Below are 71,886 nucleotides of genomic sequence, written 5' to 3'. Positions count from 1 at the left end.
AACTTTTTGAGGCACTGGCAGACTGTTTTTCAGTGTGGCTGCACCATTTTACATTCCCATCAGCAACATATGAGTGTTCCAATTTCTCCACATCCTGACCAACACTTGTTATTTTCTGGTTTTTTGATTCTAACCATCCACGTGGGTGTGAAAACATAGCTCATTGTGGTTTTGATTTTTATTTCTCTGATGACTAACGATGTTAAGCATCTTTTCATACACTGTGTGTTGTTGAACCAGGGGCAGGAAATGCATTTGGAGAATTCCATGTTTCCCCCTTGGTTTTCCCTTCATACCAGGGTGTGGGATTGGCTTCCTGGGCCCTATTTTACCTCCACGTGGGCCCAGGAATTGGAGACCGCCCCCGTCTGTTACACAGGGACAGTGGTACCTGGCTCAGAGGCATAGCACATGAGATATGGGAGTAACTAAGGGTACAGACTGAAACCAGATGACTGGCATCCCAGTCCTGACTCTACCTTGTCTAACTATGACCTTGGGCTACATGAGTCAATGTCTCTGCCTCAGTTTCATGTCTGTAACTGAGTTTAATAATAGTAACTGCCTCGCAGCGTTGTCGTGAAGATTAGATGAGTTAATATCTAAAAGCCAACACTCAGTCAGGGTCGGTTATCATTATCCCCAGCATTTCGTATTTCAGCTTCGGGTGGACACGGGCTATCAAGTTCATGTTTGTTCTGCCCAAAAGCCTCCTCAGTGTTCTTTATGGACCGTCTTCCATTTGAACTACATAAGAACTCTCTTATCTGCTATTTGTCTGTACCAGTCTTCAAAGCAAAAAGAGCATGGTCTCATTTAATAGCTCATCTTGTGTCCAAGCAAGACTTTGATAAAACCCTTTAAAAACTGTGCACCTCTGATCATCAGACATAGGCCTGGAACACAGAATGGGAGAAGTCAAATTGAAAGGCCAGTGTAACCCCCCAGACCACAGCTGCCTGGGCACTGCAGGACAGAGGGGAAAATCTGCTTCTTCCTCCAGCACAGGCCTCCCTGCTTTATCTCTGAATCCTGCCCTAGTCCCTTCAGCATGCAGCTTAGCCAGCCTAATCCAAACATCCCAGGAAATGCTTCTAGAGAAATCCGCCATGAGCCTCTCCTAAGGATGGCTTCCTCTGCCGCATCCGTGATTCCTTCAGCTCTCTTGATTACTCACACCCTCATTTTGGGCCTCAAAATTCTTAGGCATGTGTTAGGGGTGGGAGGAGGGAGAGGATCAGGAAGAATAGTGGACACTGGGCTTAATACCTGGGTGGTGGGATGATCTGTGCAGCTAATCGCCAAGGCACACATTTACCTGTGTAACAAACCTGCACATCCTGCACACGTACTCCCGAACTTAAAAGCTGGGAAAAAAAAGAAAAGAAATCTTAGGCAGGAAAACTCTTACTTTGTAGGAAGAGAAGAAAATCACTTTGAACTTCTACTTTATCCCTTTTGCAGCCTTTTTTTCCTGACTACAATGAGCAACAGCTGTTTGAGATGGTGGAGCACATTCTTGCTGGGGAGAGGAAGCAAGGTACTGAATGGAGTGGGAGACGGAGGGCAGGGGGAGTTGCCCATGGCTGTGTCACCAGGTCTGGTCTAAAAAATTGTCTGGGTGCCCTTCATGCTCACAGCAGAGTAGGTTCACCACCTAGGGATCCCTTTCAGCTAGCTCCTGGAGCTAGGCAGGCCGTGAAAACAAGGGCTCTGGTCCAAATCCCAGCTACCTACTTGTAACTTTGTCCTTGTTTGTAATAGTGGGGTCTAATGAACGCATTGACCTTTAATCTGACTCTTCAATGACTGACCCAAGACAGTCTAGTCCACTCTGTCAGTTCCACAGATATGTGTAGAAATCCATCCTGAAAACCCAGACCCAACACAGGAAGATTCCTGGGCACTTCCAGGGCAGGCTCAAGACACACATAGGCTCCCTAGTCTCCTCTGAGGAGTTCCAGAGCTGCCTCCCAGCCTGTGCCACGGAATCTACCAGGCTCCAGTGTGGCACGTTAGGGATGCAGGTCTGCAGTGACTGGAAGCTCAAGCTTCCCACAGCTTCAAGTCCAAGTTCCTCTACGAGCATTCGCCTCTACCTACTTATCGATTTAAACTAGTGGATCATTCAGCCTGCTAGTCACTGCACTCCTCATGTTATCTTTCAAGAATTACGGTGGCTCACGCCTGTAATCCCAACATTTTGGGAGGCCAAGGTGGGTGGATCACTTGAGGCCAGGAGTTCGAGACCACCCTGACCATCATGGTGAAACCCCATCTCTACTAAAAATACAAAAATTAGCCAGTGTGGTGGCGGGCACCTGTAACCTCAGCTATTCAGGAGGCTGAGGCATAAGAATCACTTGAACCCAGGAGGTGGAGGCTGTGGTGAGCTGAGATCATGCCACTGCACTTCAGCCTGGGTGACAGAATGAGACTCCAACTCAAAAAAAAAAAAAAAAAAAAAGAAAAGAAAAGAATTACCAATAAGAGGTCGCAGACTGAGTTGGAGCAAATTGATGCCATCACCTGGGGTGGGGGCTTCAGGGAAGCCTGAAGACCTCAGAGAAGGGAAGGGAAGAGGTGGTGCTCCAGCTCCATACATGGCATTGGCCTTAAACTCTGACACAAATGCTTGCAGCCTCCAAATCTGTGCACTGCTCTTCCCTCATCTTCTCTTTGTAGAGGTACAAAGAATCCCACACCGTGTGATTGGGCCTTGGGAGGATCCTTGGGACAAGTTGACGAGAGGGAGACACAAATGCGCCTGTGCGTATGTGAGTGGGGACCCATCCATGGACTCTAAAGAAGCGAAGGAATATGTCCCTCTGTCTCCATATCTGTGGTCAGCTGTGAGATGACCCTTCTGTTGGATAAGCTCAGGGCTGGGGGCTGGAGGGTCTACTCCTCGAAGTTCCTCAAATATGGCTGCTATGCTCCTGCCTTGGGGCCTTTGCACTGGCAGTTTCCTTTGCTTAGAACACTCTCCCCCAGACTTCTCCATGGCTCACACTCTCACCTCCTGCAAGCCTTTGCTTTGAAGTTACCTTTTCAATGACACCCATTCTATCCCCTGACCCTACTCTATTTCCCTCCAAGTCATGTAACATCTTCTATAACTGTCTTATTTCTTGTGTTTTCTGCCCTTCTCTCTCTAGTACAGCATAGTTCCCTGGGGACTTGGTTTGTCACCACTGTACCCCCGGTGCCTGAGATGGTCCCTAACCATCTGTCTCATAGTGGGCTTTCATTAAATATTTGCTAGATGAACTAATAAGGGAATGAATGACTTGTAAGGTATCCATTAGCTTTAAGAAGCTGGAATTTTGGATCTTGAATCAGAGGGCCCGGGTTTGAGTTCCAGCTTTGTCACTTGAAAACCAGGTTACCTGAAGAAAGTTAGCTGAAAGTGTGGGAGTCTCAGTTTTCTCATCTGTGGAGTGAGGTTAATAATAGATCATATTTATTTTGTGTTTTCTGTGTTCCGGGCACTTACCAAGTGCATCGCCAGCTTAACTGAGTTGTAGTGAGGGAGCCTGTTATTAGGCATCTCCTAATGTGATTCAATATTCAGTACACACCGTCACTTAGGAAGTATCCTTGCCAAAAATATTTAACCTGAACCTAAACAAACCTTTTGTTAGTTCACAAGAAAATCAGAAACAGAGAAACATGTTAAAACAATGCTATGAAGGAAAAGCTGACAAATTCAGAATTTAGGACATTTTTCATGACACTGGCCCAGCCACTGCACACACATTAGTTTCAGAAAAATAATTATAAAGGTGAAGGGTTGTTTTAGATTAAAATGATATAAAGATACATGTGATGCATAATGATTTGCTTGGAATGTTGTTAGAAAAAATGATTTGAGTAGGCAAAAACTAGAAACAACAATAATATATATAATCAGTTGAATGGATCTATAAACATGTATATTATATAATGAAATATTAGACAGCTATGAAACAGGATGTACTATATAACATAAATGTATCTCAAAAACATAACATGAATTAAATAAACCAGACTCAAAAGAAGCAGAAACCCGTCATTTGGATACATCTGAATGGGAACTGGGATTTAGATGACATTAGGAAATTGTTACCATTGTCAGGTGTGATGTAACATTATGATTACAAAATAAAACATCCAGGAGATTTATACTGAAGCACTTTGAGATAAAATGTCATGAGATAACCTGAGGTAAGGAGTTCGAGACCAGCCTGGTCAACATGGTGAAACCCCGTCTCTACTAAAAACACAAAAATTATCTGGGCATGGTGGTGTATGCCTGCAGTCCCAGGTACTTGGGAGGCTGAGGCAGGAGAATCGCTTGAACCTGAGAGGCGGAGGTTGCAGTGAGCCTAGATCACACCACTGCACTCCAGCCTGGATGACAGAGTGAGATTCCATCTAAAAAAAAGTCATGATATCTGCCAGTGATTGAAATAGTTCTATATGTAGTTAGATAGATAGATAGATAGATAGACCGATAGAGCTAGTTACAAGTAAATAAGGCCACTGTGACAAAAAGTTCACCACTGTTGAATCTAGGTGGTAGATAAATGCATGTTCATTGTACTATGTTTTCAAGATTTTGCATATTTGGAAATATTCATAAGAAGGTGGGAAAAGAAATCCAGGGAGTTTCTGTGCCTGTGCACAGCAGGGATTAAGGACAGGAACACCTGGCCTTGATGTCAGCTTGTCTCCAGGTGTCCCTCTTTCTCATGCGCATGCCCCCTTGGCAGCCCCTGTGCTACTTCTGTAAGGTGCTGTGGGCACCGTGAGTTGATCGTTTAAATCTCCTTGAGGGGAGCTTTGTGTGTGAAAGGAGAGATTCTATTTGTAGCTATTTTTCAAAAATTATATTCAATTTCTTTAATACATTGAAAAGAACCCTCATTTTCTATAAGCTTTTAGTGTCAACTGACAACTCTCATTATTTTATTCATAAATCTAATAAATTTTAACAATCACTTTTAAGGGGGCTTTTTACCTTTTAGTTAATGAAATCCCCTTATATATTTTAAACTGAACTTATAAATTTAGTATATTTGAATTCATTTATAAACACTTGAAATCCTTAACAATCAGAACATTCCCAAACACTTAAACAATTCTAATAAGTATAATAAATTAAACTTTAAAATACAGTGTGTCTCAAGTTCTCATGAACATTCCAATATTGTTTACAAACCTAGTAAAATCACAAATCTAAACAATTACTCAATAACACTTTTGAAATTGGAATCATGAGGCTAATATACTAGAGTATTTAATGCCGACTCCTTTTAAACATTACAAACCCTCAAAATGCCCAATATAAACAGATCTTTGCTAAACCTTATAGAAAAGCATTGATACTAAATCTGAACCCTTCCCAAGGTCAACAGACACTCATGGAGGAAACATTCAACAACTTGAACAGTAAGCAAGTTGCAGTTTCCATCTCAGTGGACTGAGGTGATACAGCAGATTTTGCTGTGGATCAAGATCCAGTTTTCCTCACGACACTGACAGGGAAGTTGAACGATCGTAACAGGAATTCCTTGCCTGCAGAGGGGGGCTGGAATCTCTAGTGTTTACATGATTCTATTGCCTAAGTCTCCCATCAGGTTTGAGTTTCTAACTCCTTATACCTAGGTTGCTTCGCTTTATTTGTTGCCTGATTCTGTTCAGAATTCCCTGCAAGTGTATCCCATCCCCGCATATCCTTCCTGTCTAGTGGGACGATAACTCTCAGCTATTTAATGACACCCAGTTGGATTCTGCACTTCTCTAATGACTTTGTTCAGCTCTACACTCAGAACACAAATCTTGCTGGAGAACTGACTGGGGGCCCAGGAGTTGTTTACCGCCTCTGTGCCCTCTAAGGCAGCAGGTAGCCCAAACAATGTCCCTGGGAGAGGGGTATGGGTCTCTTCTATGCTCAAATTTCAAAAAATCGCCTTGGCTGTTGCCACTTCCCCAGGGCTCTGCACGGGGCGAGGGCAGGGACAGGGGCTCTTTATTTGGAAACCACAAAAATCCATATTTTTTTTTTTTGACTACTCCTCTCTGACTTTCTTCTCTTCATCTGCTAGCCCTGTATGTATTTGCATATTTTCATAGTGTCAGGGATGAGTGGGATCACTTTATCTTCCTTAAACCCCTGAACCCAAGAACTTTGTCTATGTGTCCCCTTTCTCTAAGGAGTCAATTGAGTCAAGGTTTAGAAAGCAAACACTAGGAAGAGATTCATTTCTCTCTTTCCTTCCTTTCTTCATTTCTTTCTTTATTTTCCTTCTCTCTCTTCCTCTCCTTCCTTCCTTCCTCTCTCCTTCCTTCCTTCCTCTCTTGCTTGCTTTCCTTCCTTCTTTCTTTCTCTTTTTCTTTCCTTCCTTCTTTCTCCCTTCCTTCCTTCCTTCTTTCCTTCCTATTCTCTCTCTTCCTCTCTCTCTTCCTCCTCTCTCTCTCTTCTTCCTCTCCCTTTCTTTTCCCTTCTTTTTACCTTTTCACTTTTAGAAAACTATGAAGTATTTCAAGCATGCAAGAAAGAATAAAAGATAATATAAAGAAAACCCAGCTATTCATCACCCAGTCTGTTCAAGCTTAGCATTTTGCCATACTTGCTTCAGCTACACATACTTTAAAAAGGAAACACAAAGCATTATACAGTGGAAGCCCCTGTATACTCGTCTCTCATCTGATCTTATTCTTTTTCCTCTAAGGAGATAAGCACTACCTGACATTTGGTGCTTAGAATTTTGAGTATGCTTTTCTACTCTTATTTAATATGTGCATCCATAAATCAACATAAAATAGTTTTGCATCTTTTTTTTTTTTTTTTTTTTTTTGAGACAGTCTTGCTCTGTCGCCCAGGCTGGAGTGCAGTGGTGCAATCTTGGCTCACTGCAACCTCTGCTTCCTGGGTTCAAGCAATTCTCGTGACTCAGCCTCCCAAGTAGCTGGAATTACAGGCACATGCCACCACGCCCTACTAATTTTTATTTATTTATTTTTATTTTATTTTTTTGAGATGGAGTTTCACTCTTGTTGCCCAGGCTGGAGTGCAATGATGTGATCTCGGCTCATCGCAACCTCTGCCTCCCGGGTTCAAGTGATTCTCCTGCCTCAGCTTCCTGAGTAGCTGGGATTACAAGCATGCGCCACCATGCCCAGCTAATTTTGTGTTTTTAGTAGAGATGGGGTTTCTCCATGTTGGTAAGGCTGGTCTCGAATTCCCAACCTCAGGTGATCTGCCTCCCAAAGTGCTGGGATTACAGGCGTGAGCCACTGTACCTGGCCAGTTTTGCATCTTTTAAACTGTAAATACATGACATTGTATAATGTGTCCTTCTGCAGTTTTCTTTTTTATCCAATAATAGGTTTTGTAAAACAACAACAGTACCTTTTGAGGTGTATCCATGTTGGTGCGTATACCAATAGTTCAATCTTTTTTTCATTGTTTTGTAACAATTAATTGAATGAACATATCACAATGTATTCATTCTCCTGTTAATAGACATTTAGGTTGTTTCCAGTTTATTTATGTAAACATGCTACAATGGCATTCTTGTTGACATCCCCTGCGCCCACATGTGAGGATTTCTCTAGGCTTTCCGTATAGGGGTGGGCTGTTGGATAATTCAGCATGTGCTGTCTTCAGTTTTGTTGGGTGTCAGAGGTTATATGCTCTCTCCAGCAATTATGAGAGTTCTTGTTGCTCTCTACCCCAGACGACTATTTGTATTGCTGGGGTTCACTTTTGCAATCTGATAGCCATGAAATGGTATCTCTTCGTGTTTGTTTTTAATTTTTTAAATTTATTTTTTCTTACAGCAATGTTTTTTTCTTTGTAGAGACAAAGTCTCACTATATTGCCTAGGCTGGTCTTGAACTCCAGCCTCAAGTGAGTCTCTTGGCCTCCCAAACTTTTGGGATTACAGGCATGAGCCCCTGCACCCAGCCTCTTTTGTGGTTTTAAATTGCATCCCCCTGATTACTTCAGTTTCTAATGAGGGTGAACATTTGTTTATTGATCTTTTACTGCAGTTTTCTAGTCTGTGGCCTCTCGCCCAGCTGTTTTAAAGAGGTGGGGGATGTGAAACAGGTTTGGGAAAGAACTAATAGTTTCAGCAACGATACCAAGAAAGAATAATTTGTTTTGTTATTCTGTAAACGTGCAGTGGTTGGCTATAAGTGCAAGAGAATCCAAGTGCCATTGCTGTCATACTTCCTTGTCTACCAATCTTGCTTTATCAATTCTGCACTGCCTTCACCAGCAAAGTCTCATTCCCCTATTTCTCCCTAAGCAACTCCAGTGCCAAAGGTGAGGTTCAGTTGCCTAGGATTGGCTATCCTTGGCCCCAAAGGCTTGCTACCTACCTGGAAAAGTCTTTATCTTCAGACAGTGTGCTTTGTTGGTGTTCTAATACTAACTTGGAGTTACTCTCCTGGAATGAGCACTGCAAATCTTGACATTCTGCCTCTAGATTCATGACGTCTTCCTCCCTTCTCTAAAAGCCAGGGTTCTAAATATTAGAATCTCAATATTTCACATGAAAACTCAAAGACTTTCATGAAACTCTAAAATAGTGAACAGCATCATCCATTTATACTTACTGACTTTATGGCTGTCTTCCTCTCACCCCAATCAGGGCCATTTTTTCCCCGAAAAGAAAGTGGTATTAGAGGTCGGGCCCGGTGGCTCATGCCTGTAATCCCAGCACTTTGGGAGGCCGAGACGGGTGGATCACCTGAGGTCAGGAGTTTGGGACCATCCTGGCCAACATGGTGAAACCCCATCTCTTCTAAAAATACAAAAATCAGCCAGGCATGGTGGTGCATTCTTGTAATCCTAGCTACTTGGAAGGCTGAGGCAGGAGGATCACTTAAACCTGGGAGGCAGAGGTTGCAGTGAGCCAAGATGGCACCACTGCACTCCAGCTTGGGCGACATAGTGAGACTCCATCTCAAAAAAACAAAACAAAAAAAAAGAAAGGAAAAAAAAGTAGTATTAGAGTTTGTATCTCTGCTCTTTCACCTTAATTTGTAAAGCACACTGATGTTGCACAGGTGAAGGAATATAGCTGACATGCAGTCTCCCCACTTGGCCCAGGGACTCCCTAGAGTATGGCAGCCTCTTGGCTTATGGAATTCAAACTGGACCTCAGCAATTTTAAATGATGGCGTATCATAGAACTCTGGGGTATTACATGCGTATTCTTAGACATGAATGCTAAAACTTGAATGTTTATTAAACATGTTCATTCATTCTGTCTTTAAGAAAATGCTCTATCAGAATATAATTTACATACCATACAATTTACCCATTTAAGGAGTGTGAGTCAATTATTTTTAGTATAGTCACAGATATGTGCAACCATCACTACAGTCAATTTCACAACAATTTTATCACCCCAAAGAGGAACCCCATACCTTTCAGCTATCACACTCCCATCTTCCCACGTCTGGTCCTGCATAACCACTGATCTTCTTTCTGTCTCCATAGGTTTTGCCTATTCTGAACACTTCATATAAATGGAATTGTATATAATATAAGGTCTTTTGTGTCTGACTTCTTTCATTAAGCATAATGTTTTCAAGGCTCATTCATGCTGTAGCAGGTATAGTACTTCATTCCTTTTTATGGCTAAATAATATCCCATTGTATGGATGTACCACATTTTCTTTATCTATTCATCCACTGACAGACATTTGGATTGTTTCTACCTTTTAACTCTTGTGAATAGTGCCGCTACAAACATTTGTGTACAAGCTTTTGTTCGAATATGCATTTTTAATTCTTTTGGGTATATAGCTAGGAGTGGAATTGCTGGATCATTTGATAATTCTGTGTTTAACTTTTTGAGGCACTACCAAACAGATTTCCACAGCAGATGCACCATTTTACATACCCATCACCAATGAACTAGTGTTCCAATTTCTCCACATCCTTGCCAACACTTATTTTCTGTTTTTCAAAAAATATTATTATAACCACCTTAGTGGGTGTGAAGTGGTATCTCATTGTGGTTTTGATTGGTATTTCTCTAATGACTAATGATGTTGAGCATCTTTTCACATGCTTTTTAGCCATTTATATGTCTCCTTTGGAGAAATATATATTCGAGTCTTCTGCCAACCTTCTAATCGGGCCATTTGAATTTTTGTTGTTGGGTGGCGTGCATCCTTCAGTTAACATTTTCTGAACACAAATTGTGTGCCGGGGCTGTGGCACTTGGGAGGAGGAATGCAAAGATGAGTAAGGTACAGCCCATGTCTCGCAGCTGCTTTCAGCTGTCATGTGCACAGTGAGTGACTCTAGTAAGGGACCCTGCACGCTGAGAGGTCAGTGGAGGGAAGGAGATGGCACTTCCACCTGGCCAATTCTGGGGCTCTGTGGAAGGAGTAAGGCCTGAGCTGGGCCCAGGGAAATGGGAGCTGAGTGAACTTGGGAGCCCATGTTGGAGGTGGGAAAGCAGTAGGAATGCCTGGTCAGAGCCCAGGGATCCCCAGGGGGACAGTGAATCCAAGAGGATGTCAAGTGTGGAAGTGGAGGAAGGCACATGGATAGAGGAAAATGCATAAATGAGATGATACACAGTTAAAAATTGACAGGGAGGCCGGATGCCGTGGCTCACGCCTGTAATCCCAGCACTTTGGGAGGGCGAGGTGGGTGGATCACCTGAGGTCAGGAGTTTGAGACCAGCCTGGCCAACATGGTGAAACCCTGTCTCTACTAAAAAAGAAAAATACAAAAATTAGCTGGGTGTGGTGATGCACTCCTGTAATCCCAGTTACTCCGGAGGCTGAGGCAGAATGATCGCTTGAATCTTGGAGGTGGAGGCTGCAGTGAGCTGAGGTCATGTCACTGCACTCCATCCTGGGTGACAGAGCAAGACTCTGTCTAAAAAAATAATAATAATAATAAATAAATAAATTGACAGGGAGACGGGTGAGTCTGTAGTCTGTAGCTCCAGCTACTCAGGAGGCTGAGGTGAGCGGATTGCTTGAGAACAGGAGTTTGAGGCTGCAGTGTGCACTGTAGTGGTGCCTATGAATGACCACTGCCCTCCAGCCTGGGCAACAAAGCAAGACCCTGTTTGTAAAAAAAAAAAAAAAGTAAATAAAAGACAAGGTAAAACTACCAAAAAGAAAAAAAATGAACGGGAAGTTTTGCTTGATGACCATAAGTGCCTGGATCGTGAGTAGCAAGGTGCCAAGAATTGCCTGTAGATGTAGCAACAAGTGGGTTGTACTGAACTGTGATTGGGCTGTTATACTCAAGTATATGAGTATGCCCAAGAAAAGGTGGCCCAGCGACCTTGGAGCCCAGAGGTGTCCTGTTTCTTACTAGGGAGTGTCTGCATTAATAGCTGGGCTGGTTTGCAAGGCCTAGAATGGTTGGTGTGGCGTCACTCCCTGTCTCCGGGATCTCTGCTCAGCTTCTCTGGAGCCACAGCTGGCTCTGCTAGCTACCTTTGCACTGTCGGTTCCCCAGCAGTGCTTCAGCCTCACGGCTCTTTGTCAAACCTCAGGTCATCTACACATCTTCACCCACAGAGGTGAAGGACCAGAAAACTTGTGGAAAAAGCCAGCCCGGCTTCATTACTTTCCACCCCAGGCCAGTCAGAGAGCTAATTTCCAACTGGGTAAATTCCTTCCTTATCTTGGCAGGAAGACAGGCGTGGAGGACAATAGCTCATGTGCCCTGGATACCTACTGGGTACCATGCACTCCAAGGGGAGGAAGGAAAGCAAGATTTCACCCTGACTCCAAAAGGCTACCCAATCCAGCCAGGATCAAACACACCAGGAAGTATAAAAGCTGCATTCCCAGGAAGTATAAAAGCTGCATTCCCAGGAAGTATAAAAGCTGCATTCCCAGGGTTGCTTAGCGCGGTGTTGTTCCAGTGAGCAGGTCTAAGCAAACCTACCTCAAAGTCTGAGGAAACTGAGAGGCCCAAGTACGAGGCTGACATATCCATTTCTCAGAAGGAAACATTTAATAAAGACTTAGAAACAGAAACCGTGTCTGTGACAAGATGGTGGATCTGCTTGGCATTACCTCTCAAACTCAAAACCTATATATACCATAGAAAAAGAAGCTGAAGCTGACACCTCAGGGAAAAGCAAGAGTGCCATGCGAATCTGCCCAAGGGCAGGATTTATGGTTAAGGTTGTTTTGACCTAAGGGCAGGATTTACAGTAAGTACATGCTCTTACACAAGGAACTCTAGACACAATAGAAACCTTAGAGGTATTCCTGGAACAGGGGTTAATTAGAAGTCAACATGGCGGATCAGCACCCAAGATGCAGTTACTTTAGCCTCTGCACGAGTGCCCCTCAGCACTGAGGGGTGTTCACGGTGCGACTGGGAACAGTCTTTGGCCATGGAGTGCTTGTCTTCTCTTTTTCTGATACAGAGTCTCGCTCTGTCGTCCAGGCTGGAATGCAATGGTGTGATCTCAGCTCTTTGCGACCTCCGCCTCCCAGGTTCAAGTGATTCTCCTACCTCAGCCTCCCGAGTAGCTGGGATTACAGGTGTGCACCACCACGCCTGGCTAATTTTTGTATTTTTAGTAGAGACGGGGTTTCACCATGTTGACCAGGTTGGTCTCGAACTCCTGACCTCAGGTGATCCACCCACCTGAGCCTCCCAAAGTGCTGGGATTACAGGTGTGAGCCATGGTGCCTGGCCTATGGAGTGCTTTTCTATTAGTATCTCATGATACCAATGCTCCAAGTGACACACTTGGGAAATTGTGCCTTATAGCCCATTGTACATGCTTGACCTTATGTCTGGGTGTGTTACCAGTGGAAGAGAGTTACCAGCAGTGAATCCACACAGGTCTGCAGTAACCTCAACTCTTACCTCCTCAGAAGAAATAATTCGACTGAGGGGATAAGGCAGAAAAGGAGACTGAGGCAAGTTTCAGAGTAGGAGTGGAAGTTTATTTAAAATGGCTTTAGAACAAGAAAGAAAGGAAAATACACTTGGAAGAGACCCAAGCGGGACACAGAGGTCAAGTGCGATATTTAACCTTGATCCTAGGACTTGATAGGCTGGCCCCTTTCCCATACTTCTTCCCTTAGAGTGGGCTGCCCACATGCGCAGTGCCCTCCTTACCCTTGGAAAGTGAGCATGCGCAGTGTGTTTAGGAAGTTGTACACATGCCCATCTGAGGCATTCTTCCCTTTTCCAGTGGAATGCCCTAGAAGGTCATACGCTGCCATTTTGTCCCTTAATGCACATGCCCAGGAAGTTGCTTCTCCCTGGCAGCTGCATTCAGTTAACACTTTAGTGCAATAAGTGTGGACCATCAGGAAATGGCCTCTCCCTAGCCCCGGCTGCCAGTTTATCACTTTTACAGAGGCAAAGCAATAATTCTGAAACCATCACTCGGCATTCCTAGGGGGTGGGGGAGGGCCCTCTCCTGGTCTGCTCATGCCTGTCTAACTGCCTGTAACAGTTGCAGCCTAGGAGTGGTCAGGGGAGCTGGAGAAACCATGGAAGCCAGGGAAGACATTGCTAGATGACTTAGGATGTACAAATAGCAAAAGTCTTTGTACTGTTCATAGAGAAATTATTTCATCTAAATATTTTGGCCTTTGGTGCCCTGAGAACAGGGGACTTCTGTGTCCTGGCCCCCTTTGGGTTTTCAGTCCCCAGCAAGTGGCATCAGCTAATAGTGTTTGTTCTGTGATCTATCCTCTTTTTTCATAGACAAGCATGACATAGAGTTAAGAGACCATCTGCTGCAGCTACTTATAGATGGAAAGCTGTCTTCTCAATAGTGACTCCAAAGGCCAGGTCATTCTAGTCTTTTCTTAAAAAAAGAAAAACTGCAGTAAAATACACATAACATAAAATATACCATCTGGATCATTTTAAAGTGTATAGCTCCGCAGAGTTAAGTATATTTACACTGTTGTGCAACCAATCTCCAGAATTTTTTCATCTTGCAAAGCTGAAACTTTGTACCCATTAAACAATAGCTCCCCATTCCCCCTTTCCCACCCGTTCTTGGCAACAACCATTCTACTTTCTGTGTCTGTGATTTTGACTACTCTAAGTACTTCATGTAAGTGGAATCTCATGATACCCTTTTATGACTGGTTTATTTCACTTAGTATAATCTCCTCAAGGTTCATCCTTGTTGTGGTATGTGTAAGAATGTCCTTTTTTAAGGGTGAATAATATTTCACAGTAAGTGTATGACATATCTTGTTTAAGCCCTTCATGCACCAGTGGATCTATGTGGTGGTTCCACCTTTTAGTTACTGTGAATAGTGTTGCTATAAAGATGGGTGTATGAATGATCTCTTCAAGACTCTGCTTGCAATCCCTTGGATATATACACAGAAGTGGAATTGCTAAATCATATGGCACTTCCAAGGTTTAATTTTTTGAGGAACTGCCATACTATTTTTTACAGTGGCGGCACCATCTTACATTCCCTCGAAAAGTACCCAGGGGTTCTAGTCTTTTAAATAGCTCTTGTAAGAGTGGAGTGTGTTCTCTAAATAGGTTTCACTTAAAGTTGGAAATATAGACCGTTTTCTTCTCTGCGTCTCTTACAACTTTCTGCTTCCCAACATTTCCAGTATGTCAATAATTTTGATTGCAAATGGATCTAATTTTAGCGGCCTGATACAATGAAAAAACACTAGAAATCCCAAGGCTGATAAAGAAATCAACTGCAGCCTGCAAGCCTCCACTGCCAGGGAAAGCAAAGCAAACTGGCCTGGTGAACCCTGCAATTTTGTGCTTTTTTCTCTCTAGTCCACCAGAACCTCTCTTTTTCCTTTTAAGCTGACATTTAACTGATCTCTGAAGTTACTTAAATTCTTTTTCTCATACATAAAATACTTCTTCCCTTCTAAGATAAATCATTTCAAACTGACATTTCCTCATGAAGAATCAGCCAGAAGCACCCACATTGCACACATTTCTTACGCGTGGCTCACTGAGCTAAAACCTTGAGGTACAAGTGAAACTCATTCCCAAAAGCCCAGTCCCAGAGAGGGAAATCTGGCGGATCCCTCTTCTCCAGAATGTGCTCAGTTCCCTATGGCCTCTGTAGCAGGTAAGGAGAAATGGTTCCTGGGCTTTCAGCTGGCTGTGGGAAGGTCTTCAGGGACAGACTCCAGGCGGCGGTGAAGCAGGAAGTTGGAGCAGCTGGAGGAACTGTGGTTAGGGAATCTCCCCCGGGGCTGCAGCTTTTGCTCCATCTACTTCCTTCCCTGACAGCCTATTCATTTCTTCACTCCCTGGCCAGATTCTGCATTTCCCGGCTCTCAGTCCTCAAGAGCCTCCGCTTCAGGAGCGCGCGGGGCAGTGGATTGGGCTCCCAGAGTGGTGGTGTGAAAAGCATCTCAGGTCCACTTCTGGGGGTGATTCAAAGACCCCCTCAGCGTACTGCAGTGAGTCTGAGGAAATCTGACAATGCGAAGCCATCGCCAAAGTCAGAGAAAAGGGCAGAAAATAAAGGTGGCTTCTGGAGAATACAGACCACTATTTATTCTTTTTTTTTCTTCCTCCCTGAAAGGATAAGCTTTCCATTGTCACTGCAAGCCAGAAAAAAACGGTGTTTATAGGGGTCAGATGGAAGTTCTCTCTGTTTGCATCTGCCTCAATGTTTGTCCTGTTCAGAACCTGGCTAACTTGTTTTACTCTCTGAACTTTCCAAGACTGGCCAGATATTCTGAGGGCTTGTTTAATTTTGGTAGAAGTAGCATCTGTGCGATTGCCTTACAGACTTCTCTGGCTTTCGGTAACCTCTGGCATACAGGTGAGGTTGCTCAAAGCAAAGCCTCAAAGAGCATGTAAGTAGTGAATTCCTATGTCCTCATAGCTCGTTTAGAAGTAACAGGGCAGGAAAAAAAAATTCTTTAGTGCACAGACTTGGGAAAGCCGCTTTCTTGGGTATTCCTATTTCACAGACCACCAAGTATTTGAAGAGCACAAAGAGCCATGAAGATCAACATTTATTGAGCATCTACTGTGTGCTTGGGTCTGTGTGAGGTGTTGGAACTAAGACTACCGAGATCGATAGAACAGGACATTGTCTTCAGATGTACCAATAACTAATTGCAACATGCTAGGTACTTGCGGTAGAGTGAAGACTATGTTTGGTCTTTGTCCCTAGTTTCTGGCACAGAGTTCCTAAAACCCTTGGAACTTCCAGAGTGACAGGAGTGTCTTTTGTTATTCATAACCAGCCTCTTTCCATCCTACCTGAGTCTATGCTAATGAGGTGGGCAGGGTGGGCCCTTAAGAGTTTCAAGGGAGGAGTTGAAGTTTCAAACCCTGTCACTTCTGGGGAGAGAAAAAGGGGTAGAGGCTGAATTGATTCACCAGTGGCCAATGGTTTGATCAATCACGTCTATATAATAAAACTTCAGTAAAAACTCTTTACCAAGTAGGTTTGGAGAACTTCGGGGTTGGTGAACACATGGAGGTGCTGGGAGGGTGGCTCCTGGGGAAGGCATGGGAAGCCTGTGCCCTTCCCACATGGCTTGCTCTGTGCATCACTTCCGTCTGGCTGTGCCTGTGCCACCCTTTCTAATAAACTGTAATTAAGGACTGCATAGTGTTTTCCTGAGTTCTGGATCATTCTAGTGAATTGTCAAACCTGAGCAGAGGTCTTGGGAACCCCTGAATTTGTAGTCAGCTGGGCAGAAGCATGGGTAGGCTGGGGACCCCATTTGCGATTCTCTGGCTGGTGTCTGAAGTGGAGGCAGTCTTGTGGGATCAAGACCTTAACCTGTGGGACCTGCACTAACTCTGGGGAGTGTCAGAATTGGACTGAACTGTAGGACATCCAGTGGGTGTCAGGAAGTGGGAATTGTTAGAAACACAAAACAGTACTATAAATAGAGACTCTGATCTAAGTACTGTCCCTATCTATCCCCCATCATCACTGTTAGTTGAACGAGATAGAAGTGCCTTTTTTGTAGGTCAAAAGAGTTCAGTCACAGCAATTTCATATGATTCAACCTAATGCAATCTATTGCACACCTCCAAGGTGTAGTAGGCACAGTCCTAAGTGCTTTACCTGTGTCCTCCCACATTCCTCACGATGCTCTTGATATAGGTACTGCTGTTATTCCCAGTGTACCCATGAGAAGACTGAGACTTATGAGGGTTAAGACAAAGACCTGGGATCCATGGCTAGGGAGATGCAGAGCTGGACTTGCACTCAGTCTGTTTGACAACAAACCTTGAGTGTATTCATTTGCTAGGGCTGCTGTACCAAAGCATCACAAACCCGGTGATACTTAAAATAACAGAAAACTATGCTCTCACAGTTCTAGAGGCTATGCGTCTGAAATCAAGGTGTCAGCAGGGTTGGTTCCTTTTTGGAGGCACTGAGGAAGGGTCTGCTGCATGCCTCTTTTCTAGCTGCTGGTCCTTGATACAATTCCTTGGCATTCCATGGCTTGCAGCTACATCAGTCCGATCTCTGCCTATTGTTACATGGCATGTTCTCTGTGTGTATGTCTGTGTCTCTTATGGATGGCTTATTCTAATCCAAAATGACCTCATCTTTTTTCATTGTTGAGACAGGGCCTCCCTCTGTCACCCATGCTGGAGTGCAGTGGCATGATCACGGCTCACTGCAACCTCAGACTCCTGGGCTTAAGCAATTCTTCGGATGACAGGTGTGCACCACCACACCCAGCTGATTTTCTCATTTGTTGTAGACATGGGGGTCTCACTATGTCATCCAGGCTGGTCTCGAACTCCTGGACTCAAGTGATCCTCCCACCTCAGCCTCCCAAAGTGCTGGGATTACAGGCATGAGCCACTGAGCCTAGCCAAAATGATCTCATCTTGATTATATCTGCAAATACCCTATTTCCAAATAAGGACACATTTGCAGGGACTAGGGGTTAGGATTTCAACATATCTTTTGAGGGGACATGATCCAATCCACAACACTGAGCTCTTAAGCAGGAACTCTGTGGTTGCTGGATACTGTGCTGTCAACATACGTAAGTATGCCTGTGTCCAGGCAGGACTCCCATCTGCTCATTAGCCTCCTGGACCACTCAGGCCCTCGATGAGCTGGGCTGGCCAGGAGATGGCCACCTGCTAGCAGAGGGTGGAGTGGAGGAGCCAGGCTCGGGTTCCTCCCTAGGGGGAGGGGATGCCTGCTGAGTGGCATTCAGGTGGACCACCCATGAGGTATGGACAAGGAGAGGGGCATTCTTCATAGCTGCTATGCACACACATTTCTCCCTGCAGCATGGTTTCTATCACCTTGACAGGAAAACCTCAAACTTAGAATCTGGGCTGAAGATGCTTTGTTTTTCTTGCTAATCTATTCTCTTGCATTTTGCTAGCGGTAAGAAAGGTTTCAACAGTCACAGCTCAAAAGCCTGTGAGGAGCTCCTGGAAGACATTGTGTAAGTTCTCTACAGCAACGGAGCAAGTTAAATGAGAAATAATTACTCAATGAGCAGGATTCTCTGGCCTGTGTGGCTGTGTGTTGTCAGTGCTTTCCCCCAAATAATAGATGAGTTGTGAAATGTGTAAATTCTTTGGTATAGCTATTGTAATGTAGGAACTGCAATCCTCAGAAAGCACCGTAATAAACAGTAGCAAGACTGTGGTTCCACACTGCTCTGCCGTGACATTTCCTGGGAAAGCTGGGAGTCACTGCATGTTCACCTTGATCCAGGACCTGCCTGAAAGATTCTTGGCCCGCCGTGAGTTTAGTGCTTCAAGGACCAGATAGGAACCCGTCTTTTTCAGCACCCTGATAGAAGCTGGTCCTGTCTCATCTTTTTGGCACATAAAAATAGTTCATTTGCACTAACATGTATCCATCTGGTGATACTGGAAGTGCATTTTGTTTTTCCCCAGGGTTCTGATGAAACATTGCCTGCGCATTTAAGCGAGTCATGCTTCTGAGGCCAAGCAAAGAAAATCGCCAAAGAACAAGTTTCCAGGGTTCACTTAGGAAGAAATTTTCCTTTGGTTCTTTTAACAATGGATTCAGTTACTAGAAACCTGAGTGCACGGTCGAAGCCTCCATGTGCTATCTGTTAACACTGCCCTTCACCTTTTGGACCTCTGCCCCAGGGCTGGCCACACAGACTCTTTTTCTTGGGCCAGACTGAGGTTTCTCAAGTGTGACTCAGCCTGGGGATTAGGTCCAAGCAGAGAAGATAATTGTTTCTAGTCTGGTTTCTCCTTGGGAGGAGGAAGTTCCCTTCTTAACTTCACTCCGTCACCTTTTACACCTTCTGCTGCTGCTCCCCCACACTCCCCAAGCTGGGTCCTTGGATCTCCACTCATTCTGTGCTTTCCCCCTCCCAGGTTTGTTCACTTCACAGCCTCTATGTAGATGACTTCTGGATCCCAGTACCAACCTGTTTCCTGAGGACCAGAGTTAATATCCGCCTGTCCGCCAGCTATTGTCACCCAGCATCTCAAATGCAACATTTCTAAATCAGATTCACTGTTGGTGAATTCTGTTCTTCCCACTTAAAACCACTTGGCTCATCTCGAGTGATAAGCTATCTTTAGTCACCTGGCCTTGCAAGTTCAACCTCCTGTGGGAAGAGTTGCTCAGCCTGGGTTTCTCCCTCCATTCCCTGTCCCCCCCTCTTGTGGGCCCATTCCTACCACCTCCCCGTGGACTACTGCAATAGCTGCCCTCCTCACTGCTCCCTGCTTCTTGTGCCTTGAAATTCTTCACAGCGGCTTCATTGATCCTATTAACTCACAGCTCTGCTCCGGTTACTTTCCTGCTAAAAAAAACTTTCTAGGGCTTCTCTCTTCCCTATCAAATGAAGGGTCCATTCCTCAGCCTGGAATGAAGGCCATTCTCAAGATGGGATCTCCTTAGGGAATGCACGTCATTCTCTTCCCATGTTCTATGCTTCAGTCATAATGAGTATAATCTAATTTTTTTTATCTTTGGGCCTTTCCGGAGAATCTGTTCCCTGGAATCCCCAAACTCCCATTTCCAAATTCATCCACTGCATCACCAACCTTCCAGGCCACCTTTCTCTCTGTACTGAGATGAGATGTCATCATACTCTGGGGCTTCATTTGTGGCATGTGCACACAGATACATATGTGTATACTTGTGAGTTACCTGCAGGCTCCTTGAGTCCCTGGGATGGGCGCTTCGGCCTAGCAGATGCCTGGTGTGCAAATGCTGACTACGCACGCCCAGGGCCCACATCTCACCACTTCGGAACCATTACATCCTTGCTTTCCCTACTCTTCTGATTCAGGCACAGGCAATACATTTGGCATAGAAAGAATGACCCTGTTCCCCCAACCCCTACTGATTTTATACTTCGTTGGAGGCAAAAGCAAATTTCCAAGATTCAGGTCAACGTCAATTTAGAATTGTTTCTGCCAGTTGGAAAACATTTTGAGAAAATTTGAAAGCTATAGCCTTCTAAGGAAACAGGATACCAAACACATACATGCACACCACACACACACACACACCCACACCCAGCCTGGCTTTACGTAGCTCAATCCTGTCAGGCTAATCTTTCGTGACAGAGCAGCAGACCTGGTAGATCAAGGGGGAAACAATAGTTGGAATTTATCTTTGCTGGCTTCAAAACTTTGGAGTCCTGGGTCCCACTCAATGTAATTATCATTAAATTGGTTGAAAGGTTAGAGAAAGGGAGAGTGCCAGTATGAGGTGGGGGTGGTGCTCCTTAGGGGATCAGCCTTGAGTCCAGTGGCCCTGAACGCCCATATGAATGGGCCAGATGACAAGAAAGAGAATATATTCAGAGTCAGCATTCATGTTAAGGGGTGGGGGTAGGTGTAGATAAATAACCAGCCAGAAAAGCAACCTTGGCAATTACGTAAGTGATCAACACAAACAGGCAGACTTGTCTAGAAGAGATTTCATGTTTAGAAACAATCACACACACAATCAGCAATGTAGCATTAGTAAGACCATGATATTGGGATGAAGAACTGCAGCTTGTAGGAATTCCATAGTTCTAAACCTGCATTAACTGTATCCCTTTCCAAACTCCACAGCTGAAGATGGGAGGGAGAATTTGGACAACATTCAAGGAAGAGCCACAGAAGTGATTGAACTGGGCTGGGCCATGAGAATGAAAGACTTCTACAAAAAAGTTAAATGAATTAGGTTTATTGAACTTGGAGTAAGACACCCTTGTAAGGGCAATAATAAACAAAAATAGAAAAAGGTTTAAGTTACAACACACAAGAATAAAATTAGATGTAAAGAAGACTTTCCTCAGTTTTAAGGTGAATAAGTGGGTTGTTAAATTACAACAGATTTCTCTACGAGGGTTTGTTGTACTCCAGGCTTGCTGGGAGGCAGACCTGGATAACCTCTGAGTATATCTGTCCCCACCTGGCACTGCTGAGACTACTTCAGAGTACTTATTTAGGTCCATGATTGAAAATTAAGAGGCAGCCAGTGCTTCCATTGTTATAAAGGCCACAAGATTTGGTTATCTTTTATAAAGAGAAATGGAAACATACAACAGAGCTCTTCCTCAAGTCCTGCACTGGGAACATTAGCACACAGCAGGACCTTTTCCTATGTAGACACAGTGCAGATTTGATCTGTGGTGCAGCCAAACTAAAACACAGGTCATGGATTGTTTCCCCACTTTTGGTACGAACAAGCCCTTAATCAAGTATCTAATCTAGGGACGGTAACATTGGCTATTTGAGTGCAGGCACCCTAGGTTGTTAATGTCTGTTTCCCAACACTATTCCATTCCAACATTTTTCTTTACCTAAAGTGGGATAATGATCATTAAAAAAGAACACAGTAATTTTCCTTACAACACTGCTGATAACTAATAATCACACAGTTGCATGTAAGTTAATTCTTTAAATTTAATCAGTCATTTATAAAACTCCCCAATTAGTAAAAGTTGGCTTATTTTAATAGCCTTAAACATTGGCCGCTATTTAAACAAGACATTCTAAAAAAAAAAAAAAAAAAAAAAAAAGGCAATCACATAATAGTTTATAGTAATTTACAAGTGGATGGTATACATTTAGATACAGAGGTAGAAGTTCACTTTTACAATGTTTCACTAATACACATATACCAAATTCAAGGCACAAAATAGTTTGCTTTACAAAAAAATACTGTAAAAATGTCATTTGCTGTTCTACAACATGAATAAAACTTTCAAAAGAATCTTTACACCTTTCCATACATATGCCATAGAATAAGATTTCTCCCTCTCACTCATTATAGTTGGCACAAAAATGGGGACTTTTCAATGTAGAAGTTCCCATTTTAAAAAACTGTTTCTTTGCAGAGCTGCTATGTATTCTAGGTAAGAGTCCATCCAAAGAAACGAAACACAGCAACTTCCTGAGGGAAGGGCACTTTCTGTATGCAGCAAAATTCATAGGTAGAAAATGGATGATCTTTTAGGATAATTAGGTCTCCAGACACTTAATGAAGTATTTCAGAGATAAAATTAAAAATTCAAGGCTGGGCGCAGTGGCTCATGCCTTTAATCCCAGCACTTTGGGGGGCTGAGGAGGGCGGATCACGATGTCAAGAGATGGAGACAATCGTGACCAACATGGTGAAACCCCATCTCTACTAAAAATATAAAAATTAGCTGGGCATGGTGGCGCGTGCTTGTAGTCCCAGCTACTTGGGAGGCTGAGGCAGGAGAATCACTTGAACCCGTGAGGCAGAGACTGCAGTGAGCCGAGATTGTGCTACTGCACTCTAGCCTGGTACAGAGCGAGACTCTGTCTCAAAAAAAAAAAAAAAAAAAAAAATTCAGCTAATACTTTAGTCATTGTGACTTTAAGAAAGAGACTTGGTCACCTTTACTGTAATACTCAGATATCATTTACTTCAGTTGATGCAGATTTCAAAATTCCTTTTCAAAAGAGCTAAACATACAAACACCAAGAAAAAGCCACCTAGGCCTTGCAAAACGGAAACTTAGAAAACATGAGAAAATATAGCACTATCAGTCCTTGAAATTGTGAAGATGTCAACTGGCTGGAGTTTAATAACAAGAATGAGTAAACTCTATGGGAATTCTGAAAAATCACACACATGAAATATACAGTCTAGTTATCATTTCTAGACTTCCTGCTCATTAAAAAAATAATGGTAACCTGAAGATGTCACACAGTGCTTCTCTAAAGATTTGACTGGTTTTTGGGTTCTGCCTAAAAGGACCCTGCTGGCAACAACCTAAGTTCACTTTTACTGATCACATTTTCCAAGTACTCTAGTCGGTTAATTTACACTTTATTTTTTAAAAAAGTTGATTAAAAAAAGAAACAACACAAGTTTAGAATCCATAAAATGTCAGCAATGCTGATGTGCATTGGACTGAAACATCTGGATCATCTTCTGATAGAAGTAATATTCCATACAAAAAGATTCTTAGATTCCATTTTTTGCTTCATTATTGTTTGTGGCTTGCTTTCTTTGAGCAATAAAGGGGTACATACACTTGTCCGCTCCTAGGAACCGATACATGCACACAACTGCTTCAAATGGGAGGATGCTGAAAAAGGAAAGTCACAGCTGTTAGCAAACTTGAAGTTTCAACTAAGACATCGGGCAGGCATGGAGAGACCTGGTCAGTGAGGGAACCCTCCCAGTTACCTCTTCATGAAGGTCACGATGTACATGAGGCGAGGGGTGCAGATCATGGGCTGGTCAGTGAGGATGGCCTTCATGGCCTGCTTCACACAGTAATCAGGCTTCAGAGGTGGCAGAAAAGGCTCAATTTCTTTCCTGAAAGTTATTTATTCCAAAACAAAATGAAGAATTAACACAATAGAAAAGACTGGAAATACATATCAAAACATTAACAGTGACGTTATCTGAGTGATGGGATTTTGGGTACATTTTGTTTTCTTCATAGTGCTTTTCTGTATTTTCCAAATTTTCCTACTATGAACACATTTTACTGGCACAGTCTAGAAAACAAGTTGGGGGAAAAAAAGTAAAATTGGTCTGCTTTTCCATAAGATGAAAAAGTCATGTTTTTAAGATGCCTTAAAATGTATTTCAAATTATTTTCCTATGTTTTGCTTTCAATAGAAAGAGGAGAGGGTGTTTGGCATAGCAAACACTAATCCCAAGCAAGATGCCAAGCTTTTAGCATTAGGTGTAGTCAAAATGAGGGGGTAAGCTTTCAAAGTGAAAGGAGGGCCAGGTATCTACTTTCCAGGATGCTGGAAGAGGGAAAGCTAAGGTATATTCTCTAGGGGCCCCTGAAATGAAGCGCATATAGACATCCTACCTTCAGTTTAATTCACTAGGTTACATGTTGAAATGACGGTGTGCAATTTATTCCTTTCATTCTTCATTTTGCCACCATAGCTTTGGACCCCTGCACCTGCTGCTATGCTACACTGGAGGAAACAGAGCTCCGCAAGACCCTCAGCAACTGCCTCCCAAGTACATAAGAGGAAAACAAAACAAAACAAAACAAACCACCAACACACACACACATGTTCACACAAACACATACGTGTGTGGGATAAGAGGCAGAGCTGGAGTCCATTTTCCAGTTCAGACTTGGAGTCACCCTGACTTTGGAGTGATTCAAATCACCTTCCACCTATTTTGCTGCTTGTTCAGTTCAGTACACGTTAAGAATGGCCCCCAACCAACAGGGAACTGGTTTGGTTATCTTCCTTTGCCTTTCAAATTCACCCAAGCAAAGATTTCAAAGTAAGCATGTCTTCACAAGCATCCTCTTAATGATTCACGGTTTTGTTTATTCTGCTGAGCTCAAGTCAGATGTAACTTGACATTTATATTCCCACATGCCTCCTTTCTATGTGTGTGGGTATTTTATTTCATTTTTCAGTACATCTAAATGGTTCTTCTCATTCTGCCAGAGTGAATCTAGTTACATACGCTTGCTGCAAAAAGGACGTTTCCAAATCTGGAGTGTAATATTCAATGGTCTTTTCAGAAGAAAGGCAAGTTAATCTCTGTGACAGTGACATTGTTTCACATCCAGACCCAAGTCACATGAAGGAATTTTCTTCTGGAATCCCTATTTACCAATACCAATATTAAAGAAACAACTCCAAAAGATGAGCTTCTAAGGAAAAGACTGGATATCTATGTTTTCTCTTTACAGAGAAGCCATTTCCTATCTGATGATTCTGGATTAATTTCTGCAAATTAGTATCAGTGTGGCACCAGTCTCTCCCTTGCCAATCTTATACACCAATTTTACAAACTTAATCTTGACCAATGAAAGCCACAGATTGTCAAATGATAGTTAAAATACAGGGCTATGTTTGAAAGTCCAATTCCACATATTCTCCCAATATTATTCTTTTTATCAGTAATAATATAGGTTCTCACTGACCTGATTCGGCAGCCTCTGAACATGCCAGTGTCTACAAGATAAGGGCAAACCAAAGTTGTTTTAATTCCATCCTTTTCAGCAGCCTTTAGTTCATGGCTCAGGGATTCATGAAAACCCACAACTCCAAATTTACTGGCACAGTAATCCTGAGTTAAAGAGGGGAGAAAGCAGAAATACTAAGCATATGCCCTATCCCCAACCAAACTGAAGCCTCCCTGGTCCTATTACTATGGTTGGATGTCTAATACATAGGGTTACAGGTGACTACACGAAGAAAAGGAAATCATTTTAAAAAACAGATACCTGGCTGGGCGCGGTGGCTCACGTCTGTAATCCCAGCACTTTGGGAGGCCAAGGTGGCTGGATCACTTGAGGTCAGGAGTTCGAGACCAGCCTGGCCAAAATGGTGAAACCCCGCCTCTACTAAAAATATAAAAATTAGCTGGGCATGATGGGCATGTGCCTGTAGTCCCAGCTACTCAGGAGGCTGAGGCAGGAGAATTGCTTGAACCTGGGAAGTGGAGGTTGCAATTAGCCGAGATCATGCCACTGCACTCCAGCCTGTGCGATAAGGGTGAGACTCCATCTCAAAAAAACAAAACAAAACAAAAACAAAACAAAGACAGATACCTGATGTGGTTCAGTGCAGAAATAATATTTTCAAAGCAACAGCAGAAACAGATGAATGCTTTTTGTCACATCAAGTAAGTATCATATTACTTTGGGGAAGTTACCATAAAGGATTCTATGAAAGCTAACAAGCTGAAGTTAAAATGGAGAGAGGTTCACTCTGAAGTGTCTGGAAAATTTACAAATGGTCTCTTGTTCAGTAAAGGAGAAAGAAAAACCAGTTTGTTTAATGCAAGAAGAATAAAGGCAAATCTAGCTTAGGCTATAAATTGTTATGATTTGACTTTCTCTGTATGGTGAAGTTAAAATGAAAATGATAACCATGCCTTGTAATCTTAAACTAGAACTTAACCTAAGGGCACACAATATAGGAAAAAAGTTATTGTCCATGGCCCAGCTTTAGAAATGGAATCCCTTGATATGGGTGCTATTTAAATAATGTGTCCTTTTGCATATTTGCATGGAGTGATGTTTTCAGCTTTACAGGCATGCAGAGGATAAACAGGACAGAACAATATACGTACTCATGCTTTATCATCTGAATATCGTGAAGAACAGGGTTTGATGAAATCCAGTTTTACAATTCTACAAACTTACAATGCGGATACCTGACCACCTCATCTGATGGGCTAATTAATACAAGATAGCTCAGTTTTGGCAAGGTGACCACAACCGAATGTGAACCTCTGGCCTCATTCTTCTGTTCCCCACAGCCTTCCATGGTTCTATTCTTGGCCCTGTGCCTCCTGCCATCGTCAAGCGAAGCTGCTAATAAAAATGGGCACACTGAGGGCTGGCCCATATACTTTTCTTGTTGCTGCTGCTTTGTCAAACTAGTGTAAGAGATTTTATGGCAGAAGACGCAGAAGTCCATTCCCTTTTTTCATTTTGTTTTAGAGACAGGGTCTTGCTCTGTCTCCCAGGCTGAAGTGCAGTGGTGCCATCATAGCTCACTGCAGTCTTGAACACCTGGGCTCAAGCGATTCTCCCACCTCAGCCTCCCAAGTAGCTAGGACTACAGGTGCACGCCACCACACCTGACTTAGAATTCCCTTCCAGTGGCTGGCCCTGGGTTCCTGTGGAACATCCTATACGCAGCACACATGCAGAGTGCCTTTGTGCAGCTTTCATGAATGGAGGGGCAGCAGGTGCTCTCCTGGAGGTTCTGATGTACTTATCACAGGATCAACAGATTGAATGAAAGAAATGCTATATATCTGACAAACCTCAACTCCGGCAGTACTGAACAATCCCAAGGAACTTGCAACTGTCACAATATGACCATGATTAATCTCCAGCATCGTAGGAAGAAAAGCCTTAGTGGTCTGAAACAAAGTTAGATTCAAGTTTTAGAACTGACGTCATGAATTTCATCTAAAACCCAATCCAAGATCACAAAACAAATTTTTATTCACATGATGTTACATTTCCCAATTCCTTTAAAAATATTTTACATTTATCAAGAAGATCTTTTGTCTGGTTAGCTTAGCACTGTATCATCAGCATGGCAGGCCTATTGTAAGTCACAACCGACAAGACTGTAATGTAAGAGCTTTTGTGGACAGTGTCTAGAGATGAAAAGAGAGTCATTGGCAGAAGGTTCTTAATCACCTTTCAAGTGACAGTTATCTGCTAATTTAAAGTACTCCCAAGCCAGAGATTTGTTTCTGCTCATGACACTTCAATGCAGCTATCTCATGGTTTGGGAGGGACCATAGCCTACTACAAACATTGCCTTGTATTAATGTGTGCCTTATGGTGATGTCTACATAGTAACAGACCCATCAATGAAGAGATACTCCAGCAGTGTGCTCTGGAATCCCAAGGCTTACCACCAAAGTGAACTAGCAGGAGACAAAGTATTTTAGGATGTAAAAAAACAGGGTAAATTATAGAACTATTTTTGTGAAAAACATATTATAATGCCAACTGTACACTGACAAGAACGTATATCATTCTGAACAGTCACATTCCAACGTGGGTTTTACTGCAAGGACTCTGCCACAGATGCAGGTGACTGGCCACACAGTGAGGCAGAGTGTGGCACACGTTCCAGGGTGGGGGACCCAGAGGCCCTGGAACTTGTGCTAGAGGTGGCACAAAATCAGAGGCGGCACTGATTTCTTACTCACTAAACTCTTTTCTCTCTAGCTCACTTGTCTTCAAAATGCAAGGCTGTATCAGACAAAAAAAAAAAAAAAAATTACTTCAAATTGCTTACAATGATCTATTAACTACTCTACCAGGCTCCCAACAGTTTTATAACCTGCTTCTTAAAAGAAAGCAGCGAAGAGCAATCTGTCTACTGCTGAGTTATCTCCTACTGCCAGCACAGCTTCCCATGATTTATGAAGTTAAAAAAACCCACACAACCAAACACTACAGAGCAGACTTAAGGAAGAGCTGCATTCCCTTCTCAGAGGATTTACTGGCTAAGGTATCACTGAGTTTTTGCATGAAACCTAATTTGGGTTTGTGGGTTTTTTTGTGGGGGTGGGGGTGGGGTGGGGGACAGGGTTTTGCAGTGTTGCCCAGGTTGGAGTGCAATGGCATAATCATAGCCTCGAACTCCGGGGCTCAAGTGATCCTTCTGCCTCAGCCTCCCGAGTAGCTGGGACTACAGATGCACGTCACCATGCCCAGCTAATTTTTAATTTTTTGTAGAGAAGGGGTCTCACTATTTTGCCCAGGCCAGTCTTGAACTCCTGGGCTCAAGTGATCCTCCCATCTCGGCCTCCTAAAGTGCTGGGATTACAGGCATGAGCCACTGCCCTTGACCCTATCTAATTTGTTATAATTTTTATGTGTAAAGATTGAAAACAGCAATTCCATTAATTCTGATGTTTTTCTATGCTCCCATCAATTATTCATACAGATGCCACATGAATTTTTGTGAAGTATCCCAAGGTCTTCCCCAGTCATCATGCATCACCCCAGTCCCAACTCATACCGTTTGAGTTTCCTCATCAGTACCCATGAAATGCTTATTCTCACCTGTGTCATTTGACCCAGGAACTCTTCTGATAATCTATCCCTGACCCTTCCTATGTAAATCAAAGTATAATATTCATCACATATTTATATAGTCTCTCATACTTTTCAAAGTGCTTTATGTCACTGGAGTCCCCTAATAATTCTTTATTGAAGGTAGTTAGGGTGTTAAACCTTTATCTAATATTATTCTAGGTCAGCCTGACTTTGTCTATATTTCTGTAAGACATATAGTCAGTACCATTCACCTTAACATGATTATATGTTTTATAGTGTTTTGATTTTGATTGTCTTATACTTATTTGTCTGACTGTTCCAGACTAAGCTGGAAGACCCAGATCAATCTTCCAAATATTAAGGGAAAATTACTTTGCTACACAGAGACAGGCACTGTGGAGGAGAACTAGTGATACGGTTTGGATCTGTGCCCCTACCCAAATCTCATGTCAACTATAATCCCCAATATCAGAGGTATGGCCTGGCGGGAGGTAACTGGACCATGGGAGTGATCTTTCATATATGGTTCAGGACCATTTCCTGGTGCTGCTCTAGTGATAATGAGTGAGTTCTTGTGAGATCGGGTTGTTAAAATGTGTGCAGCCCCCACCCCCACCCACCCCCTCACTTCCTCCTGCTTCCGCAGTGTTTACTGCTGTACCCCCTTTGCCTTCTACCATGATTGAAAGCTCCCTGAGGCTTCCCCAGAAATGGAGCAGAAGCCTCTATGCTTCCTGTACAGCCTGCAGAACCATGAGCCAATTAGACTTCTTTTCTTTGTAAATTACCCAGTTTCAAGAATTTCTGTATGGCAGTATGAGAACAGACTAATACAGCAAGTGAACCCACTCCTTATTACTGCATTGCCCAAGTACAGTGCTGAGGAAGAGAGACACATGTTTCAGCTTGATTGTATTTCTTTGTAGTAGTAAAAACAGAAAGAGTAATTATGACAGTAATTATTATTTTGATCTGTTACTAAAAAAAGTCAAAAACTGGTACTTCAGGTTATTATGGGTTCAGCTTTAGGCTCTATAATTTATACATGGTTATTATATCACAGAATTGAAAAAAAGTAACATCACAATGGAGTTTATGTATTCCAATCTAAACTAGAAAACAGCTGGGCACAGTGGCTCACACTTGTAATCCCCAAGCTTTGGGGGAGGCTAAGGCAGGAGGATCACTTGAGCCCAGGAGTTCAAGACCACCCTAGGAAACATTGTGAAACCCTGACTCTCTAAAAAATACAAAAAGTTAGCCAGGCATGTACTTGGTTACCTGACAAATCTGAATCACTCACTCACATGTCCACTCTAACTCGAGCCAGCGGCTGGCTCTGACTAGAAACTCAGATATCATAGCAGGTTGGCTCTAATGACTTCCCTGTATTTACGTGCTCTGGTCTTGCCTGCAGGTGTTAAATGACTAATCCAGATCCCCAGCACCACATCAAGGTAGGTGACAGAAGATTAACAAGTTCCTAACTGTTCTTTAAGTGTAATTTGTTGCAAGGTTCTGAAACTGATTAATGTCCCCTCCCCTTCTTGCCCTGAAATGAATCTGGTGGTATTAAGTTATATAAAATAGTTCCAGTTTCTCCATAAGGAGGGTACTATGGCTGCATATTCTAAAAAATGTGATTTGGGGACACATTTCCCACTGTGGGACCCTCCCCCCACCCCCAAATTGTTTGAAGAAGAGTTAAGCTACTGGTTTAAAGGAAAAGGCAACAAAAAAGGGCAAGGGGGACAGAGAGAGAGAGAGAGAGAGAGAGAGAGAGAGAGAGAGAGAGAGAGAGGAGGCGGGAAGAGAGAAGAAGGGAGAAAGAGAAACCAAACAATCCAGATATGGCTATGTGAAAAAAATCTTTTCCAATTGTGGGCTATAAACATTTGGGGAAATACATTCCACTTTTAAAGAGTAAAGTATGACACAGATTGGCTTGTTGTAATATGAAGCTTTCTTTTGAGAGGGAGATTGTTTGGTTTTGTAAAGCACAGGTGGGTCAAGGTTCAGTTTAAAACGTGATTTCTTTGCCTAATCAAGGACAAATTTGGCCTTCTGTATAAATTAAATCCAACGTATCTTTGCATTTTCTACATTTTAAGACAAAGATCCATATTCTTTACTTGAAAGGCTCATTAATTACAGGCAACACTGCAATTACTATAACAACCACTCACAGCGTCAACAACCACCAAAGAGCTGCGCGGTGGGAACTGAGAGGTGAAGAAAGCTATCTAGGGCTGCTAATCAGCCTGAGATCCCAGACAGCTTGCTTCTAAAGCTGGTGTCAAACATTTACTCAGCTCTGCTCTGTGTCGGGCAAAGGCAGGCTTGGGGTAGGAGCACCCACATGAGGACCACTCGGGTTTCTTTTAAGCCTGTGCTCAGGTTCCCGCTGGAGCTCAGTACACGTGACTGAGCACGAAGGCTGTTAATCATTTCCTTTGCTGCCTGAATAGAGGCGAGCAATTACTCCCAACTCCTGCCTTATGTCTGGGGCGCATTATTAAACAATTTGATCAACATGAATTCTATTCCATATTTTGCAAGAAAAATGCTATAGTTGGGTGACTAGAAAGCATCACATTTTCAGGAATTTTCCCAAGTAACCTGACTAGTTTTCTTTTCTAATTACTCTTGCCCTCAACAGTCTGGTAGATGACATTTGAGATAGCACAGCATATTCTGTCCTTGACACTGCTTGACAGCACAAAGAAATCTGGCACTTTGCAATGAATTATTAATGTGCACAAATATTGTAGCATGTATGAGGTAGAGACCAGCAAAAGGTGAAGTGCTAGTTGCCATGACACCAGTCAGTTCAAGCTAAGGTTCATAATCTTTAACTTTGTCTCAAAGAGTCGTCAGAAGAACATAAAGGGCAAATCTGAAACACACAGCCAAACGGCTTCAGTATAAATTAATGCCTGTGAGGCATGGGCGGATCTGAGAGGGCAGCACAGATAATTTGCTGACCAATAGGACTGCTGAGTTATACCAGCTATAAGGATGGATAGATCAGGAGTTATCATCTAGTAAAGGGGTCTCCAAATGCAGTACATGTGATCAGTCTCCAGAGTGAGCTGGTGCCCATGCTGGTTGGCAAGGTTTGCTAGATGCTAACTGTAAGTCAGAGAATTGCACTGTATTGCAGTGTCCTCTTGCCTGTCTAAAAAACAGAAGAAGACATCAAGTTCTCCCGCAGGAAAATATGGTTGACTCTTGATCTAGGGGGGGTCTCGAAGTCCGTAACCAATATGTGAACCAAGAAGTCTACAGAATTTAGAGTTGGAAGGGGCCTAGGGATTTTCTTATCTGCAAAAGAGAAAACTTTTAATAACTGACTTTGTCTATTAAGTGTGGAGCTAGAACTTTGATTACCATGATTAATTTGATCACAAGATTCCAATATCATAATCTGCTACCAGCTGACGGGGTTGCTGTGTGATTTAAAAAAAAAAAAAAAAAAAGGAAGGACATTCAAACAGACACTGACATTCCTATGAAACATGCTTAACAAGTCTAATATCTCCTTAGCTCCTCAGGGCTCCTCTTCAAAGCACTGGGCACGTTGAAAGATAACTGTAAAGGTCACATTTGTGATATAAGCAAGAACTTCTTAAACAGACGTGTAAGTAACTGCACATAGACATGACATGTCATAGCTCGAGAAATCTTTTAAAGTAAAGTTTACGCCAAATTAACTTCCAACAGCTCTGACTCTCCAGACCAATACTGGTACTCTTAATGACAGACTGTGCAGCCCAGAGCCTGCAGCTGCAGTGTCAGGACAAATTAGCCTAAAGTGGAACAAAAGTCAATGTGAAGAAATGTGGTATCCGGCAAAGTCTGACTTTTGAAATTCTGAGATTGATGACATTTTAAAGGTGTAGGTACAACAGAATGTGTTTTCCATATTTGTAAGCAATTCTAGGTTCCTGAGCACTAAGAGAAAAGCAAAGTTAATTTCTCACCATAGGAGAGGGCCTCATTGTTTTTGTGCACATACACGACTTTCCTGTGATCAATTCAAGAGAAGGTATCTTTTAAAAGAATGGTTTTGAAATGTTTATCTCTTATTTGAAATCCAAGAAAGAGAGTAGACATTCATTTCCAAAGAGGACCATAAATCATATAACGCTGGGAGAAAGGTCACCACCACCAGCCCAGTACAGTTTTCTCACGTATGCTTAAGGTTTTTCAGAATTTCCAAGTATTAGCATGATATAAACTTTGAATAAAAAAGAACACCATCAAGACTCCACTGAACAAAGAACGTCTGACCGGAAATGCTTACGGCACCCATCACATGGTTGGGCAACTTTCCTCTACTGTTCCACCCCTTCTGCCTGTGCAGCTGCCAGAGTTACCTTATCTTTATCAGAATCACAAAGGAACACTCTCCTGCTTATTTACAAGGCTAAAATGACATCTGGTGGCGCTCTTCTCTGAGAACTCAGTCACTGTTCCTGGAAAATGATTCAAAAACACAAACTTTTGCGGGGCAACTGTAGGAGTATTCTTGTGCATGTGGTAAGTGCTAACTGCTGATGTTGCTGAAATGTTCCACTAGTCCCTATAGCCTCACAATGTTTTATTCATTGTCCTGTGATCAATTCAAAAAAGCCATCTTTTAAAAAGAATTGTTTTAAAGTGTTTATCTTTTATTTGAACATCCAAGAAAGAATAGGCATTCACTTCCAAAGGGGACCATACATCCTATCATGCCTGAAGGTGCTTAAAATACAGTGAACTGTGTTAAAGTTAACAGGATACATCATTAGTGTGTTCAAAAATGTAAAATGGTGACATACTACCAGTTCACCTGGGTAAGGAAAATATGGCTAAAGTGCTTCTAAAGGTATCTATTTATTAAGTATACTGACCAAACTTTAGACATTTTACTTTGACCATAGAGAGTATTATTTGAAAAAAACAATCTTCATTACAAAAGTATATCTTTAATTAGGAAGTAAAACCTACATCTGTATTTGCTAGCAGTACCAACTTTAAATATTCTAGCTGCAGCTGACAACAGAAATTCTAACATGCATATGTTGTTGCGTAATAGCCTCTTTTTCCTACTTGGGTATGTTTGTAGAGACAGAAAGGTCTCCTGACCAATTGTGCAACAGAGCCCCAAGATATTAAGCTTGGAACTACTCTCTCAGACTTAACAAAATGTTCATCTTAATTTCTATCACATTGAGACAAAACATTCACTCTTTAGATAATACAGGAGAGACTAAAGAACATGTCATAATAGTCAAATTTGCGCCAATGTTAAATCTATCCTTTTAAAAACATGTATTATTGTGAGGCCACAGGGATTAGCGTAACATTTGAACAGAATCAGCAGTTAGTACTCAACGCACATGCACAAGAATACTCCTACAGTTGCCCTGCAACCAAGAAGCTAATAAAAGAGCCAGGCTTTTCAAATGAACACCTCGATGATGACACCATTAATTATTCAGCAAAAATAAATGCTTCATTAACTTGTCTTCCCACTGTTAAAGGATAGGATGAATTTACCTCAAGGCAGCAACTCAGATATCAACATTCCCTTACATTTTAGAGTTCACTATGCAGAAATACCAGAAATAAGGTGACTTAAAACTCAATTTGTCTGTAAAATACACTGGCCTTTGGAATCCAGAAACCCACTTGGTCCTGACTGCCCATTACTTAATCTTCCTTTTGTTACTTGACCTTTCTGGATCTTGACTGAACTCATTTGTGAGACAAAAGAGGAGATCTCCAAAGTTTTTTCATCTCAAATATGTTATGATTTATATTCAACAATTATTTTTCCAACTCTTACCACACACCCAAAATACTGAGGTCACGCTGAGGTATTATTTGCCTAAGACTCTCGTAAATGACTCAATAAGGGATCAACTCCATTAGTGCAGTGGCCGGCATTGAGTGATCAGCAAAAATCTCATTGAGTATTTCTATGATGTCACGGCTGTGCTTTTTAACATAACTTGAATGTATGCCTCTTATCTTAAAAAATTACAAATTATTTGTTTGAAACAATCATCCTTTTTCTGTGTTTTATTTGAGTCCATGGAGGCTCAATGTGTTAAACAATGAATGCTCAGCACTGTTTCTGAAATGCTGTTTTCCCCGATCTTTTCCCTGCCGGGCCTTAGATGATCAAATGAGTGTTCAATGATCTCCTTAAGCATCAGGCCCCTCCCCCTATTTAATAACTCTTTATGGAATAATGAAAATAACCCACAAAATTGCAGCCAAATAGCTTGCCAAACAACAGGCTGTAATTAATCTCTTTGCTTTGCCCCAAACTCAAATTGCATCTCAGAAATTGTAATAAAGACAGATCTTCCAAAGGGCAGAGGCTTCGGTTCTGCTCTAGTGACCAGTTAACTACTTCCATGACGCATAAACACATGCATGTGAGCTTAGCCACTGCTCCGGCCATCTGCAGTGGCAGACTTCCTAGCCCCTGTTCCAACAGCATGGCTCTCAATGTGCCCATGATCATCAACCCCTGTAATTCTAATTGTAAGTAGTTTAAAGTCTTCCCTGCTTTCTAGTTTGCTTACTGTGAAATCTTTAAAAAAATTAAAATCTTTACCAAAATGAAGGGTAAATATATTCAAGAGATTACAGCTGAAAACTTATTCTGTTTTTAAACATGCACTGCTAGAACTTAGAATTCACTCAACATATATTAGGGTCTATGAGGTACCTACATTGCGATAGGCATTGTTAAAAAACAAAAATAAATATTTGTGAACCTCTTAAAGGATTTTAAAGATTGCAGATGGCAACTTTCCTATAAATCAGTGGTTTGCTACATTAGAATCACCTAGGCAGCTTTTCCTCCTGGTGTTCAGGACACATCTCAGACCAATTATACTAGAATCTCCAATGGGAGAATCAGGCATCAGGAGGCAACGTCCCTCAGGTGGTTCCCATTTGTAGCTGAGTTTGAGAACCAGTGCTCTAGAACAGCGTTTCTTAATCTCAGCACCATTACATTTGGGGCTGGGTAATTTTAAGCCATAGGATTGCCCTATGCATGGAAGGATGTTTAAGCAGCATCCCTGACCTCTCTCCACTAGATGCCAGTAGCAGCTCCACCAGTCTGACAAGAAAAATGTCTCCAGATGTTACCAATGTCCCCTGGGGGCAAAATCACCCACATGAGAACTGCTCACTAGAAAGAACATGTACATTAGGAAAGGAAGTCCCATATACTCCAGTGATGATTTTCCCTTAAGTTTTCATTCTCATATTGTAATGACATTTTCCTAGGTTTGGAATATATTTGGGGCTGGAAATTGGAAAAAAAAAAAAAAGCCAACAACTTAAATATAGACTCAAAACTTCATCACTTGCAGTTTCTGTACTTCAAACCACCACTCCACCATGAAATTAAGGACAATAATACTGATCCAACAAGTCTGATATATTCTAGCTACCTCACAGAGGAACAATATTGAAATGTAATAGAAGATCACACCAATCACTTACCAATCACAACTCTGGTTAAACCACCTAAAATATTATTACTAAATTATGAGAACTGAAAAAAGAAAACTTCCTTTTAAGGACAACAAATATACACGAGACACCATTCCTTCCATTATCCAGCAACACCACACAGTTCTTCACTGGCTGGCCCTGACTTTCTGCTGTGGTGCTTAGGGCAGCTGTGAAAACTCCACCCTGGGCAGAGCAACCAAGAGGAAGCATGAGCTAAAGGGCACCTGGACTCTTCCTTTCAGACACTGGACCTGAATCAAAATTTAAAAAATAAACCTAGATCAGAGTGGGCCCCAGAGTACGCAGTCTGATATCTTGCTAGGTACAAGATTCCTAAAGGGCTGGTTAGCTCAGGAAAAAAAAAAAAAGTGTGTGTGTGTGGGTAGGGGGGAGATGAAATATTGAAAAGGTGGGAAGAGCAGTTCCTCTTCAAACTTTGACACATATGCGCGTAGGAATCACCTGGGCTCTGAAGCAAATGCAGACTCGGACTCAGTAGTTAGGTTGTGCTGCTGCGGCTGCTTGGGACCACAAGCCAAGCACAAGATTCTAGAGTGAGCCTGAGCATTTATCAGGTAAAGGCTGGTTCAAATCAACTCCAAGAGCCCCTGGTATGAATGACCATGGGACTTTGTGGACTGACTCTATGTCTATTTGCCTTGGATCCATTTTTAGCATGAGCAAGCCACCCAATCCCATTAGAACAAAGTTCATAAAGAAGAAACCTAAAAGACTTCAAATCTTCCCCACCACATCCACAGAGGCTTTGAAGGCTTATCTTTCAAGACAGGGACTGTAGACTCCATCATCCTCAGCACTTCCCTCACTGGCTTTCCAACTTTATCTTGGACAAGTGAACCATAGAGGCTTTTATACTCTGGTAAGCCTCATTCAGGGAAAAATTACCCCTTTATAGATCACATGCTTGGACCATAAGTTTGGACACTACCAGTGGCCCAAAGTGCACAATTTTGAAAATTCATGATTAACATTTCAAAGGCAAAGCTTATGAAGCTATCTGGAATTCTGATCCCATAAGAATATTATATAACAGAATAAAGGTTTTACATTTTGTTAGGAGATAAGCTAACAAAATGAACTAAACTAAAACCACGCTTAACTGATATTTTGGTACCAATTGTTAATAGAACTTTGTTCAGCCAGTCCTTGTAGAAGAGCCCATTCCATTCGTGACTTTTTTGTGTCCAGTTTGTCAATACTGATATGCAAACTAGGAAGAGAAAGAAGGAAGCTGGGTGACCAAGGATGTACTACACTATTCTCAAGGAAATAACTCTCTCCAATACAAGCTATGGAAAAGTACAGAAAAGGCCCAGAAACACGCAAGTTGGGCTTTGGTAATAAAATTCTAGTACAGTATTGGTTCTTCAGGCTTGAATTTTACATGCTTGTCTAATCTACAGAGCAAGCTTTCTGGGGATATTAAGCTAGGGTTAATCAGTTATTGCTAAACTAACCATGCTAATAAAAAATCAACATTTGAAGACTAATTCTTATACCACAGGGCAAAACCCATAAGTGACTCATAGGAAAATCTACCTATTGTACCAGGAGCTTTGAACTTGTAGCCCACAGCTAAGTATTTGTACAGGCTTTAACCTGGAAGCCTAGGCTGAGGGTTTGGGTCCTAGCTTCTTCCTTCCCTGGCAGTGACCTTAGGGAAGTCCCTTCACCTCTCTGGGTTTGTTTCCTCATCCATAAACATGAGGATAGTGGCTCTACTTAATTCAGAGTTGCTGTGAGACTCAGATGAGAGAAGTGTTTATGAAAAGGCTTTGTAAATTTAAGTGCTATAAAAAAGTTCAGTAAATGTACACAAGGCTCATTAAGCATATATTTACAGACTATTTTTGTTATAAGTGCTATCTATTTTTGGTTAGGCTGTTTCCTCAAATTCCTGCAAGTCCTGGTTCTTACTATGTATGGCTCCCAGTCCTCCCTGCCCTCCATGCAGTGCCAGACCATACTTTCGGTTAAAACACAGTATCTGACCTAAGAAAAGAAGTCTCAAAAACATTGCTAAGCAGTTGCTTCAGCTGCCTAGTCCCTTTCATCCCGAGTCCCAGATGACGCTGGGAAACAACAAAACTTTCCAACACCACCTCCTTTCTAATTCTTCTTATTCAGTCCCATTTTACTATAGGCAAAAAATGACTGTTATAAATAAAAATTGCAACACTTTAATAGTCCAGCAAATATAATAAAGATACAATACGAAATCATTTAAAAATAATTCATTACACCTTATGCTTCTCTTTCCCAAGAGACTGTAGGACTAGCCCATGTAAAAAAGCCTTAAGAAATCAGTAGGGGGCAGTATGTTAATTACAACTTACAGGTGGGAAAACTCAGGCTTTGAATTTTAAGTTTCATTTGTCCTCAAAATACCCCTGTGTTTACGTAAGTAACACTTATGTTATTTTGAGCCCTATTGTTTAGGATAACACTAATAAGCTGCAGCATGTTAATATTCAAAAATTCCAGTACTAACCTATTTGAAGGAAAGGCAAGAAATTCACATTTTATGCAAGCAGCATATAAGAAACACTTGTGGTTTTTTCCAAACCAAAAAATAGAATGTTAACACCACTGTCACTTTCACACATTTTTGTGTGATCTTTGAAAGTTTCACAGACCAAGTAATGTTTTGTTTCCAAATGTGAATTCATTGTAAATGGCTTGTCATTGTAAGGGGCTAATTTGACAGCACTCAAGGTTGTGGCAGTAATTGCCCTTACTTGTTAAATATTCTAGCAGCATTTGCTGCAGTGTTGAAAGTTTTACGATGATTACAAGAGGATATTCATTTTTTTCCCCCTGTGGCTCACTTCATTTTAGTTTCAGAGCATTTAGGAAAATGGTCCCTGACAGGTGTGAACTTCAGTTTTAAGAGAATTGACAAATAAAGTAAAAAAGACAAAAAAAAAAAAAATTCAAGAATGAAATACACTGGGGAAGCTCTTCAAGTGAAAAATGTTAGCATTCCTTCAGACCACATGAAAATGTGTGCCTCCCCTCACATCCCCTCCGGTGTGGGGATGGCATAGACCTGTATAAACCCAGGGATGCAGGTGACTGAAACTAGCCAGCCAGGTATGTCGAGGCAAATGTGACTGAATCCCAAGGCCATGCTCTGCCAGCCTAGGCTCTGAACAATGGTATCTTAACAGAACGATAATCCACAATACAGGGAAGCTTCCGAAGGCTACCTATTATGGGGACCAGCTGTATGCTTTAGAAAGAATCAGAAACCCCCATCTTCTGAGTTATTTTCCAATTATGTCTATATGGGGTCTCAGCCTAAAGGAGCTTCTAGGTCAGTTGATAGAATCTAGAAGTGTTAGTTCTTTGAATACCTAACTACTATACTGACTTCTGATAAGAAAGATTAACACATTTTAATCTGATCTCTGGAGTTACAGGCTCAAAACATTGAACTTAACCCATTCAGCTGAGGCAGGAAATAGTTCTCTATTTCTTAAAGACTATTAGATTTTGTCATACTCCAAAGATTAGTTACAAAAGACCCTTTCTCTCAGGAAAATACTGGTTCCATGTGCAGGAAATAAGATACAAATCCACCCTGCCAGTACACCCCCTAGTGGAACTTCAGCATAGTACAGTTTGGGGGTCCAAAAACATCCCAGGTATTTAGGACTTTCCCAGGTCCAGTGGCTGTAACTCCACCATAATAATGTCTTCTACTTATTACTGAGCATACGAAAACAAGCCAGCAAGCAAACATAGCATGTCATCTGCACATTCATCCATATAGGCAGATATCTGAATTAGACACATGCAAATAGACTACTTATTATAATTGAAACAGGCTTAATTTTAGTTTCTGAAAGAACTAAAGCAGAAAGTTTAGATGAATTTGCTATTAATATTTCTCAAGACAAAACTTAAATGTAAAGGGTTTCCTACTTAAAATTCTTCTAACTCTCAAGTGAGGCTATTAAATTTTCTCAGATTGTCATGGCTTAGATATATTCAAGTTACTAAAATCGATTCACTAGAATTTGCCAAAGATCTCGAAAATCTGAAGCATGATCAGAGTAAAAACAAATGTAAGAGAAGAGAATAAGCAGAGTAAGAGCAGTTAAGTATTAAACTATAGGGTTCGTAGTGACCCAATCCTGCAACGAATGGCTAAGGACTCTGCTGGGGCATTCTGCATTCAGTCTTTTTGAGAAAGCTATTCAGTCAGTGTTAGTGTTAGTATTAGCACAGGCTACACAATGCTTCCACTTTGACATATCCTAGAGATTAATTTTTATTTGGGCAGATAATAGATAAAGCCTGGGATGTAGAAATAATGAAGCAGAAAACAACAAATACCAACTTTGCTTCCTTCCAGGAATTGAGATAAATAGCACAACTCACTCCATGATCAAACAAGAAAGGGCCATTCCCTGAGCTGAGAATTTCATGACTATTTTACAGGGACTGCCACCTTAATATATAAAAATATTAAGTGAACATGAAAATATTTTGAATTTGTTTTTCTCAGGAATAGTGACAGATTTTTTTTTCTGAACTATTTAACTTCTGTCGTTTTCAAGTAAAACAGGACTCAAATGGCAGAACAGCCAAGCAGAGGCTCTTGTGTGAAACATAAGTGTGTGCAAGGCTCTCTCCAGGCACAGTGAGGAGTCCAGCCCATCTAAAGTTTACAGTAGATGAGGGGATAAAATAGGTGTCGACCTGGAAAAGCAGGTGGAAATCAGCTTTGGAAGGCACAGGATGCCATGCTAATGAGCCTGGACTTCACGCTGTGAGCAATATGGTCATATAAGGGTTTTAAGCAGGCAGATAACAAACTCAAGGCTGCTTAGATAACCCTAGGTTGGAAACCCAAAAGTGAACGCAGGAAAAGAAGATCAGAGGCACTTTCAAGAGTCCACGCAAGAGGTGATGGAGGCACACAGGAGGAAGTAGGAAAGGAAAGGGGGGATCAATCAAAGCACAAGGGCCCAAGAGAATGGTCAGGATTTAGGGACCAATGAATGAGTGCAGGCTGGAGAGGTGAAGATAATGCTGATGTTTCTAAGTCTGGTGACCACAGAATGCAAGAAAGAGCAAAGAGGAGTTTGTTCAGTTTTGGATATGCTGCTTTAAGAGAATGTGTGGTGCAGTCAAGGTAGTTGTGTGAACTTGGGAACTATCCTAGAGATCACAGTTGAAGCCACTGAAATAGATTACCCAGCTAGATGGAGGTTCTGAGAAGAGGTCTGAGCGTACAATACTAAACAGTCATTACAAGTTGGAGGTGGGGAGGCTAAAAGGATTCGGAAGGCACACAGAGAAGCACGACAAAGTGGGCTTATCATGGAAGCTAAAGCACTTGAGTTTCAAGGAGATGGTCAAGAGGGTCACATTCTGTAGAAAGACGAAGCTGCACACTGGATTTGGCAACGAGGGGAGCGCTGCTGTTTTCTTCATTTAGGTGAGAAATGACATTGGTTATTTAGGAGTATTTTTTAAACAACAGAAAAACAGACACAGATTAGAACATATTGAAGATGTTGGAGAACTTTTTATCTGATGTAACGTCTGGTTCCCTATTCACACCAGCTACATAAAGTGATATTTTATCATGTCACAGATTTTGATTTCTAGTAGCAACAGATTTGGGCCCAGCATGTAATGTATCAAATACAGAAAAACTCAAAGTTCAATGAGCATGTGATCCTATTTTGTGTATACAGGTATACAGTCCCAGGTACCAAGCAGTTCCTATCAAAAGAGATGTTTTATTCGGTTTTCAACTGTGACTACAAGAATAAGATAAAATTGACCCCAGGTCAATTTACAACTCTGTTTAAGACATTGAAAGTACTTCTAAAGTTCAAACATTGTTATACATGACATATATTTAATAACAGAAACCAGTTCTAGTGGAGACTTTTAAAAATAGGCCATGAATTCCAAGTGTTCAGTAGCTATCTTAAGATAGGAAATCAATACTCTCTATAAACTATTTAGTCTTACACCTATTATGGTAAGGAAGAAGAAATACTGGCCAAATATTTTTATGAATACTTTAGAAATGAATGTAGGAAGCCTTGAACAAAACTAGGTTTCTGTAACCAGAGAACAGAGGAATGCAGTATGTGAGATTAAAAACCAGTAAATCACGTAAGAACCTAAACATTAATGATTAGGGACCATTCATGAGATATTAGGTACAACCGCAGCACTAATGTCTTTAAGTGCTACATTACTCAGATCTAGCTGGTGGGCTTTTACTTTTCCTGGATAGATTTTAACTAAATAGACTTTAGACATTTGGATATAGATAAATGCTTAATTCAGTAATTAGTATTTTAAAACTGTGAAACCTTTTAAGTTAAGTGGTCTATTAATTAACTACCAATTATCTTGTCTGACTACCATATCAATAGAAGTAAATTACCTACTAGCTATTTGACAGATTTAGTCCTTTACCATGCAAAAATTCTTCAGAATATAAAAGGCCTGGAGTTAAATGCTTTTGCTTCCCCCTTTTGGTTAATCAGGGATCAATTTGCTGCTCACGTATAAAGGCCAAATGCAGCTCTTTGGTCAAAAAGGATCTACAGATAAACTTTGGCTTTTAGAAATAGCAAGGTAAGATTCTGTTCCTCTTAAAAAATAACAAGTAAAGCAATGTTAGTATTTTGAGGGAAACATGGGTTTGCATGGAGACCAACTTTCCATATTTCAAAGTAGAGTACAGAGAGGTATTTTTCTTTTCCTTTTCTTGAGACAGAGTCTGGCTCTCGTCACCCAAGATGGAGTGCAGTGTTGCGATCTCAGCTCACTGCAGTCTACGACCCCTGGGCTCAAGGCATCCTCCTACCTCAGCCTCCTGAGGAGCTGGGACTACAGGTACGTGCCACCACGCCCAGCTAATTTTTGTATTTTGGTAGAGACAGGGTTTCACCATGTTGCCAACCCTGGTCTTGAACTCCTAGGTTCAAGCAATCCACCCTCCTTGGCCTTCCAAAGTGTTCGGATTACAGGCTTGAGTCACTGCACCCTGACCAAGAGAGGTATCTTTCAAGTTTTTGCATCTCACCCAGATACAGACAGCCCACATGAATAATTTCTTTGCTAGTGTTAAAGTGCATGACAGTGCATTCATTTTCCATGGTCTTGTACCGGGTGTTTCACAGTAGATTATGCTGACTTGAACCTACCCCAAATCTATCACTGAGTCTTGACTGGTGACCAGGAGAAGGTTCCTAGGAGAGCTACTGGTAATGGAACAACACTGGAAGAAGAAGTGTCACAGCAGACTGGAAGGCTGTACAGAATTATGCCAGGCTGAGGAAAGGCTTCCAAAGGGTATAGAAATGGTACACGGTTAAGAGGGAAGGAAAGAATTGCTATGGGGGTCCTCTTTTTGAGGACTGATCACTGCTAAATAAGAATGACTGTTACACATTCAATGTGAGCTTGATTCAAATAGGCATACCAATACCAGCCTTCTCAAGTCACTATCCTCACACCAATGAGCAGAGTTCTAACACAAAATAGTAAAAATCAGAACACATGTGGGACAGGAAGAATGGAAAGTTATGTAGGAAAGCAAAAGAAAATGTAAGTGATAACAAGGGTGAGACAGCCCTGTTTTGCAATAATGGTCTCACACAGCTTTAGTCCAACACAGTGCTCACCTTTTCCTTTCTTTGAGATGGAATATTGTTTGGTCACCCAGGCTGGAGTGCAGTGGCACCATGTCTGCTCACTGCAACCTTGGCCTCCCAGGTTCAAACAATTCTACTGCCTCAGCCTCCTGAGTAGCTGGGATTACAGGCTAACACCACCACGCCCAGCTAATTTTTTTGTATTTTTAGTAGAGACAGGGTTTCTCCATGTTGACCAGGCTGGTCTCGAACTCCTGACATCAAGTGATCCGCCTGTCTTGGCCTCCTAAAGTGCTGGGATTACAGGTGTGAGCCACTGTGCCCGTCCCATAATGCTTACCTTTTAAAACTTCAGAACATAGATCCATGTGAGTATTCTCTGAATAGGTTATCTTCTAAATATTTAAGCCTATTATTATCAAATATTTATTGAATGACTTAAGAATAGAGTTTTGTTCCAGGCAGAGGAAGATGAAAGATGTATATAACAAACTGCCTTCAGACAGCTTGCCATCTACTTTGGGAGAATGATAACAAATGCTGTGAGAGATTAATGGAAAGGAAAGAAAAACCTTAGATGAGTCATTTAACCCCTGCTTCACTGGAAAACAAAGGGTTGAACAAGAAGGTCTCTGGATTCTTGCAACTGTAATATCCGAAAAGGCCAGAAGTGCTGCAGTGGGGAGGAAACGTTATATTGAGACTTGAGCTACACCTTAAGACACGTGGAATGGAGGAAGAGGGTGTTTCAGGTAGGGGGTATAGTATGTGGACTGGTTTGGGAGTGCCCACAGCTTTTCAGTGAAAGTCCACATGGTTTTCTATTTCACTCACTTTTGCTCTGAGTCAGGATCAAAATACTATTTGTTATTTATGAAAATAGATATTAACTGTTACTTAAACATTTGGCTCAGGATGGTCTGTTCAAATGACTGAACAGTTCTTTTCTCAGCTGATGGACTTTTAAAAATGTATGGGGTAACTTCCGCACCCGGATACAGTAAAAAGACACACTCATTATTTTTTCTGGAAGGAAAACACCACATGCCAATGTCAACATGTTTGAAAAGTTGCCACCAATGCTTCGCCTAAGAGGACTACTGGAAGGGAAGCTGAATTCAGGTGGCTCTTGCGACGTTCTTTAACCCCTGTTACAAAATTCACTGTAAAAATTATACTGAGTTTTCCTTTAAATTTTGGTTGCTGAATCAGAACTTCTCAAAAGATTTGTAAATTTCAGCAAGAAGTCAGAAATTCCAACTCTAAAATGAATTTTCTGACTCAATATTGAAAATAAATTCTTAAGTTTAGATGCTTAGGGGAAAAACAGCTGGAGAATTCAGGAGCCTCCCATACTTTAATACAAAATGATGTCATTACCATCAAGGCTTCCAAGAACTCCCTAAATTGTGTGGTTAAGCAACATCTCAAAGCACAGTGATGACTCTAGGAAGGTGCTATGCTCCTCCTTGGTATACAGATTCAGGTCCAGAATAATTTTCCTATTTAGAGATTTGATTTGACTTCCTCCTTATGTTAAAAAGTAGCCTAATATTAGAAAGACGGTATATCAATTTATGTGCATTTTCAAAGCTAAGGCTATGAAATTTTCTGTGCGTTACACACATTAAATTAGCACTCATTTTATTGGATGTATTCCTGGAGCTGGTTTCTTGTTTTAAATATTTAACTGCAGATTGCATGGGGTTTCTTAAAAACCTGATTACATTTGAAATTTTACAATTAAGCAAAATAATCATGCAGAGAAAGTAGGCAAGATGACTAAACTTTAGAATACCTTGTGTAGGTAAAAGTTTACAGTTATGTAATCTTGTATCATCTTAGTCAAAGATGATTGGAGAAAACAATCCCAGTCAGTGTCTGCGGTTCATAATGAACCTACTGATAGTGCTGTAACTTGTTTAGGGCTGACTTAAATCAATTGCAGTTTTTATGGCAGCTTCATCTTTATCATTCTTCAAATAGGAAAATGACATTCCACCTCCCACTTATGTATGTCTTTTATTTCAAATGGTAGTTGTTTTACTCAGGAGTAGTCATAAACACACAAGATTCTTGATAAATTCTATGTCAAGTTTATTTGGTTGGACTGCCCTTTATTCATCTAACCCGTCCCTTTGACACCAGCTGCCTGTTCCTGGGGACCCTGCCACAGCCAGGACTTTAATTCAGTTCCCCACCCCCACTGAACACAACACACATCTACAGGCAAGCTGAAGTTCCCCCAACTGTATTTGGTGATCTCCTTACTTGTTCAAAACATATATAAGCTCAGGTCATTTATATATTCATTTCTAGAGGTTTGTAAATGAATTAAATAAAGTTCACGTTGGCCGGGTGCAGTGGCTTACAACTGTAATCCCAGCACTTTGGAAGGCTGAGGTGGATCACCTGAGTTCAGGAGTTCACGACCAGCCTGATCAATGTGGTGAAACCCCACCTCTACTAAAAATACAAAACTAGCCGGGCGTGGTGGCGCATGCCTGCAATCCCAGCTCCTCGGGAGACTGAGACAGGAGAACTGCTTGAACCCGGGAGGTGGACGTTGCAGTGAGTTGAGATCACGCCATTGGACTCCAGCCTGGGCAACAAGAGCAAAATTCCATCTCAAAATAAATAAAGAGGCCGGGTGCAGTGGCTCACGCCTGTAATCCCAGCACTTTGGGAGGCTGAGGTGGGTGGATTACCTGAGCTCAGGAGTTCGCGACCAGCCTGGACAACACTATGAAACCCCATCTCTACTAAAATACAAAAAATTAGCCAGGTGTGGCGGCATGTGCCTGTAGTCCCAGCTACTTGAGAGGCTGAGGCAGGAGAATTGCTTGAACTTGGGAGGCAGAGGTTGCAGTGAGCCAAGATCGCGCCACTGCACTCCAACCTGGGCAACAGAGAGAGACTCCATCTCAATAAATAAATAAATAAAGTTCATGTTTAAAAATAAAACATCAAAATAAGCTCCTCCAAGAGCAGAGAAAAGGTTTGATGTTTGAGGTGCAACATTTGAATAAGCACCTCTAAAGCCAGATTAAGTTTTTAAGCAGTTGCTAAAAAATTAATGAGGTTTAATGTGACCTATTTAGGAGAAACAGTTCTTTGTTGTGTTCTATTAGAAGGCTAATCCGCCTATGGAAAAAAAAAAGTAGAATCCTATTTCTTTATTCCTTCTTTATTGAATCTTATTTGTCTACAAAAGTAAAGGGAAAATACTGTGAGGAAAAAGAGCACAAAGTGGATCAGCAGTGTGCAGTTATAGGGGAGAGAGTCATACCTACTTTTACTGAAGACAAGTTGAACTGAAAAACTGGGGTTACCTTTGCCCCTAGAGCAGCAGAAGGCCCTGCCCCGCTCCGTAGATCCTGACATTGTTTAATGGTGAGAAGTGGACATCGTTTAAATCCCCAGCTTACCAGGTTTCACCACCTCACTTCCCTCTCTAGGGTTCTATCAGGGTGATATTTGCGAGGCACTGTCTAACCCAAGAGAGTCCTGAGGCGTCCTCCAACAGGAAGATGCCCTGGACCCTGTGGATGGTCAGGGGATGCGAAGTGACTGCCAGGGTGGCCTGGCCACTCCCAACAGAGCACAAATGTTGATTTCAGAATCTTTGGCACTTTCCAAAATGTGGCTGAGCAGTAAAATTTGGAAGCCTAAATCCTGACTTTAGGAATTCATAAGAACAACCAATGTTTTATAAACTCAACAGAAAGTAAAATAAACAAACCCAGGGTTTTACGCTCCCTCTTGTTATTTTTATGGCAATCTTTCAAACTAGTTCAAAATGTTCAATCCTCTGCCCTCTCAAAAATACTGAGTTGGGGGGTGGGGGTGGGGGGGACAAAACGACTAATAGTAACCAGCATACACTGCAGTTTACCATAGGTAAGAGCTAAGGAGATCTCGCGGTGAAAGAGTACAGGTTCCTTTCAGGCTGGCACTGAAGTCTCTCTCCTTCCCAACCTTCTCATTGAGGAGGGCCCAGCAAAGAAAACAAGGATGTTTATATTTACCCAGAAATGTGCATGGCAATTGACCATCATGGTTCTCTCAATGAGCTCATCAGGACATTCCAGAAGGTGATGCCCAGAGACCACACCAGCATTATTGACCAGGACTGAGACTTCGCCAACCTCCTTGCGGACTCTTTCAGCCGTCAGGTAGACATTCTCCCTCTTCCCCACATCACAGGTGTACGTAAAAACCTGCAAGTTACAGTGGGGCAGAATTTCTTCCTCACCATTTCCAGCTGTCCTCAGAAGTCCAGATGAGGAGAAAACATGCAAAAGAGAAGGGAGTGCAGAAAGTGAGTCACATGGCGATCAGTAGGACAAAGATCACACAAAACAAAAATACTACAGTGAGCTTCAAATTTCTAACGCTGCAAGGCTTGCCAACGACTGAGCTTTACAGCTGCCTTCCTCCCATGAAGTCTTTGGGAATTACAGCAATTTACTGGATAACTTTGCTTAGGGGAAAGCCGTGTAATTGTGACAAGCCCAATACAAGTAGACCACATGGGATCAGCTCGCTGGAGCTAAAGACACCTGCAAAGAACTGATCTCAGCCCAGAGCTCAGAGAACAACACACACTACACACTCCTCTTTTTTGGGGAAACAGTGGCCCAAGAGAAACAGCTCTTAGTCTTTAGTATGAGAACCCTCAAAATGGAAACTCACTTCAAGACTCACAAATCAAAACTGCAATTAATAATCTAAATTCATCCAAAGCCAAGAAATGAATCCACAATTTTTAATGAAGAAGTAGGGGTCACTGACTTGTTCTAACTGGGCTAGCTGACTCCTCTAAGAAGTACTCTCACAAATCAAGTTACAGGTAAATATGCAATTTTACCACATAAGAACTTGACAATTTAAAAACCAAAATCGGTATCCTGGAAAATGAATACCCTTATCTTTTAGGTTTTGGCAGGGAGCACAAAAATCTGTATTTGCTACCCCTCCATACCACCAATGAAAATGGTACCTTTTCACCCTTAAATTAAAAACGTAGGTATCAATAAGTTTGGTGATAAACTATCAATACAGGGGAGAAGTGCCCAAGTCAATTTTCTCCGTACAGGTAAATGTTTTCCCTAAAAACGAAAAATTTTGTTAAAAAGCAAGAGCCATTATAAAATTTCCTGGACCAATATTTATGGTTGGTTATGGACTTTGCTTTGGCTTAAAAAAAAAAAAAAATCTCAGATTCAAGTTAGTTAATAAGTATCCAGAAATGCAGATTTCCTGGGGTGACCAAAAACATGCAAGAAATTTACAACGAAGCCTAAATTCTCCAAGAGCTTTCTGTTAGGAAGCAAGGCGTCTTTCAATCACGCTCAGGGAATGTAACTAAAGCACTTATCGCTGGCGAAACAATGTAATTATGTTCCTCAGGCTAAACTTATAGTGAAATCGTCAATACTGCCCTCGTTTAAGGGGTTCAGACCACAGTAACACAGACACTTCTTCAGTCGAGTCAGAACTTCCCAAAGACACTTCAGTTTCCCATCGCGCCGCTTCTAAGTCGGAGCGAGACATTTCTTTGGGATCCAAACCTGTGGTAACAAGTTCCCTCCGCCTTCCCTACCCCAAAGGTCTTAGGAACCCGCCGCCCCTGCCTCGGTAGTCCCCAAAGAGACCGAACCTCCGCGAGGACTGGGCACCTTCTCCCTGGTAATACAGAGGTGATCGCGTTCCTTTATCAGGGAGCAAATTCCACTCGTCTCCCAAAAGACCGGTGGGGTGCCCCTTTCCTCCGCAGCGGGGCTGACCCCACAGCGGGGTTTGGGGCCTGCCGTGGTAGGGCGCGGGGTGGAAAGAGGCTTGACCCAACAATGCGCCCGCGCGGGTCCGGGTTACCTTGCAGCGCGGCGGCGTCGGCCGCCTCCAGGTCGCGGTAGATGTGGCGCACCATGCCAGCCGTTTCCTCGTTGCTCTGCGTGTTGATGTCCCACAGCACCAGCAGTGCCCGGCGCCGGGCGAACTCCAGCGCGAAGAGGCGGCCCAGGCCGCTGCCGGCGCCGGTGATGAGGCACACCTGGCCCGCCACGCTCTTCTCCTTGGGCCGCACCAGCCAGCGCGCCGCGGCCAGCACGAACGCCCAGAGCACTTTGAAAGTGACCACGAAGAACTCCACCACGATGTTCATCGCGACGCCCGGGGCCCCGCACGAGCCCAGTGCCTGCGTCCGCGCCCACCCCGAGCCCGGCAGTCGGGCTCCCGGCCCCGGCGCACTTGTCACAGAGGCCGGGACGAGAAGGCTGCGCCCCGCGCCCGCCCCGATGTGCCCGCCGGGTTGGAGTGCGCGGCGCGGCTCCCTGCCTGCGCGGGGCCACTCCCGCCCGGGCTCGGCGCTGTGGCCCCGGACTGTGCCCGCCGCGGCAGTCACCCGGCTCGGCGCCTCCTGCCGGCAGCCGCCCGCCCGTCCCGCAGCGCCCAGCCGGCCGGCTCCGCTGCAGTGGCGGTGACAGCCGCGAGTTAGACGACTCGCGCTGCCCTCATGGCCAAGCAGCTGCCGCCCGAGCGTCCTCGGAGCCGGCGAGCCTGCTCTCTCTCACCCCCGGGGAGGGGTGCGCAGCGGAGGCGGCACGGGCCAGCCGGTCGCCGCGGGGGTTGTCAACTCGACCCAAGTTGCGAGAGGGTGGGAGAGTGGGGTGCGGGGCGGTGGAGCGCCAGGAAAAGGAGACTCGCTCGGCGCAGGCGAGCGCTGCCCAACGCCTTGCAGCTGCCCCTAAGGGCTCGCGTCCTCCGGCCCTGAACTCCCCGCGGCTGTCACTCGGGCACCGGGCTCCGCAGCACAGCCCGCTTGCAAGTCGGAGCGCTCCGGGCCGGCTCTGAGCGGGCTCCACGCTCCGCGCTATATAACCCCGCGACCGGGAAGAGCCCGCGCCAGCCTCGGCATCGGCCCTCCCTCCGCCCGGCCTCCCCGCCCCCGGGCGCACCCCGCCCCCGGCCCAGCCCCCCGCCCGCCAGCGTCCGCAGAGCCGAGCGGGGTAGCCCCTCTCACACGGCCGTGGCCGCAACCTCAGCCCTCCTCGCACCTCCCTTCGCAGCTCACGCCCCCTCCCGTGGGGTGTCCCGGCCTCCGCCTGCCGATCTCGGCAGTCAGCAGAGCCCCGGCCATCTTCCTCCGGCCGTCCAGTCCCCGCTGCTCCCTGGCTCGCCACTTTTCGTTAACCAGGGCACTCCGGACCGCCCCGCCTGCGATCAGGCGCTGCGGAAGACAGCCCTGTGGGCTGGCGAGACGACAAGGACCTCGCGGCGCGGCGAAAGGGGTGTAGTCTGCTACTACCGCGGCAGGGAGCTGGGAGGGCGGCCAGAAGTGACTTCGAATTGCAGCTAGCCGTTTGGAACGTGGCCCAAAAGGCTCGCATTTTCCTGGCTGGAACCGCCGCCGCGGTGCTTGCCTGCGGTCCGGATCAGGCGTTGCCTTGCCGCCGGGCGGGCGAGGAGTCGTGCATGCTGGGATTTGTAGTTCGTCCCCATGAGGCTTGTCCTGGGAACATTATGGGGAGGAACCCGAGCCTAATCTTGTCAGCGCAGCCTGGAGATTAGGACCCGGAGTTGCCGAGGTGTCAGCATCCTTTGCTCTTGAATTGATTAAAAAGTGTAATCAAATGCATATATTTTCTTCAAACAAGTTTTACCCGAAAGTTGGTTGAAAGAGGCTAAATCAGGGAGTTGTTAATTTTGCGTCTGCAAGGCGGCTTTTTAGTTCTGGATTCTTTTCCGGCTTATTCTAAGACACCTATGAGTCGTGGGGCTTCTCTTTCGAAGTCTTTAAGTGGACAGTGCGCATGCGCCAACTTCCTCTTTTTCCGGCTGGAACCATGGAGGGTGCGGAGTAAGTTTCACGGCTTCTCGAGAATCCTTCTCCATCTCCAGAGCCAGATACTTTTTGAGTCACTTTTTCTCTCTCTGGCTGTAGCTTGCACCTTTGCCCACCTTCCTGCTTGTTTGTGACGCTTTGTGACACCAGTGGGGAACCGAGGCTAGGATGGGGATGCAGGCGGCTATAGGACAGAGGTTTTGGAGATCCCGGGAACGAGATGTCGGGTTGGAATGTGTGTGGAACCCGTTGGTTGGCTGACGGCCCAGTCCTCAGTAGAGGGTCTTTGCGGGTAGGCGCAGAACCTCAGAATTGGGTTCGTCCTTGGCTGGTGCTTAACTCAGGCCTCCCTGCCGCTAGGCCTTTGCTTTCAACATGTGGATCCTGATTGAACCAGGGTGGTGGTGGCTTGCCTTTTATTTCTGTTTTTATTTTTGCGCTTAAAGTCCGGGGATGAGTTCCTTGCAGCAGTCTTTAAGCTGGGATTTGTAGTTCGTCCCCGTGAGGCTCGTCCTGGGAACATTATGGGGAGGAACATTTTGTTATTCGGCTGTTGGTGTGTTTTTTGTTTTTTTTTAAATTAGTCGTCGGAGGCCGGGCCTCTTGGTTGAAATAGGTAAAAGCGTATTGCTATTGTGTCATATTTGTGATTGGGTTTTAGGCAACGTGGTTGGTGTTAAAGGTTATTGACGGAGCTAAAATGTGCATCCTACACTGTAGCATACCAGAGCAAGTAAAGTTATACGAGTGACTAAAGTCAGTAACAGCATTTCTGTTAAACAACACTGCTCAGTACGGGAGTAATACAGCACTGTGAGGTTTTGGAGCTATTGATAAGGTTTTTGCTTGTTAACGTTAGAGAGAAGAAGAAGGTTCCTGCTGTGCCAGAAACCCTTAAGAAAAAGCGAAGGAATTTCGCAGAGCTGAAGATCAAGCGCCTGAGAAAGAAGTTTGCCCAAAAGATGGTAAGTAAACTTTTTGAGGCACTAGCACATAAGGAGACGCCTTGTTGGGATTGAGAATGAGATGAATGTTCTTGGCAAGATTTACTTCCTAACTGTACCGAGTAATTGCTTAGCTTCCTAATGTTACAGTCTGAAGGTGGTGGGGGATGTAATTGCATACTGTGGCAAGAAAATACTTAAAGGAAACGTGTTTTCGTTTTCTTTTTAATAACTATCATTGCTAATTGTGATTGAGAGCTAAAAATCATGAATAACTGATGATTGGTTTTCAGCTTCGAAAGGCAAGGAGGAAGCTTATCTATGAAAAAGCGAAGCACTATCACAAGGAATATAGGCAGATGTACAGAACTGAAATTCGAATGGCGAGGATGGCAAGAAAAGCTGGCAACTTCTACGTACCTGCTGAACCCAAATTGGCGTTTGTCATCAGGATCAGAGGGTAAATTCAGTTTTACTGTATTCAGGTTTGAAAGGGAGAGTTAGCACCGGTAAAAAAACAAACAAAAAAACTTCACATTACTTCTCGGAGCCCTGATTCTGAAACACTGGAGTAACAATATTTTAGGGGAAGCTAGAACAAGGAGGGTGGTGATCACTAATGGTTTAGTTGCGAGCCATGTTCCTCACGCTCCTATCCCTTCTCTTAATCGAATACAGAAGTTCAGTGTGTAACGTGAGAGGATTCCTGTCTGTTTAGGTGTAGGACTTGATATTCCAAACTATAATGGTTAGTATTAATAAAAATTTCGATGAAAGGCAAATGCATTTCTGGTCCCTTTTCACCATAGTATCAATGGCGTGAGCCCAAAGGTCCGAAAGGTATTGCAGCTTCTTCGCCTTCGTCAAATCTTCAATGGAACCTTTGTGAAGCTCAACAAGGCTTCGATTAACATGCTGAGGATTGTAGAGCCATATATTGCATGGGGGTAAGTCTCTTTTCTCCTTTGATTTCTGTTTGGTAAATTGACTATGTGTCAACATGAATTTTATATGTTTTAACAGTGGTCACCTTATTTATGTTTGCTTTTTCACTTCAGGTACCCCAATCTGAAGTCAGTAAATGAGCTAATCTACAAGCGTGGTTATGGCAAAATCAATAAGAAACGAATTGCTTTGACAGATAACGCTTTGATTGCTCGATCTCTTGGTAGGTTGTGTTTGGGGGAAAATTTGACCATGCGATAACTTCCTATCCTCTTGTGGCTGTACATTTCTCACTATTGTGAATCTTCATATATTCTCTGTGATTCTTGATTAAGCGTAAAGAAAACGTAAGGCGTGGTTTCATTAGCTTGAACCTTATCTTCATAAAGCCATGCATTTACCTTGTTTATTCCTGGCGTGTTTTTATCTCACAGCCTACAGTTGCTCTTGTTGGGTGTCCTAAAGTCTATCAATTAATTCAAAACTTTTTGCAACTTTAATAATCTTAACCTTAAAATATTTAGGTAAATATGGCATCATCTGCATGGAGGATCTGATTCATGAGATCTATACTGTTGGAAAACGCTTCAAAGAGGCAAATAACTTCCTGTGGCCTTTCAAATTATCTTCTCCACGAGGTGGAATGAAGAAAAAGACCACCCATTTTGTAGAAGGTGGAGATGCTGGCAACAGGGAGGACCAGATCAACAGGCTTATTAGAAGAATGAACTAAGGTGAGAGACCTCATCCTGAGAAAGGTCGAGTTAACGCTAGAGCGCAAGTGCTGGTAATCTTGAATACTTTTCCCATTAAATATTGAGGGGGGTCTGAATTTTAATCAGTGCTTTTGTGGGGAGCGGCATCAACTGTCCTAATGATTACGGTTGGTTTGTTTACTTAATGATTACAGTTGGTTAGCTTTTGAGGACCTTTCTGGAGGAAAGGAAAAGCCTGTTTGGGGGAGTCTTTAAAGATGGAAATTGGGTGATCTTAAAAATGTAAACTCAATCGTTACTTTTTAACTGTCTAGGTTATGTTAATTGTTAGCTGGCTAAAGTGTTTCCTAATGGTTTTATTTTTTCCTTTCAGGTGTCTACCATGATTATTTTTGGAGTCTCGTCAGTTTAATAAACAGTACCTGCTCTCAAAATGAAATACATTGTTGTATTTGTGATTTTTTTGGTTGTTAGCCTGCCTCTGTGTTCCCTTAACTATTGTGGTAAGTCTGGTGTGTGATAAAATTAAGCCAAATCATCTGCCTGTTTTGTGCAAAATCAGGGTCGAGTCTGTGAAAAACATCTCTTAGGTTTTTAAAAGGCTTTTCTCTACAAAAGATTTTGTATTTAACTGTGCTGAGTGATTCAAAATGGGTTTATTCTAAGCCTGTTTCACAAGCATTTGTACATAATTTGTAGGTACAGTAATCCAACTTTGGTTTATGGAAAAAATTGAATTCAGTTTCTAAAATTTATTTCTTGGGCCTTCGCTTGTTTATAAACTACCATATAAATGTGTTGTTTTTCTTTTGCCTTCCATTTTTGTGTTCTTGTTTTGCATCTTTTGCCATACTTATGAGAGTTACTAATAATTGTTACATACTGTGGGTATTATGAAGGAAAAAATGAAATTTGTGCCCAGGGATGCAAATTATTTCAGAGCATCTGGTGAAATTAATGGGCAAAAACTTGAGGGTTTTGGTATTTTATAAATAACTCCTTTATATTTCATGTATTGTCTCACCTAGATTAGTGAACAATGTAGAGTGTAACATGAAGTATATAGAATGAAAGTAAAAATTTTTGTGGTCCTCGTTTAGTTATGTCAAAGGTCTGATGCACTGTGAAACAGCTCCCTTAGTAAATATTTTGGTACTACTGCACCATAGTCATTTATTGCTTTTTAATATTCGAAAGTTGCTAGACAAATAGAATTTCTTTGAGTTCTTCATCAGTGGCCTCTGCAGGGTCAGAATTAAGACTAATGATGGGATGAATTATACAGATGGCATATTGCTTAATCTAGGTGCAGATGGGTGGGTGCATGAAATGTGGCAAGTCTTGGGATAGGAGTAAGCACTTCATATACAGAGTGATACTTAGCAAAGCTTTTTTTTTTTTTTTTGTTAAATTGATGGTCTTTATTTTTTAAAGCAGTTTTCATTTCACAGTAAAACTGGAAAGTAGAGAAGGTTCCCATATGCCCATTGTCGCCCAACTCACATGTCCAGTTGTTGTGTGCCCAACCTCCTGTTGACTCCTCACCACCATAGTGGTACATTTGTTACAGTCAATTAACCTATGTTGATAGATTATCACCCAAAGTATTTAAAACTGTTTCAGCTGGTCAGGGAGGGCTAAGATTGTGTAAGAATACCTAAAATGAAGTGAGCAAAGTATTGACTGTATAGCCTGTGTGGCCTGGGGCCAGAGAGGATGGGGAAATGTGGGAGGGGTTGCAGAGAACCGGGATTCCCATAGAGAACTCTTGAGAGTAAAGTGGGATAACAAGTCTGCTTTTATAAGAGGATTGTGAGGAACAGTAATAGGTATGAAAATGTTCGTGAGCTGGTGGAACCTATTCAAAAGCACATTCACCTGATTGGGAAACTCACCTCTTATAAATGTCATTACTTTCAAGGGATCCTCTGGAAGGCCTAACCAACCTTAGGGGTTTGGGCACCCAGTAGGTTCTACAAGATTTCACCTCATATATGTTTGTTTCCTGTTTATCCTTCTAAGGTTTGGCTTTCTCTAGTGGATCGTCCCCTAGCTATCTCATTTTTTATAAAGTTGTCTTGGACTCAGTGTCCTTGAACCAGTGTTACCCTAGTAACTTCTTTGAAGGTTCATTTGTGGTTGGCTGGATTAGGAGTGTTGGCTTTGGAGCCAGACTGCTTGGGTTCATATTTAGTCTCCACTTGTTTATTAGCTTGGGCCAATAAATAATCTCTGTCTCGGTTTCCATATCAGCAAAATGGAGATAATTGTGCCTAATTTCATAGGATTTTAATGAAGATTAGATGTTACATGTCATGTAAAATGCTTAGAGCAGTGCCTAGCTCGAAAGTGTTCGATGCTGCTGTGCAGTATAGCTTCAGCACTTAATGTGGGCATACAACAGTGAATTATGGAAATAGCCTCTGCTTTCAGTTGTGGGTCTAGTGGGAACACAAGCAACAGATACAGTGAAATGAGTGCCTTGGGGATGTATAGGATGTGATAGAGCCTCCTGCGGGTGTCTGGTATCTTTGGGCCCACCTCCATGTGAAGATGACAGCTTTCTGCTCCCACTGTTTTTCCTTACGGATTTGGTGTCAACGAGCTAACACATTCCTCCCATAGGTGTACCTCCCTTCTGTTAGGTAGTAAACTTTAAGGCCAGGCCTTCTAGTTTCTGCCCATTTGCTGACATGTAGTAGGCACTCACTGTTAAATGAATGTATTAGTTTTCTTTTGCTGCTGTAACAAATCACCATAAACTTAAGTGACTTAATTTGTTTTAACTTTTCTGGAGGTCAGAAATGTAAAACAGGTTTCACAGCCCAATCAAGGGGTCAGCAGGCCTGTGTTCCTTCTGAAGACTAGAGAAACTTGTTTGCCTTTTCCAGTTCTAGGAGCCCCTTGCATTTCTTGGCTCGTGGCATCTCTGCTTACATCGTCTTTGATCTTCCTCCTGCCTCCCTCTTAATATAAAAACTTTTGTGATTACATTGGGCTACTTGAATAATTGAGGATAATCTCTCCTTTTCAAAATCTTAAGCACATCTACAAAGTCCCTTTTGTTGCTACGTACAGTAACATATTTACAGGTCCCTGTAATTCGGGCATGGAAACTGGGAGGCCCATTTGATATTTTATTTCTGGCTCCCCAGTTATATTCTTTGTTCAAAAGTGACTTCAGCCTCCAGATCTGGGTACTTGGCTTTCTCATTCTGGAAAAAGGTCTTTTCTGACACACGTCTTCCTATATCACCTTTTTTCATAGCATTAATTGCTATCTGAAACTGTTGACTTGCTTTTCCCAGCCGTTCTCCAATGTAAGGTTTGAGTCTTAGCTTTCTCTTTTCTGGCACTTAGAACAATACCTGGTGCATTGTAGGCACTTCACTTTTTTAAGGGAATCTAACCTCATCAGCAAAATAGCCATTTAAAATCTTGAGACTTCAATTACTGGCATATTGTAGTCCTTGAGTATTTGGTGATGGGGGATGGCAAAAGGAGGAATGGGATAGAGTGTGGATTTATGGATATATATCTGTATATATAATTTACTTTGGAGGACTCAAATTACATTTTGTATGAATAATGATTTGTAATACTAGAAAACCATGTTAGGAGAGTACAGTAGATATTTCATGCTGTGAAGGTTGGAAAGTTTCACAGAAGAGGTAGAATTTGGTCACCTGAAGTGTCAGGTAGGGGTGTGATAGCACAACTAAAGAGGAGACCATTTAATAAACATTTGATCACTTGCTGGGTGCCAGTGTATCACTTGATCCACATAATCCTAGGTTAGTGTTTCTCCACTTTGATTGCAACCCCAGAACTGAATTCGTAATTGGTTTTGGGATGAGCCCTAGACTTTTTTCTAATTAAGTACTCCATGTGATTTTTAATATGCAGCCTAGTCCTTGTTAGGTGGGTTAACTTTCCCTCACCCAGGATCACATAACTAAGTAGTGGGGCCAGTGTTACAATTCCAGGCCTAATTTGAGTGTTAAAAAAGTAACCAAGTGACCTAGGAAAGGTTAGTGTAGAGCTTAATAAGAATGGAGAAAAGTGTGTTGAGAGCAGTTGCAGGAGTTTTTGTGGGATCTGAAACCATATTACCAGGGATAAGCTTGCAGCTCTAGTGGGGAGTCAAGTCATGAAGGTAGAGGCTTTATATGATAACTTTATCTGGCAAGAGTACAGATGCTAAGACCCACTGTGCAAAAGGTGCTAGATGTCCAAGCCAGAGAGGGCACACACACCTAACCTTTTACAAAGGAACCAAAACAAAGGAGTCAGAACATGGAATTTGGGCAGACTGGTGAGGGAACTCCTGGTCATTTACCTAATTTGGGCTAGTCAGGAATTATTAACTGGCTAACATTTGAAAGGTACAGCTCATCAGTACTCTGGAAAGCCTGGTTATTTTGAACCTGAAAAATAAGTCTTTGACACAAGCTGATGTGCAAACAACCCAGAAAATTGAATTACACCAAACTTGCCCAACTGCCCCCTCCGCGCCCTATACATGCTGCCTGGTGCTGTTTGCCATTGGGCACCTCACCTTGTGTCACCACTGACCAGTGTTCACCCAGTCTTGATTCAGCTCGCTCCCCCACCTCACCCCCATCTCCGGCAGCAGCGACCTGAAGGCAGAGGCACTAGTGCTGGTCGAGGAGTCCCAGGGGCTTCCGCTGCCCAAGTTGTCCAAGCACCTATCATGGCCCTGAACCCAAACAGGCCCCTTGCCCTATGGAACTGAGGCCCGAGTCCCCGGGCGCCTAGCAACTGGTGCGCGTCGGGCAGGCAGGGCTGCAGCCTCGGGAGACGCTGGCCGGGCCGGGCCCAGCGTCGCCGGGCTGCTGGCCGCGGGGCATGCTCACCCCAGGAGCGGTGAACGTGGGAGCTCGCGGACACCTGCACCGCCTGTCCAGCCCCGCCTCCGTGGCCAGCCCCGCGACAAGGCCGGACTGGGCCGGGGGCTTGGGTGGGCTCCGGCCTGCCGCTGGCTCCCACACTGCCCGCTGTGCCCGCTTCCCCAGCCACCCCTGCTGCCGGAGCCTCCGACCTGGGCCCCAAGGGCCAGGATCGCAAAGAAGTCCCTCCCCTCGGTGCAGCTGCGGGCACAGTGAGTGCGGACGGCTGGCCCGTCTCAGGACGAGCCCTGGCCAAGGAGCGGGAGGGCCAGGGGACTTGCCAGGTCAGGGCTGGATGGGAGGTCGGGTCCGCAGGTCATCTAGTCCCACTCCCTCCCACGAAGGGGACACTGAGGCTCAGAGAGGCACGTGGGTCACTCTGAGGATGCTCTAGGTGCACTTTATGATGGGAGCTGGCAGAAAGGCCTGGGCATGAGGACCTGAGGAAGGCTACCAGGCGGGGTCGGGGGATGAGATTGAGGGAAGCGGGTCTGCTTGCCGGATCTGTGTATTCTTTCTGCACCCCTTACTTCTGGTAAGTAAGTACTTATATCTATCCCTTAAGTGGACACACCCTTACAGATTGACCCTCCCAGGCTTAAACTGGAGTGGGGTTCGGGGGGGGGAATGTGTTTACTTTTCTTCCCTTGCCTACCCCTGTGTCTCCCTTCTCCCACACTTGCACCTAGCCATGCAGTGGGACATGGGAAACCAACCCAGTTAGATTGTTACAACCCTGTTTCTGTTGCCAACTTTACTTTGAACCATTTCTGATTTACGTATAGTTTGTGTGTGTGTTACTTTTCTTACCAGGAGTTAAAAATACTAGAAATTATTTGTGTAACATAGATAGTCTTTTCTGTTGTACTGGTCATTTTCCCATACAACCTTTTTGGGGTCATAGACATCATAAAAACTGGAACTTCTCTCCAGACAAATGCAAACAATTTTGTGAGCACTTTTAGGGTATTATAATCCCTGAAGCAGAAGAATTCTTGCTCCTGTTTATTAACTTGTTATGTACATTGTTAATGAGTTAATCTCTTGTTACAATGGTGTTTCTTGAGCAATACTCTGACATTTCCTTTTTTAAGTTCTTCCGTAGATTTTTCAAATTACATTATAATGTATTAGTACTTATTGAAACAGTACAGAAGTATATGGAGTTGGAAAGGAGAGGTCTATGCCTTTCTTTACTTTTTAATCCTTGTTAGAATTAAGTTGGTGTTCATTCTTCCACTTTTTTCCTTTTTTTTGGTCATAATGGAATCATATATGAATTATTTCGAGAAATGTCTTTTTTCACTTATGGAGAGGGCCAGGCGTGGTGGCACACGCCTGTAATCCCAGCACTTTGAGAGGCCAAGGCGGGCGGATCACGAGGTCAGGAGTTTTGAGACCAGCCTGACGAACATGGCGAAACCCTGTCTCCACTAAAAATACAAAAATTAGCTGGGCGTGGTGGCGTGCACCTGTAATCCAAGCTACTCAGGAAGCTGAGGCAGAAGAATCGCTTGAAACCAGGAGGCGGAGATTGCAGTGAGCCAAGACCGTGCCACTGCACTCCAGCCTGAGTGACAGTGAGACTCTGTCTCAAAAAAAAAAAAAAAAAAAAAAAGATTTGATGGAGAATACCATTCATATCAATTTACTTAGGTCCACACTGAGTATTTCATAGTACAGATGTATCAGTTTATGTGACCATTCCTCATTGAGATTGGTTTCAGTTTTTCCCTGTTACAAACAATGAAACAATAGACAATCTTTTTTTTTTTTTCTTTTATTTTTTTAAGAGTTTCATTCTTGTTGCCCAGGCTGGAGTGCAATGGTGCAGTCCCGGCTCACTGCAACCTCCGCCTCCTAGGTTCAAGTAGTTCTTCTGCCTCAGCCTCCTGAGTAGCTGGGATTATAGGCGTATGCCACCACGCCCGGGTAATTAATTTTTTTTGTATTTTTAATAGAGATGGGGTTTCACCCTGTTGGCCAGGGTAGTCTCACTCCTGACGTCAGGTGATCCGCCTGCCTCGGGCTCCCAAAGTGCTGGGATTACAGGTATGAGCCATCATGCCCAGCCACAGTAGACATTCTTACACATGGGAACAGTTCTACAGAATAAATTCCTTGAAGCAGAAGTGCTAAGTCAGATGTATGCACATTTAAAAATTTTGATACAATCTTGCCTTTAAGAATCTTGAATGATTTATCTTTTTTTCAACAGACTATATTGAGAAAAATCTGTATTTATTCTTCAAAAGAGGAGAATAGCTTCCACTTAGTGTTTATAATGTCAGGTACTGTGCTGAACACTTCACATGCATTTTAAAATTTAATCCTCACCTTATGAGAGTCAGAGGCAGGATTTTTTTTTTCTTGACCCTGTGGTTCTGCAGCTTTTGAGGAGCACATTTAAGATTAGAATCCAAGTTCATTTTACTTCAGTGCCTGGGTTCTTTGCAGGGTCTGAATCCCTGCTCAGTCATTGACTGGAATCTGTGTTTCATTGGGTGACCTGAGGATTAAATTGGATTGTGCATTTGCTGTTACAGTAATGTTATTAATAATTCCCTTATCCAATAACTTGTAGAATTGGACATGATCCAATGCTTCCTATGATGCTAGTTCCCCTGAACTGTCTGCCTCTCTATTCCTTCTCTGCCTTTTGTTCTACCTGCCTTGCATATATTTTAAGGAAATCTCTGGCTTTTCTTCTTTCTCTCAAATCTCCTTTGCCAACTTTATTACAGTCTCTGGCCTTATTTCTCACGTGTAAATAGATAACTCTTAACATTTTCATCTTCAGACCTGTGCACCTCAATTCCTACTGCATAGATCCAGATTATATATCTCCATTGGATGTCCTGTACTCACTTTTTTCTAAGACAGAACTCCTTGTTGCCCTCCACCTCCACACTAGCATATCCTCTTTGAATTTAATTCATGGTTCCATAATCCTCTGTTACCTCAATTCCCAGCCTCAGTCAGCTTTGACTCCTTTTTCGCTGCCGAATCTCCCCAATTCAATAATCGATCTTGCATTCTCACTATGACCACTCTTAAGTACTCTGGACTATTATGATTGCCTTGTAATTTCTCTTTTGGGTTCCAGTCTCTGCCATATTAATTTTTCTAAAGCATAACTGTGAATAGAAACCATACCTCTGTTCAGAATATATACCATACGTCTGTTCTGTGGTACCACATTACTCAAGGAAATACAGACCACTTTGTCCAGCATTCAGATTTGTCTGTAATCTCATCCAATTTATCATTTAATTATTTCTCACACTGCCTTTATCTGAACCCCCCCCTCCAGGCAATCCAGAGTACTTACATTACATTCTCTGTGACATCTTTCCCATCTATATCTTTTTCTGGAATGCCTCTACCTACATTTCTGCCATCTAAATCCTGTTTAAATGCCATTTTCTAATTTCTTTAAAGTCTTTTTTGAACCTCCCCCTGAAAGTAATATCTCCCTCCTTTTAAATCCTCTACTACTATATATATATCTCCTAAGGATTTAATTTATATACACTGCTTTGTATTAGAGTTGTAGAAGTGGCTACTGTTTTTTCTTCTGGACTGGAAATTCTGTGCAGGCAGAATCTCTTTAGTTCTTTTTGTGTTTTTTTTTTTTGTGCACTTGACACATTGATGTGTATATCGTACATGCTTAGTGAATATATTTAAGTGAGATACTACATTATTTGAGAATTAGCCTATTGCTAGCTGTAGTGACAAACAGATCCCAACATTTTCTTGATTTAACATAGAAAAGTTATTTCTTGCTCACATAACAATTTCAAGGTAGGCATCCCTGATCAGCAAGTGGCTTGCTTTCACTTGGTAGAAGGACCCAGACTGCCATTCGTCAGCATTTCACTGTTGTCTAAATCCAGTCAGCAGAAAGACAAGGAGAAAGTATGGAGAAAGCATACTTGCTTAGCTTCCTAGAAGCTTCTTGCAGTGTTACACATTACATTCACTCACATTCCAATCACAGGGAGGCAGCCACTTCCTAGAACAAACACTGTTCTCTGGAGGAGGAGCCAGGATTTTAGTGGACATCCAAGCTTCTCTCCCATAGTTAATTTCTACTTGTGAAAACCTCTGGTACTTAGCTTGAACATCACTTGTCAAAAAGCAAAAACAAAAAACAAAAAACAAAAACCCTCCTACTTCTCCAGTCTGGTTAAGGTCAGCAAAAGTTCTGTTGTGCCATAGAATTTGAACGTAGCTTTACCATAATGAACTTATCACTCCTCCCCACCCCCTCCCATAGACAGTATGCTTTATCTTTAATCCTCGTTGTATTACGACTCCTAGCACAATGCATGGCATTATTAATAAATAAATATTTTTCTCAATGAATCTATAACTCATCTTTCTTTATGTTCACTTGGTAATTATTTTGGTACAAACAACCATAAAATTAAAGATGATTTTGCCACCTGCTGTTGGACATTTGAGTTATTTTCATTCTCTTTTCTATTATAAGAAATACAGGAATTGATATTCATGTATCAATGATTATTTCTTTTTTTTTTTTCTTTTTGTGGAGACAGGGTCTCACTGTGTTGCCCAGGCTGGTCTCAAACTCCTGGGCTCAAGAGATCCTTCTGCCTCTGCCTTCTAAACTGCTAGGATGACAGGCGTGAGCCACCATACCTGGCCAGTGATTATTTCTTTAGGATAAATTCCCAGAAGTAGAATTGCTGGGTCAAAAATATATACAATTATAAGAACATATATATTACTAGATTATTCGCTGGAAGTATTACACCAATATATACTCCCACTGGAACCTTATGAGAGTGCCTATTTCCTTGCACTTCATCTTACTCTATTGATAGTAAAGAAAAAACTCCCTGCCATTTTGATTGGTGAAAGTAGTAGTTCCTTGTATTATCTGCCTTTTATTTGAGTACTAGAGAGAATGAATTTTTTATTGAGTGTATTTTCTCTGCAACAAGTTACCTGATCCTTAATAAATGCACTCTCGATAGGATTATTTTTCTTTTCTTTTTTAAGGTGTATATATATAAAATAAATTACTGGCCAGACGTGTGGCTCACGCCTGTAACCCCAGCACTTTGGGAGGCCGAGGTGGGTGGATTACCTGAGGTCAGGCGCTCGAGACCAGCCTGGCCAACATGGTGAAACCCCATCTCTACTAAACATGCAAAAAAAATTTAGCTGGGCCTGGGGCCATGTGCCTGTAATCCCAGCTACTCAGGAGGCTGAGGCAGGAGAACTGCTTGAACCTGGGAGGCGGAGGTTGCAGTGAGCCGAGATCGTGCCACTGCACTCTAGCCTGGGCAACAGAGTGAGACTCTGTTTAAAAAAAAAAAAATAAAAAAAATAAATTATTCAGTTCTTTATGTCATTATTTAAAAAACTATTCTGGGAAATTCTGGGCAATGTGGCAGACTGAGCCGGCATGGAAGGGTCCCCATTCTGCTTCAGTATATTTCAAATGCTGAGTAACATGTAATTTATAGAAATGTGGCTAAGCTAGGAACAAAGAAAAGGAAATCCCCAGGTGCCTGAAATGAAGGAATGTTCACAGAGAAAGCCACCGTTGAGCCATCTGCTGAAAGCTGGGAGTCACAAAGAAGTACTGTTCCAGTTACTATGACTTCATAACAAATTTCTCCAAAACTTAGTGGTATAAAACAACCATTTATTGTGCTCATGGATTCTGTGGGTCAGGAATTCGGACAGTGCACAGCAGGGACAGCTTGGCTCTGCTTCAGGATGTCTGGAGCCTCAGCTGGAAGATTTGAAGGCTCAGGACTGGAATCTCCTGAAGGTTTATTCACTGACATGTCTGGGGGTTGATACTGGCTCTTGACTGAGACCTTAGCTGTAGATGTCAGCTGTAATCTTTATATGTGGCCTCTCCATGTCACCTGGCTTCCTCACAAAATGGTGGCTGGATTTCAAAGGTGAGTGTCCTGAGAGCCAAGTGGAAGTCATATCACTTTTATGACCTAGCTTTGGAAATCACATAGTGTGGTTTCTACTGTTTTTTTTTTGTTTTTTTGTTTTTTTTTTTTTCTGTTTGTTTGTTTGGCTGAGGAAGTTGGTTTCAGGAAAAGAAACAGATCTCACCTCTTGATGGAGGAAAGGAGGAACATCACAGTGAAGGAAGAGCATGTGGGACTGGATATTCATTAGTACACCTACCTTTGAAAAATAAAATCTACCACAAGAACCCTTTGACCTTAAGATGATAACTAGAAAAACATCCCCTCATTGACCTGAGGAGGCTAGAAGGAAGCTTGCCATCCACTTGAACTATGGTAAGAAAAGGGTCAGCTGCTAGAGATTAGAGATTAATGGTCCATACTAGCTCAAGTCTGGAGTCTGAATTCATATTACTATATGGTCAGGACCGCAGTCCAAGAAATTGATATTTTAGCTGGTCTGGTACCTTCAAAACCCAGGGCCAGGCAAAGATCGATGGAAAACCTCTCTGTATAGCAAAGTTCCCATAATTCAAGGAATCCTTGACTTCTGTAGATATTGATTTCTCTATAGATGAGTTTGCAAAGATTAGAGAATATGTAAGGAAATTAACTGCAAGGAAGCAGACTTGGCAGATGCTGCAAACAGGAGATTTGTACCCTAAAACTAAATAGAATGGCATAGAAAAAAATTTAAATTTTTCATATTCAAGAAGGTGAAGGAATGGAAACCATAAGACAAGAACAGGACCAGATGAAGAGCAGAAGGACTAGGAAAATGTCCTATACTACTTAGGACAGTTTGGGACAACAAAGAATTGTCCTTTTAGTTAACAGGGTAGCTAAAATGAGAATAAAAAAGGAGGAAAAAAAGAATGAATAAAAGAACTGTCCTACCTAAGATGCTTGGGTTGAGACTCTCAGTATAGAAAGTAGTGGGAGTTATGTATCACTAAAATGACTATAGTTAGTCACTGAACATGCTCATTAACTCACTCCCTTTTAAAATTCTATTGAAATGATAGGAAATGGTTTAAAAAAAGTTTTTAATAGCATGGATTTAGAAGGTCTTAGAGAATAACAGAGATAGTATCAACAAAATTTGGAAGTTGGAATCAGAACAGTATTGGGCTTCTCAACGATAAGAATCAAAACATGTAGACTATGGAATAGTCCCTTCAACGTTTTTGGAAAAATAATTTATAATCAGATTCTGTTCTCATCCCAAGTTATCAATAAGTATGGGGATGAAATGTAGAAAAATTTCAGGCACACAGTTTCTTAAAAAATTTTACTTCGGGGGGTCTGCCCCTGGGACCCTTGGGGCCAGGTGGTTTGGCCCTTCGGTGCCCGGGTGTCAGGGTAGGAGAAGGCCAGCAGAAAGGAGGCACTTGTGGTGGTTTTTAAAAAGAAAATAATGAGGATTTATTTTGAAAAGCATTGTGAAGGAGTCAGCTTGAATAGTCTTGAATGCTCCTGCTTGGGCCCAGCCTTGGAGAATAAGAATGGGGATTCTGACTACAAACCCTGACTCCTTACCATACTCATTCATCAGAAAACTCTCCGTTTTGTGTACAAATAACGTTTTGAGGGTAATCATTGTTCTAGAAATGAGAATTATACATCATATTTATGGCACTTTTTGTAAGCGTGTATTCAGAGGTTTCTGAATCTGGCACTTGAGAGTAGGGCTGGGCCAGAACCAGGCAGACACACACCACAAGGAGCAGAGCTGAGAGTTGGAGACTGAGGCAGAAATGTCTTTCCTCCAGGACCCAAGTTTCTTCACTGTGGGCATGTGGTCCATTGGTGCAGGAGCTCCGGGGGCCACTGCCTTGGCATTGCTGCTGGCCAACACAGACATGTTTCTGTCTAAGTCCCAGAAAGCGACACTGGAGTACCTGGAGGATATAGACCTGAAAACTCTGGAGAAGGAACCAAGGACTTTGAAAGCAAAGGAGCTATGCGGGGTGGGGGGGTGGGGGTGGGGAATAGAGCTATGATTATGGCTGGGCGGAGGCCAGGCTGTTTCCTCCGTTGAGAGGAAGCTGCGGATCTGTCCTCCCTGAAACCCATGTTGGACGAGCTGGGAGTCCCCCTCTTTGCAGGGGTAAAGGAGCACATCAGGACTGAAGTGAAGGATTTCCAGCCTTATTTCAAAGGAGAAATCTTCCTGGATGAAAAGAAAAAGTTCTATGGTCCACAAAGGCGGAAGATGATGTTTATGGGATTTCTCCATCTGGGAGTGTGGTACTTCTTCTGAGCCTGGAATGGAGGCTTCTCTGGAAACCTGGAAGGAGAAGGCTTCATCCTCAGGGACGTTTTCGTGGTAGGATCAGGAAACGAGGGGATTCTTCTCGAGCACTGAGAAAAATAATTTGGAGACAAAGTAAATCTGTTTTGTCTGGTTTGGGAAGCTGCTGAGATGATCAAACCACAGACTTTGGTCTCAGAGAAAAAATGATCGTGTGAAACTGCCCAGCTCAGGGATAACCAGGGGCATTCATCTGTGTTCATGGGATGTGTTGCTTCCACTTATGTCCCTAAGGAGTGAGAAACCCATTTATACTCTATTCTCAGTATGGATTATTAATGTATTTTAATATTCTGTTTAGGCCTAGGAAGGCAAAATAGCCCCAAAACAAGGCTAACAAAAATCTAAAAAACTAATGAGGATTATTAAGCTAAAATTTGGAAGATTTGAGGCTTAAAATTGACTGCCGGGCTGGGCGTGGTGGCTCATGCCTGTAATCCCAGCACTTTGGGAAGCTGAGATGGGCAGGTCACTTGAGGTCAGGAGTTCGAGACCAGCCTGGGCATCATGGCAAAACCCTGTCTCTACTAACAATACAAAAATCAGCCGAGCATGGTGGCATGCACCTGTAGTCCCAGCTATTCAGGAGGCTGAGGCAGGAGAATCACTTGAACTTGGGAGGTGGAGGTTGCAGTGAGACAAGATCATGCCACTGCACTCCAGCCTGGATGACTGAGACTCCATCTCAAAAAAAAAAAAAAAATTGACTGCTGTGCCTCATTACAAATGTATATGGTGTTTGAGTGCTGTTGTTTGAAATTATTTTTCTTTTCAGGTCTTCAGAAATCTAAGAAAATTGATGATTGACTTGAAGATTACAGAATTTGAAGTTTTTTGGCTTGTGTGTTTTCTACTAATAATTTGTTATATAATGTCAAAGTAATAATTTCATAATAGAATTGACATGCTCTGGGATAGTTTGACAAAGGTAAATTATAAAGTGAAATATCTTGTTTCACTGTCTTCCATTCTAACCTCAGAGATTTGTTTCTCTAGAATAAATAACCATCTCTGGCTTTAATAAAAGTATGCATCAGAAGGCCGGGTGTGGTGGCTCACTCCTGTAATCTCAGCAATTTGGGAGGCCAAGGCGGGTGGATCACCTGAGGTCAGGAGTTCAAGAATAGGCTGGCCATCATGGTGAAACCCCGTCTCCACTAAAAATACAAAAAATTAGCAGGGTGTGGTGGCATGCACCTGTGATCCCAGCTACTCGGGAGGCTGAGGCAGGAGAATCGCTTGAACCTGGGAGGCAGAGGTTGCAGTAAGCCGAGATTACACCACTGCACTCCAGCCTGGGTGACAGAGCAAGACTCCATCTCAAACAAAAAAAAAAAAAAGAAAAAGAAAAAAGCATCAGAAGTCACCTGTATATACAAGCTTTTCTGCTAAAACTAATAATAAAAATATATTTACCATAAAAAATTTTACTTCCTATGAACCCTTTCTCAGGAAGCTTCATAAAACAAGGGAGCAAACAAAAACCAAACAAAAATAAGCTTATATGCACACATAAATGCATACATAATTTTTAGAAATTAAGGGAATGTGATATTGGCTCAGAGGTAGTTAATAACATCAGAGAAACTATCAAAATCAGACTCAAATATTAGGGGATCTTGGCTTTATCTCTGTGTCTTAGAGTAGGAAAGAGGATTTCTTCAATATGATATTATAGAAAAAGAAATAGACAAATTTGACTATATCAAAATTTAAAGTTTCTGATAAACTAAAAGACATAAACAGGTTAAAAATAAACTAATAGTGGGAGAGATATTTGCAACATACATAACATATAAAGAATTTGTACTCACAAAATATAAAGCACTACAAGTAAGAATAAAACAAAACCCTGTACAAAAACGGGCAAAGCATAGAAATAGGCATTTCACAGAAGAGGAAACTAAGTGGCAAATAAACACTTTTAGGGAAGTAAAAATTAACAAGGTACCATTTAACATCCAAAGATTAGCAAAAATTAAAATAGCTTAATTGGCAGGGTACAGTGGCTCATGCCTATAATTCCAGCACTTAGGGAAGCTGAGGTGGGTTGATCACTTGAGGTCAGGAGTTTGAGACCAGACTGGGCAACATGGTGAAAACCCGTCTTTACTAAAAATACAAAAAATTAGCCAGGTGTGGTGGGGCATGTCTGTAATTCCAGCTACTCAGGAGGCTGAGGCAGGAGAATTGCTTGAACCTGGGAGCCAGAGGTTGCAGTGAGCTGAGATCAAGCCACTGCATTCCAGCCTGGATGAGAGCAAAACTCTGTTTCAAAAACAAACAATTACAAGTGTACATAAGAATGTGGGTAAACAAAAATTACAGGAATACAGGTAGATATAACCACTTATTCAGTATAAATTAAGATTAGTACATGGAGATTAATCTATTAATAGTAAGTAAAGTTAAATATCTGCACATCTTACAAACCAGTGAATCCAATTTTAGGTATATTTCCCTGCAGAAACACACATGTGTATTAGGAGTCGTATACAAATATATCAACTGTCATATTGTTTGTAATATTAGAAAATTCTAAACAATTCACCTGACCACTTGTAAGAAGATAATTATTCATATAATCGATATGATATAGACAGCAGCTAAAATGAATAAACTAAATCTATATGTACACTCAATCTCAGTCTCATGTGACTCAATCTCAATGACTCAATCTCGAGTGAAAAAAAGTGCAGAAGATATGTGTAACTTCCGTAAAACTAATAAAATATCAGACAACTCAGTATCCTTTCTTCTATACCTACATGCAGTTAAAGTATAAGAGCAGACTTCAAGGATTCACACCAAATTTATGAGAGTGGTTGTCCCTGGAAAAGGAGCATGATAGGGGGATGGAAAAATATTTGCTGTCTTTCCATTAAAAATATAGGAAGCAAACGTGCAAATTCTTAAATTTTGCTAATATTTAAGCAAATATTAGCGTATATTTAGTATAATATTAGGGTGGCAGGGAAACAAATGTTACATTTCTCTCTGTACTAATGCATTTTTTAAAACATAGCAAAAGATAACCTAAAAAATGAAATGGCCAGGTGCAGTGGCTCACGCCTGTAATCCTAACACTTGGGGAGGCCGAGGTGGGCAGATCACAAGGTCAGAAGATTGAGACCAGCCTGGCTAACACGGTGAAACCCCAACTCTACTAAAAATATAAAAAAATTAGCCGGGCATGGTAGTGGGTGCCTGTAGTCCCAGCTACTAGGGAGGCTGAATCAGGAGAAAGGCATGAACCCAGGAGGCAGAGCTTACAGTGAGCCGAGATGGCGCCATTTCACTCCAGCCTGGGCGACAGAGCAAGATTCCATCTCAGAAAAAAAAAAAAAAAGATGAAATATGGTCTGCTGTATACTAAATAAGATTATGGTGTCAGGCAAGCACCTCTCTCTCCCCCCACCAAAAAAAGTCCTTTTGACAAGCAATATAATATAAAAGAGAAAATAGTTAACAGTTATCTCAAGGTGGTAAAAAAAATTAGATGAACGTTTCAGAAAAGCATAATTTGGATGACATGTCATTACAAAATATAACATTTTAACCTTTTAATGGTATTTCTTAGTTCTATTTACTAGTTTTAAGAGTCATAAAATAAACTTAACTAAGAAAATAATTAGAATATATTCCACAGAGTTACCAAGGTTAAGCAAGATAAATAGTTGGATATTAAGAAGACCATCTTATGTATCAATCTCCCATTTAAATTTTGAAGTTTGAAGTATCTTTCAGGAAAAAAAAAAAACTAACATCACCAACAAAACTGCAAATTTCCTCCTAGCTCCTGAAATTTCATACTTTGTGCTTATCAAGATTTAGAAATACAACATGTTAAAATAAAGTCTACATACAGAATAAATCCCCACTCCTCATGTGGAACTATTTGACATTTTTAACATATAATCATTCGTTGATTTTACTAAAGTTTTAGACCATCTAACATCAACTAGAATCTCAGTGCACTCAAACAGTTCTTTTAGCTCCCATGTTACTCACTTCTTTACCCATGGTCCTTTCCCTGCAGCAAGAAATTTTCAGTAGTGAAAATGTCATGGAATCCTTAGGATTTCACTTTGTCAG

The 71,886-nt window shown here is 42.4% G+C and overlaps 2 protein-coding genes and 1 pseudogene across 2 annotated transcripts; 2 read left to right on the top strand and 1 right to left on the bottom strand.

The window, feature by feature from the left end:
- Window positions 1-21,121: 21,121 nt before the first annotated feature.
- On the bottom strand, window positions 21,122-51,013 carry RDH10 (retinol dehydrogenase 10). The gene is made up of 6 exons (XM_008000873.3): window positions 50,025-51,013; window positions 48,176-48,411; window positions 27,204-27,302; window positions 25,348-25,493; window positions 23,619-23,750; window positions 21,122-23,517 (listed from the first exon to the last, which is right to left on the bottom strand). The coding sequence occupies exons 1-6, from the start codon at window positions 50,311-50,313 to the stop codon at window positions 23,394-23,396; spliced, it is 1,026 nt and encodes a 341-aa protein (XP_007999064.1). The 5' UTR covers window positions 50,314-51,013; the 3' UTR covers window positions 21,122-23,393.
- Window positions 51,014-51,886: 873 nt separating this feature from the next.
- RPL7 (ribosomal protein L7) lies at window positions 51,887-55,037 on the top strand. The gene is made up of 7 exons (XM_008000874.3): window positions 51,887-52,008; window positions 52,853-52,958; window positions 53,231-53,397; window positions 53,747-53,884; window positions 53,996-54,105; window positions 54,407-54,616; window positions 54,972-55,037. Exons 1-6 carry the CDS (start codon window positions 51,962-51,964, stop codon window positions 54,613-54,615), a joined length of 777 nt encoding a protein of 258 aa, XP_007999065.1. The 5' UTR covers window positions 51,887-51,961; the 3' UTR covers window position 54,616; window positions 54,972-55,037.
- Window positions 55,038-66,017: 10,980 nt separating this feature from the next.
- Window positions 66,018-68,385, top strand: LOC103236966 (peroxiredoxin-like 2A pseudogene; annotated as a pseudogene).
- The last annotated feature ends 3,501 nt before the right edge of the window (window positions 68,386-71,886 follow it).

Source organism: Chlorocebus sabaeus, chromosome 8 (assembly GCF_047675955.1).
Source record: "Chlorocebus sabaeus isolate Y175 chromosome 8, mChlSab1.0.hap1, whole genome shotgun sequence".
Lineage (NCBI taxonomy): Eukaryota > Metazoa > Chordata > Mammalia > Primates > Cercopithecidae > Chlorocebus > Chlorocebus sabaeus.
This window is presented reverse-complemented; position numbering and strand designations above follow the sequence as displayed.

Bases quoted from the DNA above. Each gene is read 5' to 3' on its own strand.
- RDH10 (XM_008000873.3), bottom strand. From the start codon at position 50,313: ATGAACATCGTGGTGGAGTTCTTCGTGGTCACTTTCAAAGTGCTCTGG. The intron at 25,494-27,203 runs GTTTGTCAGATA...TCTTTAACTCAG, and splicing joins TCAGTACTGCCGGAGTTGAG to GATTACTGTGCCAGTAAATT. The intron at 23,518-23,618 runs GTAACTGGGAGG...TTCCTTTTTCAG, and splicing joins ATCGTGACCTTCATGAAGAG to CATCCTCCCATTTGAAGCAG.
- RPL7 (XM_008000874.3), top strand. From the start codon at position 51,962: ATGCGCCAACTTCCTCTTTTTCCGGCTGGAACCATGGAGGGTGCGGA. The intron at 53,885-53,995 runs GTAAGTCTCTTT...TTTTCACTTCAG, and splicing joins GAGCCATATATTGCATGGGG to GTACCCCAATCTGAAGTCAG. The intron at 54,106-54,406 runs GTAGGTTGTGTT...TAAAATATTTAG, and splicing joins TTTGATTGCTCGATCTCTTG to GTAAATATGGCATCATCTGC.